The sequence below is a fragment of the Pholcus phalangioides genome, unplaced genomic scaffold, assembly GCF_987345545.1.
Source record: "Pholcus phalangioides strain wild (caught in Gottingen) unplaced genomic scaffold, Ppha-v1.0 ptg000003l_1, whole genome shotgun sequence".
In the NCBI taxonomy this organism is placed as follows: domain Eukaryota; kingdom Metazoa; phylum Arthropoda; class Arachnida; order Araneae; family Pholcidae; genus Pholcus; species Pholcus phalangioides.
Window position 1 is genome coordinate 16,014,896 of NW_028301596.1, and position 72,089 is coordinate 16,086,984.

Sequence of the window (72,089 nt, forward strand, 5' to 3'; positions counted from 1 at the left end):
CGAGTTACGCTTATTTCGTGGTCATGCTGATATCTGGCTTTCATTTTCATAAGTGAAGATGGAAAATACTTGGATTTTCATGTTTTGTCAGTATCGTGTTGTAAGCCTGCCTGCTCTCTGCGGAGAGACTTTTTCAAATGAGAGACCGGCTCACATTCTTGCCTCGAAGCTGGAAAACCGCAGAAAACCAACTTCAGCCGGCCACCACTGTGCCGTCAACGAGATTCGAACCTGGATACCCAGGACGAGAGTCTAGCATTTGTAATGACCAATAGCAGAGTCACAGAAAGGGCCAATTTAAACAGGTGTAAGAAAAATACGTACTTATTTTAAAAGAACCTAGTTATATACTGACGTTACAAACTAAAAGTACGAACATAGTGCAGGTTTGTTTCCGATTCCACGCGTCGGCACCGTTACAAATTGGTGAAAATCTGACGTTTTTAATCAATCAAGCAACGACGCCGATTGGAAATCAGTGTGCACTATGCAGGGCCGCAACTAGGGGGGGGGGAGCAGGTGGGTCTCGTGCCCCGGGCGCTGGACGAGAGGGGGAGAAAATGTTATTCTCAAACCTCTCCTTCAAAATTACAAGGGGGCGCCAAAATGCGCACTTGCCCTGGGTGACCAAACATCTAGTTGCGGCCTTAGCACTATGTTCGTACCCTAAGACGGGCTTTAACATGGTACAGAATTGAATGTCGTATAAGAAGAAAATTGTGGTTCAGTTATCAGGTTAGTTCATGAGGTATATGATTAATATCTAAGGAAAACGCTCAGTATCGATCCATCGAGGAGGAACTCATTGACTGAGTTATCAGAGGAATTCAATAGAGAGGTCAACAGAATCGTTCGTGTGAGTCGCCTTTAGCAGATCAATACCCAAGGAATGGAGAGGCCATTAGCGTATTACTTCATTATTTCCTTCTCTGCTGATCAGGTAACCCACCTAATTCTTAAGAAAATGGCATATCTTATTCTAACTCAGGAATTTGAATTCAAATAAGCTGCTTTTTTTAGACGAGAAATAAATTATGATTTTATTTCTTCCACTTTCCACCGAGTTTTCTGCTTCAAGACGCAATTACTAGAAGAATTAGAATGCTGAGACTTGCTGAAGCTTTAATTTCTTCTTAAATACTTGCACTGGAGATTTTTATTCTCACATACATTGTGCTTTTTAAGTAATGCTTAGTTTAGTTTGGTTTTTTTTCAAGAATGTTAATAATATGTGTGCATATTAAAAGGCTTAAGCATCATTTTTTTTTTCCACGGAGTTGGTAAATTGCTCGCTTTTTTTTTTTTAGATTTTTCTTCGCTTCTTGTTTAATCTGAAATTCAAATTACCTCATTATTCCAGCTTAATCTTATTTTGGACACCAGTTATGTCTAATATTCATCAGTTTTTAAATAGTATTGTTGCTAATGCATTGCCTTAAAGATCATCCTGACCCTTTAAGCAGGTGTAGAGCAGGGTTTTGAAACGTTTCGGTTCACGCGAAATGCTTCAGGGACAGGAGGGAATCGGCATCCAAAGATTCAAGCGTTACCACGAAATTCAGAATTAATGAGGAAAAAATCCCAGAATTCATCAAAATTAAGAATTAATGAGAGAAAAATCCCAGAATTGATACAAATTCAGAATTAATGAAAGAAGTAATCCCAGAATTCATCAAAATTAAGAATTAATGAGAGAAATAATCCCAGAATCTCTCGACGGAAATTCAGAATTAATGAAATAATTCCAGAATCTAATCTAATTAAATTAATTAAATCTAATTAAATTAATTAAATCTAATTAAATTAATTAAATCTAATTAAATTAATTAAATCTAATTAAATTAATTAAATCTAATCTAATTAATTAATTAAATTAATTAAATCTAATTAATTAATCCCAGAATCTCTCGACAGAAATTCAGAATTAATGAAATTATTCCAGAATCTCTCAACGGAAATTCAGAATTAATGAGAGAAATAATCCCAGAATCTCTCGACGGAAATTCAGAATTAATGAAATTATTCCAGAATCTCTCGACGGAAATTCAGAATTAATGAAATAATCCCAGAATCGCTCGACGGAAATTCAGAATTGATGAAATAATCCCAGAATCTCTCGACGGAAATTCAGAATTAACGAGAGAAATAATCCCACAATCTCTCGACGGAAATTCAGAATTAATGAAATAATCCCAGAATCTCTCGACGGAAATTCAGAATCAATGAGAGAAATCATCCCAGAATCTCTCGACGGAAATTCAGAATTAATCAGAGAAATATTTGCAGACTTAATGGAAATCCAAAATTAAATGAAAGAAAAATCCCAGAATTAATGAGAGGGGGAAATCCCAGAATCGAAAATACGATTTGTGCAGGGGGGGGGGGCTCCCAAATTACATGGCCCGTTACGACCGCACCTGATACACCCCCCCCCCCCAAAGGCAGCTCTATCCATAGGTGAGTTTACAACTAAAACAAAATATTTTGTGGAATATTGTATCATAATAAATACAAACAACGAAAGAAAAAAAATCATTTTTTTCTCAATCTTCAATCCCGTATCTTTAAGCATATTCCGAGAAGAAAAAACCAAAAAAGAAGTACTTTCAACGCTCTTCCATTATTATGGAGACATAATTGTGTTACGAAGAGAATAACAAAAAGAGAAAAATATTTGTCTTAGAGAGAGAAAAAAAGAGATGATAATAATAAGCTTCATTAGTTTGAAGGAGGCTGAAATTCCTGGAAAAAAGAAAAAAAACGGGAATGAACCGAAACTAGGAAACGACAAAACATCATCATCATCATCAGATTAGCACTAAGGGAAGGGACTAAGAGAAGCGTAGACTTATAAAAGATGCTCATTACCATATAAATCGTTGTCCTTTAATAAAAACCTATTCATAGTATATATGCGTTTTCTCTTTGGGTGGAGTTGACATATTCGTGCTTTTCTTTCTTTCTCGTTTATTATAATCCCGCGAATATTATCCCAGATTATTCGGACATCTAAATAAGTACGCGGTGTCCCGGTGGAATGAATTTTAATGCATGAAGTTCGGTGTCTTAATGGAAAATATCAAATAACACCCGTTTTTTATTCGAGGTTTTTGAAAGTAACTCACAACATTGAGCCTTCTCCGTGGGTTTTCAATGTACTTATTCCGAATATATACTGTTTTCTCTCTCTTAATGGGTCAACGGAAAAATTTAGGTTCATCGATGCTATTCACTACAAACTAATCTCCGGCCACATCGATATACGCAATTCGCTGCCGTTAACGAATTCGGTTGGAAATGAAGGCACCGTATATCGATGGTCACCTCAAGCTCGTTAGATAAAATACATATAAATCCCGTTTTAACGAATACCGTTATAGCGAAAATCTCGTTTTAACGAATACCGTTATAGCGAAAATCTCGTTTTAATGAACGCTTTATTGATCTTCCAGATAAGTTTACATAGGAACAATGCAAAAACTTGGAATTCCTTTATAATGAAATTTCGTTTTAACGAAGTGATTTCTCCGGTCTCTTGCTGTTCGTTATAACGGGATTCGACTGTATCTTATTTATATTCGTCCCCCGATCGAACCTGGGACCTGACGGCAACCATCACGGTGGTAGACGAGTATATTACCACCACGCCACTCGCGCGGTGTTCATCGATACTGAAGGATTGGGTTCATCAATACAGTGGCAGTTCAAGTAGGCCTATCTGTCTAGTGTCTATAAACGATGTCGCTGAAAAAACTAGTATATAAAATGAAATAATGATGTAATATCTTTTTTGGTCGCAAATTATGTATTTGAGGAAAATCGGTTTTGTTTGGAAGGGATTGGTCGTATTTGGCGGAAGTTAGTAATACTTGGCGAGAACTTACGATGTTTGGCAAAATTTGAAAAATTTGGCGATATCAAATCTCACCTGACGCACAGTGGTGGTCTTGTGAAGCTGGTTTTATGCGTTTTTTCAACTTTGATCTACGAATGCGAGCCAGTGTACCATTTGAAAGAGTCTCTTCGCAGGCAGCACTTCAACAAGATACTTGCATAAAGCGAAAATTCAGGCATTGCATGTCTGCGTGATTTTCACTTCAGAATATGGAAGACAGTTGGTAACAACATCATAACACGAAACCCCGCATGACTGACAACGTAAATGCGTTAGGGCCACACATTCTGGACACACACACTCCAGCATGTACCAATTCGCTGGAAATCCCCAGAGGAAGAAATTCTTCAGCAAGTCACGCAACTATGCGTGTTTTAACCAGCTGAGGGGCCGCGACGCATATGTGAGTCAAAACTCTAGTGTACCAAAAGGGGCAGCAACTCACATATGCGTTCACCACAAATGATTTCGAAAATGCCAGGAACGCACATCTGCGTTGGAGAAAACCAGTTCCTTCCCCACATATCTTTTGTATTGCACCGGACACTAATACCGCCATGTCATACGCCCCTTTCCTTTCCCCATTTTTGGAAAAATGGATCCTCTCTCAGTGGTATAATAGTCAGTGTTCTTGCACGGTATGCAAAAGGTCCTGGGTTCGGTTCCCGGTGAAGAAAAGGATACCTTTTCACAAGTTCACCTTGGCATAATATCTAGATAGCCTATTGATTACAGAGTATTGATTTTGGTTCCCAGTTGCGGCCCTGCCAATATGGAACGTGTTTAGCGACATTATAATATTCTACTTGTATACATTTGCGTATAATGTAAATCTGAATTGAATTTGTTATTCTCCAATATTCGTGCATAGTTAATGAAGTCAGAAAAGGATTTCTGTACCTTGAATATATTGGTATTTACATATAGAAATCCCGTTCATCTCATATCTGAAATATTACTGTTATTTCTTGCTATAATATTTACTTACTCAACTTGAAGAAAATTTATGTATAGTCTCCAGTGCAATAAAATTACTTTCATAAATATTCAGTTATTTCTCAAAACATTTCGTAATATCACTTTCTATTCGAGACTCTCGTGTAATGTAAATTGTTCTCTAAGCAAACGGTGATTTATATTTGGTGTTATTTCTGTTTAAATTATACACAAGCACTTGTACCCATGATAATTTCTGATTTAAAAAAAGAAGGAAAAACGCACGAAAACGGGGTGGATATAAATTGAGTTGGTGTGTAGAGGAAGCAATACAACTGTGAACAATAGTTCGATGGAAGCAAAATTCTGTGCACATAGCGTAAAATTAGAAAACATTCTGCATACATGCAATATTCGCTGAGATATTTGAGAAACGGAGGAAATTTGGGACAAAAACCGTTAATTGCGGAAAAAACGTAAATTCCACATTTAACGCTGTTCTTCCCCAAATTTTCTCCGTTCTGTCGAATATCTCAGTGAATATTGCACATTAGAAACATGGAATTTTTTCTTTGTTGGTGGCATCGGGAAAGACGGGGCAATGACTTTCTAATTGGAACTTAAAGCACAGGGGAACCGTATAAAAATGTAGTTTTTTATTTTGCTGCACATTGTATATTTTCACTCTCAAAACTGGTACAGGGTAACCTTTGAACGTCTGTTGAGCGTTTTTGTTCTTGTTTTTAAATTGGACCCATACCTCTATATACGGCGAATGGTTGATGATTATAAAAGCCGTGCTAGCAGTTACAGGGCATCCGGTATAATATGACAAGTGTAAGATAACATGAGATGGCATGCCCCCCCCCCACCCCATTGCTTATAAAATATACCTTCATTCTAATATGTACATTCATTCTTCTTAGCGATACCCCGAAACTTTTCTAAAACTCCCAACCCCATCTCGTCTGTTATCGCCACAAAATCGGTTAATCCCAGGACAATTATCCCAGTTATCCTGGGGGAAAATACATTGTAAAAAATTTGTATGTTTGTTCTTTTTTCCCCCTTTTGACTCGAAATAAAGTGTTCCGGACTCTGCCCCGAAGCTGGGCTGGAAGAGATCTCGGCAACGGGATAAGTCCAGTGGCAAAGTTCTGGCGTTCATTCATTCCTGACTATAATAGCCAATGCAATAAAAAATACATATTTAGACAGTTTTTTCTATTATCCACCTTAAAAATGTGAAGCAATTTTTTTTTTGAACGCACTGTATGGGAAAAAAAGAAGCATATTACAGATAATAACCTTTAAAAACGTCGTTTAAAACTGCATTCAGGCCGTGTATCATCATCATTATTCAGGAAAGATATTCCCAGAATCAGTATCGCATATTGCAACGGCATTTCGCACGAGTGTGGAAAATGTATATTACTCCACGAGAGAGATACTCAAACTGTCAAACTTATGATAAATGCTGTCCAAACAGACTATATATATTCTTTACACGCTACGCAAAAATATGGTTTTCCATTAAAACCTTATAATGTCGGTCTGATAATGGAATTCGTGACGTCTGTTCGAGAGTCTCTAGATGTCACGAAACGGACGTAAAACATTCTGCTCGGAAGGATTTTTCTCCCCTCCACAAAAATATAGAACCAGCTTCAGAGTTTCGAACCCAGCATTACCCTTTTTTAAAGTCTATTAGTTTTCGTGGGAAACGGCATTTTTAAAGTAGCATTTTCCGGGAAGAGCCAGAAGCTTATTCAATATTAATGCTAGCGTGTTTTTATTGGAACCACGTGGAGGAAACACATGGGCATATATATTTTAATCTTTCTTCTACCAAGGTTCTATCCTAAGAACTTCACTCTCTAATCCTCTTTTATTTGGAGTAAATACATAAGTAAATACCATGAACATTGAACGATACATAATAGGAATTTATTTGTATTGTTTTTTGGGTAAAAAATGCAAATCTCGTACTTTTTTATACTTTAAAAATAGCAGAAAAGAGTGGTTCAAGTTGAAGAACTCTACCGACAAAACTATTTATTGGATGATAGTACACGTAAAGATAAGTAATTTTTTGCACAGGGTCGCAAACGACTTTTATATTCAGGGCTTGGTCACATGCAACGTCATGAACGCACTGTTACACATTTCCACATCAGTGGAAACTTTTTGGGTCGACGATGAGCTAAAAGAAATGGTCAGTTATTCAGTTACGTCTTTCACACCACTGACAACCTCCCCCCCCCCCGCTCCGTCATCCCTATATTTTCTTATACACTTGACAGTGTTCTGCTTCATCAACAGTCACTGATGGAGGTATTGAGCATTCCGATAAATTTCTCCGTCGACATATATGATGCCGACTCGTAAATTAATACGATCAGATAAATTCTATTCAGAGATGATCAACCTATGCTATTAGAGATTTATGAATCACGTCGATAAACGTGGTCTTTACGTCATTTTGATTTTGTGGGTTATTTCTTTTATTGTAAGCATTATTATTAATGTTATAATGTTTATTTGATTTTTCCCCTATTAACTGAAGTTGTATTACAGTTTAACAATTTATGAATTTAAGAATTTCGACAAGGGACGGCCGTGAAGAGAGGGGGCAGGGCTTCCCGCACCCAGGTTCCTAAAATCCAAAAAAAAAAAACCTAAAATATCAAAATCCTGATCTCAACAACTTTGACACAATGAATGCATCCAACAACATTTTAGTTAAATCAGAATTTTTAATGAAAAAATGCAAATTTATCGGGAAATATTTAAGGGGCCCTCATGAAAAAAAAAATTATTATATAGACACCATATTATCATGGGGAAAAAAAACAAATCGTACGAAAGGGGAATTTGAGAAGAAGGGCAGCATCATTACTGGGATAGGGAATTTAAATTTTGACTTATAGATGGGAATTCTAGGTAGGGAAGTATAAAAACAGAATCTGGATTTTTTTTTTGGTACGTTACCGAGCTCATTCGAGTTAGTTGGGTGGAGACAATTCATTCGGGAGATTCCTAAGCGCCACAGTCAGGGCGTCCGACCATCGAGAAAGCACAGTCAGGCACGGATGACGGTCCGGAGAATACAGGGCGCCACCGGTGAGGCGTCGGAACATCGGAGAAAGCATAACAGCGGATGATAGTCCGGAGAATTCAGGGACGCCACAGGTTGGGCGTCGGAGCAACCAGGAACAGATGACATTCCGGAGTATCCAGGGGCGCCACAGGTTTGACGTCGGAGCAAAACAGGAGCAGATGACCGTCCGGAGAACCCAGGGATGATACAAGCAGGGCGTCAGAACTTCGGAGAAAGCACAGGCACGGATGTTCAACGCCAGAGGCAGGGCGTCGGAACTCCTTCGGAGGAAGCACAGGCACTGATGCCTAAGGGCCGAATCAGGGCTCGGTTGGAAGCAGTCTGAAGTGACTGTTCAGCATGGGAGGGATTGTCGCCGGAATTTGGTGGACGGCCCTGGAGATACGTCGTTGACAATCTTCGGCCAGTTAGTAGACGAAGGGGGCGGGGGAGGGGAGGCAAGGGCCCCACAGACAGCGAACACGTCTCCACTTCATCGTATTCTTCAACAAAAAGCCTCGTTTTCCACAATTACGGGTCGAAAGTTCTGAAATTTTGAATTCGAGTACTTAATTTTATTTCCCGCCGCATTCGCAGCGTCGACGAACATAGTTAAGTGGGCCAAAAAGAGGGATTTAATTTTCACACGTGGTTATACAATACCCGGCGCTAATTAAGGCAATTAATTAGCGTGGGAGTTGTTATCAGGAGAGATTTACATACAAGATGATGAGGAAACAAATAAAATTGTGACGTGGGGATTTGTTAGAAAGACATAAAAATGATATTTTTCATCATTTTCCTTGAATATCATATCTAAATAATAATAACAATGATGATGCTAATTATTGATTATGTGGCGTGTTTTTGTGTGGGGTTTACATCATATGCTGGGGAAAATTTTGTGAGTAGGTTTGAATTGTCAATTTCAGAATATTAAAAAAAATACAATTTTCAGCCCTGCTAAACCATATAATAAATAATAATCGAGTAATTAATGACCAGTTAGTGTTTTTAAGTGTGAGCCACATATTCAAATAGGGATTATTTAAGTGTGCATCTGTGTATGACGAATGAATGGAATAAACAATAATCCCAAAGCAATAATAATAATGCCGCTTCTTTTTCTATAATTTTTGCCCTTCATAACATTAATTTAATTATACATATCTGATTATCTTAAGTATTTCGACCAACAGAACAAAATCAATATCAAATACATATAATATCATTATTTTGACTATATAAAATATTGAATACAAATAATTCACTGTCAGATGTAAAAACATTGGTGGCTTAGGCGAAGATTTTATAGCCTTCAGTATCCCAGGTGCTTAGTAGATGGCGCATAAAACGACATCATAAAAAAAAAAAGAATCTAAAATACTTTTGCACAGGCAATGCATATTGATTTCCATAAAAAAAAATCTTTTTTTTAATTATAACTGGATGGCTCGAAATATGAAGTCGAAGATTTAACTGGTTCCGATTTGGCTTGGAAATATTAAATGTGCCAAATCAGGAACTTTTGGCTGTGCCGTCGAGATACGACTCCAGTTTATTCAACCAAATATTGGTATCAATATTAATTCCTCCAAAATAAAAACACATATGACTTCTTCAACCAATAAACTAATTTCTAGTTCATGATATTACTACTACAATCATGTTCATAAGTTAAGCATGAAATTGATAATTCTCCATTGTAACGGTATGATGATGTGGATAGAAACTGCTATCGGCACGGTGCGTCGATCTTCATGTCTTCACCAGAGGTTCAAAGACAGTAAGTAGTGCACTACCGAGATGACATCCTTGCACCATATGCTCACACCATTTCTTTTTCGTCACGAGACTTGATGCCATCATGAACCTGTTTATGGGCGATAATGTGAATGTTTGTGCCACTTTTTTGTGGCTGAATATATTATTGTTCTTTACTACGCCAGTTATTTGATTTTGGATGTTCCATTTTCTTTGTAGTTTCGCCAGAGAGGGTCTTTTGCTTCAGCCCATGACCTGTGTAAACTCCAACGAAAAAGAATCAAAACCTTTGCTTTTATAAACATTTTTGATTCTGTTGCTTAACTTTTGAACATTAGTGTACCCAAGGTACATGCACCTTGTGCACATTCCTCTGAAGAACTTCCAATGAGCAAGTAGAGAAGTAGGAGCGTGCGTTTTGAGTTACGTGTGTGGCCCTTACGTATTTAGCTTGCAGAGTCAAATGATTGTCTCGACTCAAACTTGTGCTGATATCTCTCTTCCATATTTTGAAGTGAAAAAGACAAATGCCTGAATTTTCATCTTATGTAAGTATCGTGTTAAAGAACAGTCTGCTCTCCGTGGGGAGTTTTTTTCGAATGGGAGATCGTCTCGCATTTGCTACTCGAAGTTGCATAACCGCAGCAAACCAACTTCAGCCGACTACCACTGTACTGCCAACAGGGCACTGACCTGGATCTTCGCGATGCGAGTCCATCACAATATCCACACGACCTCACATCAACAGCTCCGGATGTTGTAAAATGGCAGTTCTTTGATCCCTGTGCTTCCGGGGAAAACATCCCCTATAGCTCACGGCGCATCGTGGCAGTCTACTAATACTAAACCACACATTCACCTCGTCCACATCTCTCGTGTCGGGAGTCAGTAAGTAGAATGCACACAGCCGTTTGAAATCGGCTATAAAATGCCGAATCAGCCCTGGATAAAACGGTGCGACATGAGGAATCAGATACCGCTACATGGATCCCTGGTGTTCCCAACTTTAAGCCCCATTCCAACCGTTAGTTAGAGTAAGATAAAAAAAAAAGAAAAGGCGGAATGAATTCAGCGATAAACATGGAAGAACAGAAACCATTACACAAAAGAAAACGCCCATTTAAGAAATTTCTCTTTATTTTTTCTTCTGTTCAAACAGAAAACCATCGATTCACTTGTTCTTCTCTTTTGGGTTTTCTCCTCCTTCGTTCTCCGATACTCGTACTTTTCTTCAGAGAGAGAGAGAGAGAGAGAGAGAGAGAAACAAAGAGAGAACCACTTCTCCATTTCTTAAGGTTTTTCGGCGGCGTACCCCCCTTCTCGTTAAGTATCGGTCGTTTATCTTATTCAGACGCGTAAAATACAGATAAACCATACGAATGGTTTTGCTTTTCCTTCTTTCAAAGGAAAGAAATGCATCTGATGAAGGTTAGGGGAAGAAAGATATATATATATATATATATATATATATATATATATAGTAAATACATACAAGATAAATTCTCTCGTTTTCCCCAGGAGTTTAAGAAACAGTAGAAATGCAATATATGAGTAAGGAAATGTTTGCTGGAAATGAGAGAGAAGTGAAGGGAAATGGAGCTGCAATTCCCATTTAATAGCAACAATATCCGGTAAAACGAGACGTTACATACAGTTGCCATTAACCTGAGGAATGTTCTGCGTTTTTACTTTTCTAACCCCGTGAAATGATTAATCGATGCTGAGAAAAATAGTTAAGCGTCAATGAAGCCGCTCTTTCCTCCGTGATAAGTTTTCGATGGATAGAAAATTGTTTGATGTAAACGATTTCCTTACGAAATTATTACGCAAAGTAGGCACTATGGGCGGCTCTAGGGCAGTGAGACTCCTGTGGCTACATGGGCGTTGCTATGGGAGGGGCGTCAAATCAGGGATAAAGAAGAAAAAAATTCTAAAAATTTTGAAAAAAAAAATTGTTGTCAGTGTAAGTTTAAAATATGAATGCGGCAGAACAGCGTTCACTAATACTCATCAAGATGCGGGATTCACAAGACAAAATTCAATTTTAATCCGTTGACAACAAATTTCGTTTTTTTATTGCCAATTATGAACATTCATAATTTACTCAAAGAAAGTACCGTGAATAATTTTCATATGTACATTCAATGCATCCTATCATGTCAACCTCGTATATTGCAAAAGCTATAATTTTTGATATAATTGGTTCAATTAAGCCCATATCGGCTAGGTTTCGTGCCAGATACTGATCCAGAAAAGATAACGTTCCTCTCATGACTCCTTTGGTGGTAGGAAACTAGCGAACCGCGGGATCAATTTTTATCTCGATACTCGTTGAACGAACGAATATATACCATCGGAAAATCGATATCAGAGAACATTCTTGGAATGCATGGCTGGAACTGAATGCTCCGGCCTATTTCTGATGATCGAAATTTAAGGTTATCCGGGAATAAATTTATAGGAGAATCTAATATCAGATTGCATTGCAAGAAACAAAGTTTAGCGTATTGAGTAAATATTTAAATATTTTAAAGATCTAATTTTTAATATCCCTCACACTATTGTGTTCAAAATATTTAAGTTTCGATTCAAAACTTTCAAAACGGTTCATTCACAATAAACGAGTTTTTTGTCTTGTTTTCGGAATTTTTTTTCGAATTTCAAATTTTAAAACAGATATATTCAGGTAAACTGAGCACGGGTCAGCTTTTTTTAAGATCCCATATCCTTTTTTTTCCTAGTAAAATCGCTGCACATAAAAACATAAGTGTCTCTTGACTTGTCTAAGCCCTTTGGCCGGCAAGGACGTATATATCCGGTCAAGTAAAACCTTTTTATTTTATCACTGACAAGCCTAGATATTTTGTAAATCTCATATCAGAATAGAGAACAATTTCTCATCCCTTTCATTTTTTGCACCTGCTGATAGCCCACTACAAAAGGTTTTCATTGTAATATTGAAACTGGTGGATAAAGCACTATTGGTGAAGTTGTTTTGTCACAGCTACGAATCACTTTGCACCCGCTGAAAATCGGAAGTAAAAAAAGCTACTTCATTAAAAGAAGATATGACATTTTAAAGGGAGGAAGGGTTTAGTGGTTTCTGTTGTGCCAGTCACAAATTGAAAACAATGAAGGACCGGACACAACCTCGATTCACATCTCAGAGAGATGTCGAAGCTTTCCTGAAAGATGGGTGTATCCAGAAATTTATTGAATGATAATCAACAAAAAAATCAAATACAGCAGCACATGATGCGTGTCCTTATACAGTATAAGTAAATCATAAATGGTAATCATAAATCACATAAAATCAAAAGTAAATCGTTAATCATAAATCAAGGTTGCTTTAAACTAATCATTGCTATGAACTGATTGGCTGTGCCGATCAAAGAATTAAAATGCATCTCCGATGAACTTCAATTGACATTGGTGCCCTCCTCGGATGTAGTCAATAATCAATATGCGAGTCTTTATCCTCAACATCTTAAGATTGCACATTATCACATCTCCGCAGTTTCCTCAGTGGTACACTGATTTAGATAGTTATTAGTAGGTGTTTTTACTTTAGAGCAGATCGCGCAAACTCAAACGCAGCTGCAAACAACTAGGGTTGCATTCTATAACGTCAAGTGAGTACGCGCACTGATTTTTAAAACAAAAGATAAATTTGGATGTAAAGCGCAGCGTCTGTAACATTTTTCTCTTTCTTGTGTGTATAAGCAGTCGTAAGCTTGATATTTTAGAAAAGCCGATTATACAGTGGGACATGGAGCTGATTACGATTCACTCACAATCGTACCAACGAGACGGCAGTATTTAATCCCCACCTTAGAGGATACAGAGAAATTACATTTAGCTGATCGTATATATACAGTAGAACTTGGTTTCTTAAAATTTTGGATGGTTAAAATTTTTACAAAATCCCCCTTGAGAGAGTTTTCTATCTAATTTAATGTAAAAATGTTGTTTATGTCGAACTTCTTTTGAATTCTTTGGATAATTTAAAGTTGGAGGGGAAAAATCATGATTTTTGTATGAGCGCGAATTTAGTTTGGAAAAATTCTACAAGAAGCCAGACTTCACTTTTCCTCGATCAAGTTGTTTAACATTTTTTTAAAGACTAATAAAAGTTTGAAAAAAAAAATCTGTTTTCCTTCTACTTTTTTTTGATAACTTTTATGACAATTTAAAAATTGTTCAGCTGGAGTGTATCGAGACTATGTACCACTTAATACCGATCATGCTTTTATACAAATACAACACCACAACAGGCAAAATGCCAACGAGGTGGCTGAGAAAAAGATCAATATCTTTTCAACCTATAGATAAATTGTAACATTCAAAATTTGAATCTTTTTGTCGTAATTAAGAGTATGGAAAGTATCGGAAAGTTCAGATTTTTGTAATATTATTGGAAGTGTGTGCGTGTATTTCTTTGATAACATAAGAGAATGATAAGCAAAATTTGGGAAACAGTTTCGTAATCGATGATCGTGAACTGTTTTCAGTAAATCAAGCTTTGAACCTGATCAACAAATTCTGCAGTGATGCTGATTCCAGGACAGTGGAATAATGTAGCACAGAGCTGAGATAAATTATTATAATTATAAATTCTTAAAATTTAGGAAACAGTTACGTAACCGATGATAAATTTTCAATAATTCCATATTTATTATCCTATGTGAATGTTGAAGATTAAGTTCCGATTTGTAGTCATTTTACGGGTACAGTATAGATAAATTGGATAATTCAGATTCGAACTCTTTCCCAGTGACTTTGCACCTTGAATTGACCAAGTTCGGCTGTCTACAATAGAGCACCGATTATCCTAATACCGATCAACTGAAACATCGGTTAATCGAAAGCGTTCCAGTCGGCAAATGTGATGCTGCCCAATTGCTGTCTTTATATAAAACGTCTGCGAGATCTAGCCGCAAAAAAACGAGTCTCACCTCAAAAGCAAAAGAAAATTTTGGACTTCTTTTCTTAAACTGTAGGCCTACTTTAATGGCCATTTTGAACTTGTCAAACTAAGCTAGTCAGTTCTCTGTGTTATTTTTTAGACATGTGATACAAAATATATACAGTTTTGTATTTAATATCACTGTTTCTTTGTTTCATATTGCTCCCATGACACCGGTACAATTTTTCTCCTGAATGATCAGTTATCCGAACTCCTCCCCACCACGGTCCCCCAATTGATTTGGATAATCACTGCTTTACTGTACTGAATTATCAGCATTCGAAAGCATCTGTATGGACAAAGTCAGCAAGTTTCAACCATTTTCACCTCAACATTGCGTAATTTCCCGTCGTACAGCGCTAGTGCAGTGCTGCTTAAGGCCCGTTTATAACTGCCAAGTAATTCAGTAGTGTATTTGATAATTCGTGAAGGACTAAAATCTGTTCCAATGTATGTAATCACCCATAGCGTCATTGGATAATAAGAGACCGCGCTTACTGCCACATGCGCATAAGGTGTACCTAACCGAAAAAATAAACCGGATTATATCCCACTTATCTACTTGATAACTTAGTAACCAAACTCAGTAAACGGCTCTTAACGTCTGCATGCATTTTAAAGTACTTGACGATTTAAAATTTAATCAACTACTAAAATTACTTAACGCTTGTAAACGGGTTTTTTGCAGCAGGATGGGAACTTGCTGGGGAGGGAGGCAAAGGGAGTCGTGTGGTAAACTTTAGAGGACGGCAAATTTTAGGGGGAACTAAAAAACCCACTGAAATAAAACTATCGAATTGCGTAGTGAAGGGAACGACAAAATCGTGTTTGCTACCCACACAAAAATCATAGTTATGGTCCTGCTTAGAAGCAGTCTAAAATATGAGTATGTTTGCGAAATTGCGTCATAAGACCTACATAGAAATGGACAGGACCAGATAAAGACTTGTAATATTTTCCGTATAGCAATAATACGTACAGTAATTCCGCTTCCTAGATTCTTGATCTTGACTCGACACACTACACGTGCACGTATAGAAACATACGCAGATCTTAGTAATTACGGGACTCTTCCGGCCGGAAAATTCCAATTATACTGCAAATCTTTGCCTTGATCCTAGAAATAATACGTCTATAACCAAACCTTGCAGAGACGATGTTCCACTCCCTGCGGATATTTCCGAAAACGGGGGGGGGGGGGATACTTCGAGAGGATAAAAGCATTCCTGTACGTACGTCCGCTTGATTACAACTATCCCGAGACGTACTTCAATGCAAGAGATATATTAACGCGTTTTAATCATCCTTTTGTGATCCCTCTCCCCTGGAATCAATCTAAGCCAGGACGTCAGCGCGTTTCGTTACAATGTATTTGGATCTCAACAATAGCGATGAACCGTACTCTTGATCGCATCGGAGAAGACTTTTCGGGTCGGTGATGAGTTGACGAAATGGTCAGCTTATTTCATTTGTGCCTTCGGTCGTTGATACTTGTCTCTCTCCTTGGCTACTTCTGCTCCCATAGTTTGCCAGTGTACCGTTTCCTATGCCACGGATGAATGTATTAATTCGTGATATTATTCTCTGCGATCTTACTGTATATCTGTCAATAAATACTGGCGTGTAATTAATTAATGATGCTAAACTTTAGCTATGAAACTTCCAACGGTTATTACATATGCATGTACAATGGCGCATGGAATATTTTACTCGTCAAAACTAAATAAATTCTCAAAAAATAAACTGTACCTTATGTCCATGAAAGTTAATTTAATTATTAATAATCCTGTTATGCTGTTATTTACAGTTTTATACTGATATAAATTCATTCTTTGTCAAAGATTATAGTAATATACGATAAAAATATATTCATGTGAAAATACAGAAAGTATATTTGTGGCTGAAATATTTAAAATTTCGTTGATTTTGATTAAGTAAATAGATTAAGCCATCATAATGTTATACAGTGGAACCTCCCAATAACAGCCACTGACGAGACCGTGAAAATGTGGCCGCTATTGCGGAGTGGCCGTTATTGGGAATAGCCGGTTTTATTAAGAAGAAAAAAAACAACTGAAAATTTGTGTGATCTATATATAACATGTAAAATTATAATCTGCTCCCTTAATTGATTACGATAATTATATAAATAGTACGATTGATTATATAATTGACTATATCAAAATATATGATTATATTGATGCTGTAATATTATAATAATTGATAGGCGGATCTAGTGAACCGGGCTCCGGAAGAGGGGGGCGTGAATAAAAATTTTTTAAGCTCTTCATTCAAACCCTTCTTCAGCATTACAGGGAGCGCGTCAAAAATTGCCCCGGCTGACCAAGCAGTGGCTCTGTCAATCGATCTACAGTTGAATTTCAAATCACTTAAGTGGCCCGCAGCACAATTATAGATCACTTGACCTGCCCTTTGCCCCTCTCCGTTGCCTTCAATATACCCATCTAGGAAAAAAGAAAGCATGCATCCTCCCCCCCCCCAAAGAGTTTGGGGGGGGGGGGGACTTGCTGAAAAATCATACTGAAAATTATTTTTCTCATAGCTATATATATAAGCATTTTTTTTGTAATTCCATGTCCAAAGTAGCGGTTGTACGGAAGTTAACTGTAATGTCAAGTCTATGCGACGCGTTCGGGTCCAACGAAATGTGGCCGTTATTCGGAGATTACTGTTGTTCGGAGGTGGCCGTTAGAAGAGGTTTTACTGTATTCAACTTTTGTATACTTTCTATAATCTCTTCACATTCCTCCTAAGCAAAAATTGACAATTGAAAAATATCTTTTCTTATTCATTTGTGTTTGTTGTACGTCAAAAAATGTACTTCGAAAAGATTAATTAATACACTTTGGGTCGATATATATTTACTAGTGCTTTGAGTTATGCACACAACTCAAAGCACTCTTATGTACTTCAGATCTTAACTTGAAAAAAAGGTCATTAAAAATCATTTAAAACTTAAAAAAATGAGACACATGGAATACACATATGTGTACTTCTAGAGTGAAGAGAGTTAAGTATTTTTTCATTTCCTCATAAAAACATGTATGATAATTTATTTGATTTATGAAATTATATAAAAGTTCTTTATAAGGTATTTTTATCCTCAAACATTTTTAACGAAGCAACAGAAAAAGGAAAATAATGTTTTATTTAAGTCAAAAACTTCAAAAATATTTTCATCTGAAGAATGAATTTTTTTCTCTCCAAAATTTGAGTTTGTTATTTATTTCTATGATATTTAGCAGTGGTTTTCGTGTTATAGCTCTTAATGTTTGCTTATTTATAAATTTCTATGAATGTAAACATGTCCCACAGTAAAATATATATTAAAATTCAATAAAAAATACAGTAAAACATATTTTTTTACGTGTATCGGTGGGGCAAAAAAAATTCTTCTGTAAAAGTGGAGTGGCCTTTTGAAAAGCATAATTTTATTATTCACAGGGAAATTCGGCCGTAAAAAGAGGGTGGCCGCATCTTAGGAGTGACCGTTGAGAAGATTTTTACTGCAATGAATTAAAGAAATTTCAAAATGGATTTTAAGTAATTTCGTGGTAATAGTGATTGGGTGAAAATCATTTATTTATTTACAAAACGTATGGTTTATAAGATAGAACACTACGTCTTAATTTTCTGTAGTGACTTCTCCTAACAATAGACATCAGTGCCGGGAAGAATACTTTACGTTTAGTGTGCTTTCGTAAATGTAGTTTTCCGTTATATGATTATTCCAATTGTTTTGATTTACCAAAAATATAGAAAGGTGAATCATATCACATATTGCATTTCAACAGTGGATGTAGGGTGAAATTTTGCTCCTTATTTTGCCAACACCAATCAGTTCCATATGAAAACTGGCAATGAAAATCGCATTTAGAAACTAAATATATTAAAATACGTATAGCTCCAATATTTTTAAATTCTTGAATTCAAAATATTGCAACTTTTGTTTGGTTACTTTAAAAAATGATTGCATCCAACACATAAAATGCAACTACTGTCTTCTCAATAATGTAATATCTATTTTCTACTCATAAATAACCTATAGAATAATTGACTACATTCATGAAATTGTATAAAGTTATTTAATTGCCATTTTTGCGCATAAACATTTCTTACGAAATAAGGAAACAATTGTTTTCTTTAAGTAAAAAACTTAAAAAATAACTCTATTTATAGTTTCTTTTGAAATTTAAATTTACTACTTGTATCTAGCGGTGTTAATTTTTTGATCGCCGCTACTTGTCTCAGTTTGAAGCTTATCTTATTTAGAAAATAGCTACTAATGTAAATATATTCTATAGGGTAAAAGTATTTTTCTAATTATTTCTAAATTCAAATAAAAGTAATTTGCTAATGAAATTTGAAAAAAAGAAATCTTCAAACTATAACGTTTGTGAAACCATTCATTCACAAACGTTTTTTAAATAAGATTAGTAAAGTCTGAATTTTTGGTATTGGCTTCTCCTCATCAAGGATTATAATGCAGCGAAAAATGTTTTACAAGCAAAACGCAATTGGTTTGTTGGGAGTTTTTTAATCGTATTATAAAATTTAATTCTATCAAAAATATATAGAAAAATGTGTGTCATATCATTTATTAAATTTTATCCGTGGAGGTTCCATTTCAATTCTTATTTTACGAACAATAATTTTTTTATGTTAAATGACATTAAAAATAAAATTAAATGTAATATATTACTAGTTCCAAAATGTTTAAATTTTTAGTTGAATATATTTCAATATTTGTTTGATTGCATTAAAAATTGATTACATTTAACTGATTTTAACCCGTTAAGTTTCAATTCTGTTTTGAAATCATTCAAGTATTACGTCAGCATCGATGGGGGGGGGGGTCCGATTTGCTGACTTTCGATGACAAGGAGGATGGGGGGTTTGGATGATGCTTACGTCATCAACCACCCTTTATGAAGATATTAAATATTCTTAATGACATCTTCTTCGGTGCCCCAAAAACGGAAAAAACCTTTGGAACATTATTCGGCAATCTGAACTAACATTTTCATTTTCCCTATTGATAAGTCTCCTACAGAGCCACTTTAGTGATCTCTAAATGTTTCACAGATCCTTCAAGTTCTCTGGAAATGTGTCCGGGCCGCTTAAGTGCTCTGGAAATGTGTCCGGGCCGCTAAAGTGCTCTGGAAATGTGTCCGGGCCGCTAAAGTGCTCTGGAAATGTGCCACGTATCACACAAGTGATCCGTAATTATGCCACGGATCACTTGAATAATCTGGGAATGTTCCGCGGGTAACTTGAGTGGTGTAGAACCGAACTGGGGACCGCTCAAGTGCTCTAAAACTGTGCCACATGTCACTAAAAGGATCTCTAAATGTGCCACGAATCGTCCGAGTGTCTGGAACTGTGTCGCGGGTTACTTAAGTGATTTTTTAATGTGAAAGTAATCTTTGAAGCTTACTTCAGTGATCTGAAACTGTGTCACGGGGCTATTTAAATGCTCTGGAATTGTGCCACGGATCATTTAAGCGATTTATAAATATGCCACTTAGTTCATTTTTAAAAAGTTATTTTAGAGGGAGCAAGCCACATCAGATAACCTTCAGGGCCACATTTGGTTCGCGGGTCAAGGGTTTACCACATATGGCTTAAAGGGTGTGTCACAATGGATTTCTTAAAGAGAAATTTTGAGTTCTTACCGTTCAAATAGCATTGAAATTAACAGCAATCGATTATAATAACACATATATAAAGGTATTTTCTTTCGAAATTTTAATTTTTTTTTAATATTTTTTTCATTAAAAAAATAATTTTTTATCATTTTTTAAAAATAGAATATTCTATCGATATATTTCATTTTAAGAACATCACATTTGTGGTTTTTCCATAACTTCAGTACTAGTATTATGATTTGAAAACTCCTAATTTATAAATAAATTATTTAAGAAATATTCAGAATATCAGTCTTAACTACCGATTCGTGGCCGCTGATCTAGAATAGTCTACTTGTGATATACGAGAGCTAGCGATTTTAAAGTGAAAGTTGATGATTTTTGGTTAGTTGTTCTCGTCTCGTCTTATTTGAATCTATCAGAAATATCTATGCAGTATAACGAATATTTTTGAATGAAAACGATATTTTATAATGAAATGACTTCATTATAAAATATGAAAACTTGACTATATACATGGTGCATGTCAAATCGGGGGTATGGCATTTTACTGGCGAACAGTTGATAATAGACGGATACTTCCCATTAGAAAAATTTCCCAAATAACTTGTAGAACTCAGATATATCATTGATATTTCAAGGGGCTGTAACACTTATCAAAATGAGAAGAATTAACATTTTATACAGCCCCGTATACCCCCAAAATCAAATTAGAATGTTGTTGCCCTTCTCTCCTGATGCCAACAAAAAATTATACAATTAAAAAATAAATAAAGTACAGTATTCATTGGGATATTCGAATTGAAAACCAAAGGGAATTTTGGAAAAACAGCTCTAAATGCGGAAAAACCGTTTTATCAACATTTAACGCATTTTTTCCCAAATTTCCTCCGTCTTTTGAATTCGAATATCTCAATGAATATTGCACTTACAAACATGGAAATTTTTTTTTGTTGGCATGAGAGACAGGAAAACAACTTCTTAATCGGGTTTTGGGGTACACAGTTATTTTTATTTAATTTTTGATAACTATACAACTTTCTCAAAAATGATAGACATATCTGAGTACTGCACGTTATTTGGAAACTTTTTCTAATTGGAAGTATACATCTAGGATCAACGGTTCACCAGTAAAAGGCAGTACCTCCTGTTTGCTATGCACCCTGTATATAAATACAAACTCAAAATAAAGTAAAAGAAATACGGTATGTACACTAAATGGACGAATTATTATTATGTTTTTAATGTTTTCCCACAAAAAAAAGCGATTTGCTAGTGATTGGAGTTACCAACATATATATTTATTATACATTATCTTAGATTGATGAAAAAACTATAATTACCAAAAGAATCGCCATTTTTTTTTTCATAAATGGGAATACATTTAAGAATTTTTTGTGATAATTGCGGGGAAAAATATTTCCTGGTTTTTACAACAGAATCAAATTAATTCAGGTATTTCACAAATTTAATCCAAAAAGTGGAATATTTAAGAAAAAAGAGAAACAATTCATTAACAAAAATAATGAAAATCGATTTCAACACGATGGTCAGACAAAAAAAAAATCCAATTAATTTCAAATTTCATTAATTTAACTCATTAGTGAATTGATTATTTATCGTTAATGAATTTCCTCATTCAATAATTAAACGAGTATAATGTGGGCGTATTATTGTTATGAGTATATTAAATTCATTATACGATAAAAAGTTTCGTTTTTATACGTGATCAAAATAATGAACAGTTATTTGTTACAAAATTAATAATGTTTCACCATAACTTTTTATATATTTATTATTATTTTCAATATGTATTGATAATCAGTTTTTAATCATTATTTTGGAAATTTTATCACATTAGCAATACATAATGTCGTTCATGAATTGCTTGAAAAGAATTTGCAAACACACACATCCGGTAATTCAATAGATAAATATTTATCGGGCTCGGTGGCTATTATGAGAGAGAGAGAATTTCAGATTCGATTTAATGTTTCTCCAATACCAGTGGTTGGTATCATCATGAGGTATCAGATGAAAAATACTGAATCCTCTAGAACAGAATCGAAACGCTTGTTATCAACAATGTCTGGTTGAATTGCGGAATACATCTATTTTTGAAACGATTGGATTTTAGTGACTTGCCTGGATTAGTCCCGTTTACCAAATGATATATTTTTGGGAGAAAGTACTCAACGAAGATGTATACATTATTACAGGAATACTGAAAAATATCTACGCGAAATTATGCACCCGCCAAATATAAAAATAAATGAAAGTTTATATTTGATGAAAGAAGTAATTTTTCAGAATTAAGAGATTCCGAATTGATGAAAGAAATAATTATAAAAATAATGAAATAAATAACCTTAGAATTAACATAGACTCTGAATTAATGAAATAAAATATTTTCATATAATTAAAAAAAGGTTAAAATTAAATCAAACGAACAATTTCCGAATTGGCAAATATTCTAAATTAATTAAGTAATAATTATAAAAATAACGAAAGAAATTACAAAAATAATGAAAGGAATAACATCAGAATTCACAAAGATTCTGAATTAATTGAAGAAATAATTTTCTGAGTCGATGATGAAAATGATTTCAGAATTCATGAAAAAAATTATTTCAGAATTGATGAAAAAAATTATTTCAGAATTGATGAAAAAAATTATTTCAGAATTATTGAACGAAATAATGAATAACATTAGCCGATATACAGGGTGATTATAAAAAAACTATCCCGGCATATGGGCCCCTAACTATCATACCATTCACAGAAACTGAATGAAATTTTGGTATAAGTTATTTTGATTTATGCGCTCAAGAATGATATGGAAAACAACAGTGTCACTCTAACAGTTACAGCGAGAAAATTTCGAAAATATCAAATTTCAACACCAAGTTTTTTGCATTGGAATGTGATCTCCATTGTGAAAAACCCTAAATAGCGTTCGAACGGCAACTGTAGCATGAAAATCACCGGCGGTAGATAGGCTAAAAGTGAGGACAACCAATAAGGACAGAGAAGCAGCATAAAATAAAGCATTTTATTGTGTTTCACAAATTTTCCACACGACCTTGTGGAGGACTAATCAGGCTGGGATCTCAGCCGAAGAAACGGTGTGACGAATGAAACGAACATTAATGCTCTGGTGCACGGCAAAGTAAAGTCCTTTTTCCTTGCCCAGCTCCGGGGATTTTCGTGCTACAGATGCCATTCCAACGCTATTTAGTGTTTTTCAGTATGGAGATCGCATTCTAATACAAAAAACTTGGTGTTGCCATTTGATATTTTCGAAATTTTCTCACTGTAACCGTAACTGTTAGAGTGACACTGTTGTTTTCCATATCATTCTTGAGCGCATACCTCAAAATACCTTATGCCAAAATTTCATTCGGTTTCTGTGAATGGTATCATAGTTAGGGGCCCATATGTCGGGATAGTTTTTTTATAATCACCCCGTATATATGTATTTTTGAGCAGAATCGCAACCCCTCCCCCCACTTAAGGAGTTATTGTTGGTTCCACATATCGCGTCACTTCCGGGTGTTACTGCATTTCAACAAAATTAATGAAAATTCGTCATCAAGGAGAGAAATTATTATTTCGAAATAAATGAAGTATGGTTTCAGAATCAATGAAAATTTTGTACTAAAAATGTCTGAAAGAATTAATGGGTTCGCGTTTTTTAATTCATATTCTGTTAGTCGACTCGTTAAGACGCCGCTATTAAGGTATCCGACTGCCTTTCTTGTCACTTTTCTTTAAAATGGTTCTGGAGTGAACTTTAAATACATTTTTTGATAGAGAGTGTCTCGAAATGGTGAAAATAGTGGCAAATTTTTGTGTATTTCTTATATTTTCTATGAAAAAGTCGTTTTTATGTCAAATTTTTGGCAAAATTTATGTGATATTCGAAACATGATTGCAAAACATTTTATCAATGAAATGCTTTGTGATTTTCACAGTGCATTCAAGTAGTAATGTTGCAGGTTATGAACCAAAGTTTAAAGGATTCCATAATATGTTCATAAGTTACATCAAAATATGTTTAAGTACGTGTGAATTTTTTTGAAATTTCATCCTACATTTTGTCTATAAAACACTGTAATTCAAAAAATATATGTGATAGACCTTAGATTTTGGTTCATAACCTCAACAATATATAGCAAAATATCACAATAAAATTTCGCAATTTTTACAAATCATGTCACAAAAATCAAGTAAATGTCAAAAATAGCATTCTTCATAAAAAACGTTTAAAGCCTTTATTCGCGTATTACTTGTATGTAAAAACGCAACACAAAAGTGAACGTAACTTTGATTCTAAGCATTATATAAACAAAACAAGACCTGTTTTAGAATCACAACAAATAGGGCTTTTATAAAAAATAAAAAAAATGAAAACAAAATATTTTCTTCCAAAATGACGTTTTCAACATGGTCGGATACATTAATATCATTAAGACCACGCATGCATTTCATTGGCATTTTTCTGACGAATTTCTGATGAATTGGTGCATGCCGGAAAGTGCAAGGTATGTATTTAACGTGAAGATGATTGTTTCCGTGAATGGTTGTTGGAAAGCGCTGTCATCTCTTTTCGAAATTCGGAACAACAATCCTGCATATATTGCAGGAATTAGAACACAAAAAAAAAAGAAAGTAAAGAAACAAGAAATCATTGTTAGTCCATCCACACAAAGCAAATAACTCCAGATCATATAATGTCGACTCGAGACTTACATAATTGGTACAGTACAACACGCAAAGGCAATTTCCAGCTGAAATAATTGGCATAAAATTTCCCCTTTTACATTGGATTGAGATACAGTCGAATCCCGTTTTACGAAGAAATCACTTCGTTGTAACGAAATTTCGTTATAAAGAAATTCTAGGTTTTTGCATTGTTTCTTTTAAACTTATCTAGGGGATTAGAAAAGTGTCCGGTAAAACGAGATTTTCGCTATAATGGTATTCGTTAAAACGGGATTTGATTGTATCGGAAATTTTTTTTTTTTGAAATGAATAAAACATTTTTGCTAGAGCGTTAGCATGTTCATAGTACTATCAGCTGGTAATTATATATTCAATAAATTTTACGAAAACATCTGAAATGTCATGAAATTTAAGTTTATTTTCCTACATTTCTTGCATCGCTCTTGGATTTTCTTGTCACGTTATATAACACTTATTGCTTAATATAAATTTCACAAAGAAATTTGTGAGAAATTGCAAAGATTATTTACATGCAAATTTCAACAGAGTGTATAAACGCCTAAAGCAATAAAATTTTCATGTTTCGTCGGATGAAAAATAAATATTTCCATTCAAAATGTCCTCATTCTTATTTGTTCGAAACTAAACAAATTGAAGATTAAATTTCAATAAACGAAAGTATTCTAATGAATATGCTTGACTTCAACAAATATTTGCCTTTATGCGAACAAACATGACGCAAGTGACATTTCCCAACTTGTTAATAAGAACTTGAGATATGATGTAACTAATAATTACTTCTATTTTCAAGTAAGGCAAATTGGTAATGACAAAGGAATTAATAAAACGTCGATCGAACAGCAAATCTCAAAAAAAAAAATCTCATTAGTGGAAACCGAAAAGGAAGCCAAATGTTGTTTCAGCGATGATTGAATTTTGATAAAATGCTGTATAACAGAAATAGGATTATTAATAAAGGCTTTTGTGTTTAAACTTTCCTGCACGAAGTTAATCTTATGTATGTACAGAGGTACTGTTTATACTTATATCACGAGAGATAAAATCACAAAATATAAATAAAGCTCGCAGATGTCAGTTTAATAAGCTGGAACAACCGACACAGAGTTTTCTCATTCATATTGGGTTGAAATATCGGAAAAATGGATGGGTTTTTTTAATGAAATAAATAAAATATTTGTGATAGAGATTGTTAGGATGTTCATATTACCATGAGCTTGGTAATTATTTATTCAATAAATTTCACAAAAATATTAAATGTTATATGAAATTTGAATTTATTCTTCTACATCTCTTCCATCGCTGCTGGATTTTCTTGTCACATTATATACAGTCGGGCCCCCGTTATTCGTGGTTTCCATATTCGTGGTTTCCTTATTCGCGGTTTTTCTTTCCTTTATTGGAATTTTTTTTTTTCAACACAGAAATCGTCATTCATGTGCTTTGTTTACAAAATTTGAGTTGTGCATGTTTAAGATGGCTCGTTAAAGACATTACTGTCATCACTAGAGCCGTGGCAGCTGCAAATAGAGAAACAGTCACCTCGGGTTGGATTAACATTTGGCCACAATGTGCGCTAAAGGACACAACCATTTCTACAGAGCCAACTAAAGAGACTATAAAAGACATTGTCACATTAGCGAAACAGGTGGGAAGGGGGGAAAAGGGTTCAATGATATGGATGTAAAAGAAGTCGAACAGCTAATTAATAGCAATTCAAAGGTACTGGCCGAGAAGAAATGAATGCAGTTGAATGCTACTGAAGCTGTACCAGATGAAGATCAAGATGTGGAAGAGAAGTTCACACCATGAGTAACATAGCGGAATGGCTTCGCAAGTTCAAATCAGCGATTGATTGTTTTCATGACATAGATCCCTCTGTGGCACGCTCTTCACATGTATAAAAATTGGTAGAGGAAGCATTGTCAACATACTCTAACATACTTGGTGATATGAAGAAGAAACGGCAAACAGAAATCACAATGTTCTTTCAGAAAAAATCGCCAATAACCGCTGCACTCTTTTTTACATTCCCTTATACCTCTGCGTTACCCTGCTCTCCTCATGCTGTTCAATACGCGATATATACAAGAAAAAACTATGGTTTCTGTTATTCGCGGATTTCTCCTTATTCGCGGTCACCTCCGGAACGTAACCCCCGCGAATACGGGGGGCCGACTGTAACACTTATTGCTTAATATAAATTTCACAAATAAATACGTGAGAAATTGAATGGATTATTTATATGCAACTTTTGATATCTACACCAGTTTCGCCAGTTCGAGGTCCCAGATAATATGAGGTTCTGGGGAAGTTTTTGAAATTCCTTCTCAAACCTCTCTTTCTGATTTTCGCTAAGAAAGCACTTTATTTCATTTTGTTTGATTTCTTTTCCAGCGAATGCGAGTAATTTCAGTTTGTCCGGGGTCTTGATCCATAAGCCAGTCTTCGGAAGACCCCCAAGCTGGAATTTTTTGCAAGCTCCTATACAATAAATTAATGTTTTAAAAAAAAGTAGCATTTATATTGGTGAGGGGGAACCCAACGACATGAGAGGACCTGTCAGTCTTGCTTATCGAAAGGACATCGCTCTTGGCAGCGCAAATCTGAAGTAAGCGAAGTGGGGTCGAATTGAATCCTCACCAGCCTTTTCACATGCATTTATAGAATGTTTTGTAGTCATCATGGATTTAACTTTTATAAATATATCAAGCTAAATTTCTTAAAATACAAGGCAGGAAAAAAGTCCATGATACATTTAAAAAATAAACATAACAAGTTTATGAATCGTTATGAAAAAAGTATAGTTTAACCCTAAAATGGTAATCATGGCCATGATTTTTTTGATTTTTTTCAATAAAAAAAGTACGTTTAAATTTTATTCAAAGATGGCGCTGTCTCATTAAATGGTGTGGAGATATTCCTAAAAATTCTTAAAATAGTCAGGAATTCCCTGGCCGATGGAATGGACGAGATGCACCCCCAGAGTTCAGGATACCTCCATCTTCACATTTACGTGGCAATGACAAGATATCTCGTCTCCTTAAAGGCCACTTATTTTAGCCTCGCCAAACCCAGATATTTTTAAAGTTCATTTTTTAATGGAGAACGCCTTTCTCTATACCCCCTACGTAGCACCGGCTGAAAATCGGAAGAGGGACTACTTAATTGAAAAAGATATGGGACTTTGAAGGTGTTTCAGTGAAAGCTGTTGTGCCGCTTAAAGGGTTAATCGAAGCGAAAGGTTAGGCCTTGACGAGTGACAAACATCAGTGAAACGAAGACAAGAATCACGGAGGAAGGTGTAATGCTGAAATTTTGTGGTGCAGCATCATCTGTGTGTGAAATTCTAAACTTTTTAATCCATCAAAAAAATTAAAAATGCTAAAAATTACTGTATATGAACACCATTGTTATGCAAACACCAACCATATGGTCCCCGCTCTGTCCCTTATGGGTAGAAGCAGGCCATATCCCATATTGCGGCTAGGCCATGCTGGAAAAAATAATAAAAAGCCCCGCCAGCCACCAAGACCACGGGCTGAACGCCGGCCGGCATTGCGCCACCGGACCTCCGACCCACGCAAAGGACCACGAATACTACCACCAGACATAGTCCCCGCTCTGAAGAAGATTAACACCATTGTTATGACAGTTAAATGTATTGATTTCTCACAACCATATTTTATGCGAGGAAATTGAAAGAACCAGTCAAATATTACCGATTTACACCGAACTGTGTGATTACAACAACGAATAAATTAATTAAAGCAAGAGTGCTCATACAAAACAATCCGAGATAAAAAAAACCGGGACGTATGGCAGCAGGAATGTTATTTACAGTAAAGCATCCCAACAACGGTCACTAACGGGACCATGAAAAGGTGGCCGCTATTGGGAATTGTTTTATTTCTAAAAAAAACGAAAAAATTTGCTATCCGTATAACGTTTAAAATTAAATCGTTCTGTAATTGCTACGATAATTATATCATGTATTATAACAGAATATATGATTATGGGAAAAGAGGCGCAAATTTCACCCTTTACTCTGCTCCAATTTTATTAGGGGGTGCCAAAATATGTGCCCCGGCTGACCAAGCATTTAGTTGCGGCCTAGGTAATCGATCTACAGCAGTGTTTCCCAAAGTGGGCAATAAGGCCCCCGAGGGGGGAATGGACTATTCCAGCGGGGCAGTAGAGGGTATTACGTAAGATCGTATGGGTTGGCACGCACGTGAATTGGAGGGAGGGCGATGATAATACAGCAATTTTTAAAGGGGCGTTGGACCAAAAAGCTTGGGAAACTACGATCTACAGCGTTATTTTGGCATCTTAAAAAGTTAGTCTTGCAGCGCTGAGGTAGAACAACAGAAACGACTTGGCGAGAAAAACTGATATGAACCAGGATGGCGTACCACACAGCAACCCCGGAAAGTTCTTAGTTCCAACCCACAATCCACTAGATCAGGGTTTTCAAACTGTGCCCCACCAACCTTTGTCAGTGTCATCCGACAAAGGATTTTCGAAGAGCTCATTTGTTAAACTTCTCTGGGAAGCTGCAGAAAAGCGTTGATTAGGATTATTAGCGCCGCTGGTGGAAAAGGTTTGAGAACCCCTGAATTAGATCATACACGCTCAGCCTATGATGCACGGACTGAATGTGGCCCTCGGTGCCATCTGATGTGGCCCTCGATCTCAAACTAATTTTGCAAGAATGAATAAGCAGCACATTTAGCAGCACATAAGCAGCACAATACGATTTGCGCGAAGGTTTCCCTCATTTAAATCAATACATTTTGTGTGCTTCATTTTTTTTAAAATAAGAACATTCCCCGCCTATTTTATGAAAATATAGTAGCCTACTGTATTTTTGCAAAAATTTGCATTTTTGCAGCTCAATAAAGTTCACGCTACATCGAATGAATTAAATTTTTTCCAATATAAATTACCTTGTTCAAGAATTTTCCCACCTATTACTCATTTGTATCTAAAAAAAACGTCTAATTCGTCTTTTTTCGAACCTGGAAGTTATGGAATCCATACGCAAAATCTTTTCTTTTATTAAAATAATAAAAAATTCCATCAACCAATATTTTAAAAAAAAATTGATTTTACTAATCAGAAAAAAAAGAAGTTTTTAATCATATTTTTGACATATTTTACTTGCTGGAATCAATTATTTCACGGTAATGAGTTTCATTTTCGGTAATGTAAACCGGTATGTGAGGTATTTATCAAAAAATGTGAAGAATCCTACATTCCAAATAAAAATTATCATTTTTGTTAATTACACTTGGTAATGGTTTTTTTTTTCTCTTGCATAACATGAATATCGATCAGCAAAAATTTTTTTTTTTTAATTACTTTTTCAAATATGATATTTATCAGTTCATAAAGTAATAAATAACATAATTGAGTAATAAATGCATTTATCTGGTCAGTTATTAAAATGATTTCTTAACGTTTGCGCTGGTTATACGAAGACTATACTATAATAAAAAGAACTAAATGTTTTTATTTATTATGCAATTAATAAAAGTAAGCAGTTAGAAAATGAACACTGCAAGTGCCTTATTTTGAGCGACCTATTTTAAAAAAAACTCGCGGGGGCTGTCACGAATGGTGGATCATGCCAGAGCTATACAAGGGTGCATAAGTAACAGGGAGTATGACATTATACTAGCGAACCGTTGCTCCTAGAGGTATACTTCCAATTACAAAAGTATCAAAATAGCGTGTAGTACACAGATATATGATTCACGTTGCAAGGGGTTGTTTGGTTATTAAAATTTAAAAAAAATCAACTTTTTTATGCTTAACCCATATGCCAAAAAACCCAATAAAAGAGTTGTTGTCCTGTCTTTTGATGTCAATTAAAAAAAATTCATATTTATAAGTGCAATATTCACTGAGATATTCGAATTCGAAAAGCGGAGGGAAAAAGTGACATAATGCTGGTAAAACGGTATATATATATATATATATATATATATATATATATATATATCAGTATTTAACTATGTTTTTTCTCTATTTCCCTCCGTTTTCCGAATTCAAATATCTCAGCGAATATTGCGATTAGAAACATGGATTGGGCACAAGGGGACGGTATACAAAAATTATTTTTTATTTTATTTTTAAAACTATACAACCAGTTTCAACATGAACGACATATATGGGTACTACACATTATTTGGATACATTTTCTAACTGGAAGTATTCCTCTAGGACGAACGGTTTGAGAGTAAAATATCATACACCCTGTTACCTATGCACTCTATATCATGCCTCATGACACACGGCAGTCAGTAGCAGCTGACGTCACTGCCCTGACAGAATCGAGTGCGCCCGCTTTGCTACCTTGTTAATTACGATAGTTTGCACAATCTCTGTACTGCCAATTTTACACAATTATTTCCAAAATTATTTTTTCGATTATCGTCATTAGTATTTGTATATTTATTGGCTTGTTTCGTATAGGATTGATTGCCTTTATTCGCTTGCTTCCATTTATGCATCTAATTTTGCATTTGGTGCGATGAGGTAACTTCCAGAATATTTAAGAATATTTTTCTCGGGTTTATTCCAGCTGATTCATTGAAAGCCAACTCGAGCCAAATAATTTAAATTATCTTTTGAACTATCTAGAATTTTAATTATATTTTTGTTTTCATTTCAGTTGGGTGTAGCTTTCAGAAATGTTGCGACTTCGTTTCTACCAACGCAACTGCACCGTAAAAACATGGAAAGCTAGGAGCATCGAAGCCGAGCGTGCTGTGGGTGCTCGAGTAACCACGGTAAATTATAGTTTGGGTCTGAATACCCACTATGTAAAGATCAAGATGAGCACCCACAGGTTCCAAACGCTTCCGACGTTCAGCAGGGAGAAACAAGTATATATTAAAAATTCCTAATATACGACATTTGAAATTATCATTATTATTGTTTTGAATGCTAATACCAAAAGACATTATAACTCATCGACTATTGCTTGTATTTAATCCATTTTTTAGCATATAGATTATGAAAATAATATAAAAATACTACACGCGCATACTTGGGACACTAAAACAACACCATAAACGAGAATCTCTCTCTCTCTCTTAAAATTATGAAATATACAACTACAAAATTTAAAAGAAACTACTTTTCTTTTGTCTTGTTGATAATCTGATTTCTAAAAGATATTTTGAAAAATTAAATTTTGGACCCAAAATTTGAAAACTGTAATTACAGAAACTCTACTACTACTATTACTAATCCGCAGATGCCCCTCGTAAACATCCTCTGAAGAACTTTTAATGAAATTACGACGCCAGCCGGAAAGGGTTTGTATTATGTACTAGGTGATCCAAAAGCAACAGATAAACTAAACAGAAAAACGATATTTCGGAAATTATAGATAGTACCGCACACACGATGGGTTTTTTCTACCATTTTATTTCCGCAGAAGTAGCTGTATCGGAACCAGTGGTCTCCAATACGCGTCGAAATCCAATTTCACTCCTCCAAATTCCATAGAGGAGTGAAAATACTCCTTGAAATTTTAGATAACTTTTTTAATAGAGTTATTCTACAGTTTTTCATAAAATAATTGTGAAGTTAACTCTTCAAAATTATTTATTCGGATAACGCGGGTCTGGGATAATCATTATGAACCCTCCCCCCCAAGTGTGCATTTATGTAAGTTTCGTGCATGCGTGTGTTCAAGTGCTGCCATCTACCTTCTAACGATGAAACTGGCAACGAATCAATATGGGAGCTATTCAAATGTTGTAAGTAATCAGATGCGGATCTGGTTCAAATAGCTACAGACAGAAGCTATTAAGCACTTTTAGCTCACTGACCTCTACAGTGCCAACTGTCAGTGATAAATCCAAATATTTTGGTGGATACTGAAAACATTATCGCTTTTACCAATGATTATGCATAATATAAAAGCATCATCGGTAAATTTGGCAAATACTTGAAATTTATCGCCTTTATCTGTGATTTTGCATAATACTCCCGAGTGTAATTGGTGGCCCTTATGTGCCACTGGGCACATGTGAAATTTTTCTCCCTAGCATTTGGTTCAGCTACACATTTTAGTCAAATGGCTTGTACGTTGCATCGAGTTGATGGCTGTCTTCATGGGGAGAACGACGCGCGTGATTCGAAACTTGAGAGCACGGGGCAAGGGGAGCCATCACTATAAATCTCTGCTAACTTTTCCGACACAACTCTTCCTCTTTTGAAGTAACGGAAGAAAGTTGCTTTGCATCAGTCCGGGGTTGTGAGCGGTTCTATCTATCTATCTAGTGTAATTGGTGAATTCGATAAGTAAGAAAAACCTTCCAAATGTGTGCGATGAATAGAGTCGGATCCCAATTTTTTGATAACAATTTTTACGCGATCGTACCCCGATATAATATCACAATACATCTATCAGTTGTCATAAATAATATATCATATGGTACGATTTATCATGTTTGCCAAAGATGCGACGCTTGGGTATTATGCATAATCACCCGTAAAAGTGATAGTTTTTTAGTACTACTCAAATTTACCAACGACGCTTGGACACTATGCATAAATGCCGGTAAAAGTGATTGATTTCGGGAAACTTATCAAATTTGCCAATGACTCTTGGCCACACAATCGCCAGCAAAAGTGATAAACTTAGGGAAATTTATCTTACATACCAAAATGCTCGCCTATTATGCATAATAACCTGTTATTATGCACAGTAAACGGATTTATCAAATTATCACGCTATCTTGTAATATGTGTGTAGCTAACGCTCATAGCACATAAGTTCCTACAACACTTTTCAGGTTGATAGGTGCTTTGATATCGCTTTACCTTTTCTCAACCTTGATCAACATCAGATAGTAGGCCTACCTACTATAGCTGGCGTTGTCTTGACTGGAAGAAAAATACAGCAATATATTCGAATTCAAATAACTCCGGAAATCCTTCAGCCAGAGAATTTCAATTCGATTGCAAATCTTTGCGGGAAACATCCGGGAAATAACGCGCACATAATCCAGCTCTGCTGAGGCGATCTTCCGTTTGCTGCAGTTATCCACGAAAATGAGGAGGAAGCCCAGGAAAAGATGAAAGCCTTCCTACATCTACGCTTGATAACTTGACTCTCTACAAGAGATATTCAACGTTTAATAATCCTTTAAGCAATCTAAGCAAAGATTTCTACATGTATCGGTGAATTGGAGTAGGTACTACATAAATTACGATGTAGCATGCTCTTGAATGCATCGATGAAAATTTTCTGGTCGGCGATCAACTAACGAATTTGTCAGTTATTCAGTTACGTCTTCATTAGCCTTTTCCAATGCACTCACCAGTGCCCTGTGTCATCAACAGTCACTGATGAAGTTACTGAGAATTCAGATCTGTTTCTCTGCCGTATTCTTTCATTAGATACTGACTTTTGATCTCACTATCAAATACAATCTATTCAAATCATACGCCTATGGTAATACGGTTTTAATTTACGGAGATACGTCGGCAAACGTAGTCCTAAAGTTTTATGGATATTTAAACTCAGAATATATTCAAAATTACTTCAATTATAGATATTCAATTACCTCGTAAGTGTATATGATTGACAGAACAATGTCAATATGAAAAATACGACTTTTTACTTGTTTTCAATATTGGCATTGTTCTGTCAATCATATATGCAAATGGCAATCATATATAAAAATGACAACAATTTGCTGCGAAATGCAGATTTTTTGCTGCTCAAGAAAGATTTCATCGCTGTTTGTTCCCTAGAGGAGTATAGATGGTGCGTAAAATGAATCCATCGGGAAAAAGTCAAATTTTTGATGTGAAACTTCTATAGCAGCGTAAGGCCCCTTTCACACGGAGCGGATGCGGATGCGGACGCGGGTCCGCATACCCTTTCACAGATTCGCCCGCATCTTTAGTTTGAAATTCGTGCATAAAAACTATTTTTTCGCATTTTTGTAATTACTTTTCTCCTTCACCCCTGATTCAGTGCCCATAGGCAGCCTAGAGGCATTCTTTGGTGGTTTAATCTAGAGCCCCATAGAATATGGGTATAAATTGGATGGATGTCTTCATTCCGATCCTCACAAGCAGTCGATAGGAGAAAATATCTTAAAACATTTTTTTGGAAAAATATGAAAAAAAAAATTTCAAAAAACACAACCAATGTTCGAAAAATCCAATCCAAAAACATCCAAAACATTCGATGTTCCAAAACAAAAAAAACAAAAAAAATTCAGGAGATATCAAAGAATTTGCAAGTATAAAAATAGGGGAGGGGTGGAGACTTTCAAAATGTCTGTGCTTAGAAATATTCACATGACAGTTCTGTATTAGGTCAGGATTACACTATAAAAGTTTGATAGAAGTTCGTTTAAAAACTTGAAAAATGCAACCAATAGGCGGACCAGTTAAGTTCGCTCGAATGTAACAGATGTGTTTATTGGTTACATTTTTCAAGTTTTATGAAAGAATTTTTAATCAAAGTTTTATAGGGTAATACCATCCTTAGGCCGGGATTACACTATAAAAATTTTGTAAAAGCTCTATGATAAAACGGGACAAATTCAAGCAATAAGATCACCGGTTGCATTTGCTTGAGCGCAACTGATGCGCCTATTGGTTGAGTTTTTAAACTTTTATAAAACTTTATAGTGATCCCGGCCTTAAGCCCAGATTACATTATAGAAATTTTATAATAATTCTTTTAAAAATGCAACCAATAAGCTGATCGGTTGGATTTGCTCGAATGCAATCGATAAATTTATTGGTTGCTTTTTTCAAGTTTTATAAAATAACTTTCATAAACCTCTTCGAGTGAAATCCCATCCTTAGATTAGTCACTTCTGAAATATATAATTTCACTCTCTTTTTTAGTAGTTTATGGACTCAATATCAATTAATATAGTATCACGGAACCACCAAAAATATTCAAGTGCTTACGGCCTTCAAACGTCTGAGTAAACAATAACTGAGTGATACATTGTTTAATAAAAGTATTTTTTTTAAGTTTAAAAAAAATTAAAAGATTAAAAATTTATAAAAAATAATTAATATTTAAAATTTTAAAAAATAATAAATATTTAAAATAATTTTAAATATTTATATTTTTTAAATAATTTTAAATATTTATGTTTTTTAAATAATTTTAAATATTTATATTTTTTAAATAATTTTAAATATTTATATTTTTTAAATAATTTCAAATATTTAAAAAGAAAAAAATTAAAATTTTTAAATTAAATTTAAAAGTTATTAAAGTATTTAGTCAATTAAATATTCGTAATGAACAGAACGGCTTATAATTTTGATCCCGTCAGTGGCCGTTGTTGGCAGGTTTTATTGTATAAAATTGTAAAGTATGGACAAAAGGTAGTTAAAGTTGTTATATCTCAATGTCAGAAGGAAACAAACGGATAGACGTATGTGGGTACATCGTATTTGATGAACAGGGACCCCTCATATGTTATTTTTAAGGGTTTTTATCAGCCACCTCGTTGGGCATTTTGCCTGTTGTGGTGTTGTATTTGTATTTGTATTTGTATTTATGGCAAAACAATTAAAAAAATTCCGTTAAAAAGTAGCCAAAGATGCGGACGAATTCACTCCGCATCCGCATCGTGTGATTAGCGCCGAATGAACCTATTGTCAAAACTTCTATGTGCGGATGCGGAGCCCGCACTTAGGTTTTGACACATGCGGACGACGTTCGGACCCGCATGAACATTTCCTAGGTGCGGAGATATTTCGGCTCGTCTGAAAGGCTCAGTATATTCCAGTTGTTAAAACTTCTTCCGGACCCGCATTCGCATCTGCTCCGTGTGGAAGGCCTCTAAGTGTGAAAGGGTCTTAAGGGTGAACTTTTTTGAGGGAAAGAAAACCATCGCCAAAAGTGAACCTCTATCTCAACCAAACTTATTCCGTAGAATAACTGATTGTATGATGAAGTTCCGGAAATCAGATGGGTTGCGTCGTTGGTGGGGCTGTGTAAGATATAAAGTGGGTGGTGGGGTTTGTTTGGACAAAAGACATTTTATTACTTATCCGTACCCCCCTCCGTCATTCGTACCCTCTGGACAAAAGACATTTTATTACCTCTCAGTATCCCTCCCCTCCCCCGTCACCCGTACCTCCTGGACACACGAGAGTATATTTCGCACGCAAATTCAAGTTGTGTGACGTGTCACAGTGCCAGCTCCTAATTGGCCGCGCTGTCATAACGCAGTACACATCCAGAGAGCTTTAATTTTTATATTTTCCTTCTTTTTTCCTTACTCTTCTCACTCCTGTGCTATGTACAGGCCGTACTAGCCCCCGTACTAGGCTTTCGTCTCGATAAACCCCTCCCCCGAGTTTGAGCCACCCACGATTATCGCCAGAAATTTTTATTGAACAAATCTGCCACACACATGGGATTTATTATGGGATTATTAAGACATTTAATTAAATTTAAAATTTCTAAATCCAGTTCTAAATAACTAAAACTAAATTCAATTGAGGTGAATCTAATCATGTGTCAAACCTAGAAGTTTCACGTCTCTATCACGAGAGATTCTCACGCAGATTTTTTTTTGTGTACAGGCATTGTGCATTGGTTCAGCAGAAAAAAATAATTTTTGTTTAAATTATTGCTGGATGTCTCAAAATATTCTGTTTAAGATTGAACAAGTTCTGATTGTCCTTGAAAATACAGAGTGTCTCATAAATTTTTGAATAGTTTAAAAATTCATAAAAATTGATGGAGAACGTGTATATTTGAATGCGGTTTGTAAAAATGTTATTATCACGAAAAAAGATTTCTTTTATTTCGACGGAAATTGAATAAACCTTGTGTTCAGTCTTTTATATAAATGTATGTATAACTCTTGCATAATATTCCTTCAATCTCTTTTGTATGCGTTCGTAAAGCTTCAGCCGGATAATCGCGGTCGAGGTAAAACAACTTCACCAATAATGCTTTGTCCACCAATGTCAACATCGCAATTGGAACCTTATCTAGGCGCCAGTAACAGAAAATTAAGAAATGAGCTCCTATTAACCGTACATTCTGCATTTTTTATACTACTCCGGTTTGAATATTTCCAGTGATTACCTTTGTTCAGTGCCCTCTACCGACACAAATTTGAACTAAATTATTTTCTGTACCACATACAAACCTTCTTCCCTTCATGAGTTTTTCACAAACTGCATTCAAATTTGTCCATTCTCACAAATTTTTATAAATTTTTAATTTACTTACGAACTTATGGGACAACTTGCATATTAGATGTGCACAATCAGTGAAAGACACTATGTTCCCTGGCTATACCGTTGATGTAACGCCAAATACTTGTGTCAAAATAAATTTCTTTAAAATAAAGTAAAATGATTTCTGCAATCATTTATAATTAAGGTTGCGTAATGTGTTTATAATGCCTGAAAAATCGTGTCGAATTTTCTACACGAATATAAACATCTTATTCATTGAAAGGGCGATCAAAATATTATAGTTTATAGATACCATAGAGTTTTATTCTTTAAAAGATTTTATTTTATACGGAAATATTTATTTTATATACACAATTTTTATTTTATACGGACAACCAAGCGTAAAATTTAATTTTCCACATTCGAATGATATCGGAGAGAAAAACATTTTTTATATCATTTCTCGAGAATAGCATCAGCAAAATGACACTAAATGGTACTAAATTTCCCTACGGCGATAGGCCTTAGTTGGTGCATGCTATGGCTCATTTATACTGCACAAGAAACGGAATACCAGAAATGAAATTGATTTTTCATTTCTGAGACTGATCTTTTCTAAATCTATTTCATCTTCCACTTTCAATTTATATCACATTCAAAAACAAGGGAAATTTGAAAAAAAGTAACCAATTTTTTATATTGCTTTTTGGATTTCCTTTTAAGTCATTTGATCTTTGATTCATAAAATAAGATTTTGCGAAATATACAAGAAAAGAAATATAACGGGCTCTCACAGATATCTTATCATGTATCAAAAATGATTAAGGACACATGCCACAACAATTATTGGTATAGAGTTTGATGTATTGGAGATAATACTTATTATTTTTATATCTTCCGTTTATTAATGTTTCAAAAGTTATGCTAAATATGAATTTTATGTTTGCGTATTATGTACAGTCAAACCTGGTTAATGAGTCACTCTTGGGAGAGCAAAAATATGACTTAGTAAGCGGAGTGACTCGCTAAACGGAGTAAGCCATAAATGTGCCGATTCCTGCCTGAAGACAATTGGGACTTCCAAAAAGTGACCCGGTAAGCGGAGTGACTTGTTAACCGGGTGACGCACTAACGAGGTATGACTGTATTTACAAATTATTGTCTGTTCATTTTGTATTTATTCTGTTACCCATTCTAATTTTACAAGCATTTATTAGCCACTATTTTTTTTACTTCTTGGTAATTTTGTTTCTCGTATTTTTCAGTATCATATATTTTATATTATACAACTATACAGTTTGCATAGCAAACAGGGCAGTATGGCATTTTACTGGTGAACTGTTGATCATAGAGTTATACTTCTAATTAGAAAAAAAATGTCATTCATGTGTTTCAAGGGGTTGTATTGTTATGAAAATAAAAAAAATTAACTTTTTATACTTACTCCGTATGTGGCTAATATTGGAGTCCCAAAACTAGATTGCCCTGTCTCTCTTGATGCCAACAAAAAACATTTCGTGTTTCTATGTGCAAATATTATTCACTTAGATATTCGAAAACGGGGAAATTGCGGAAATAGCAGCGTTAAATGCGTGTAAAACGGGTTTTCCGGATTTAGAGCTTTTTTTCCCCTAAACTTTACTACTTTTCGAATTCGAATATCTCAGCGAATATTGCACTTGGAAATGTGGCTTTTTTTTTTTGTTTTCATCAAAAGAAACAGGGCAACAACTTGCGGATTGGGTTTCGGGGATACGGGGAATGTATAAAAAGTTGATGTTTTTTTATTTTAGTAACTATACAACCCTTTGCTACGCACATATCGCCCGTTTGCTATGCACCCTGCATATATTATTATTATTATTATATATATTAATTATGTTTATATTCATAAATGAGAATAAAACAAAAATCAGAAATATGGAAAAATGTTTTTTAAAATTCTAAGTAAAAAAGATTAATATTAATATTCAAGTTCAAATTAAAAAATGTCAGCCATCTGAAGCTTCAGAGTAAAAAATGATAAATTTAAATGTAAATACATGTATAAAAAATTAAACTAAAAAATATAAGTATTTAAAAATGTAAATATTTCATAAATTCTATGAAAAACTTTTAAATATTAAAAAAATAATATCAAATTATATAGAATAATAGGAAAACATAAAATTCAAATTCAGAAAATTTCAAATATTTTTATATCAACAGTTTTCTGATTAATAACGAAGTTTCATTAATCTAAGCCCAATATTAGCCATTAATTTTGAAAATCAATTATAAAGATTTTGAAAATTTATGCTAGCAGTTTTTTAAATAAAATTCAGGTTTTTATTTAATATGATCAAAAATTATCGGAAACATTTAAAACGTTATCGCAAATATATAGGGAATACCGAATCACAAAACACCATTATTTCAGAACACGTCATTTTTCTGGTAGGTAGTTTGCATTATTAATGGACTTAAATTATTTTTCAACTCTAAATATTAGTTCTTTATGACTCAAACCAAAATGACATGATTATATGTTAGTTATTTGTTAAGTATTGGATGGCTGTTTGTCTTGTTTTTCGGGCCAAATTGGAATAATTTTGGTCCGATTACATAAATGACAGCTATTTCATCATTTTGCTCGGTGATATTCAGCCGGATATCTACTCTCATCTCGATAAAATATGTATTAGTATCAATACTTTGCGAATAGAAAATCTTGAAACCCCACTATGCAAATGAAGTCATTTGCAAAAATGACTGTATTTTTGTGAACTTTATCCATAAAACAAATATACGACCTGCAATTTAGCAAGTGGTGAAAAGTTCATGGAAAAGCTAAAATTCTCAAAATATCCATTACTTATTTTCGATAATCATCTCAAAAGTGATTGGAAATAATCACATGTTTATTAGTAACCTCTACTTGAAATTAAATGTAAATGGACGGGAAAATTTCGATATCACAGATATTTGAGACATATCTGATCGTAAAATATTTTTTTCCCTCCCAGTAATTTTCGTTTAAATTATACATAATCTCGCTCTCCGGGAAAAAATACGGAGCTAAATACGCTGGATAAAAAGAACAAGATGTATTAGAGAAATTTAAAATGAGGAGAAAATTCTATGGCAAGAAGCACATTAAATGAATGACTCCTATTCCCTCACGTGCGGCAATCGGGGATTATTTCGCAGATAATAATGATAATAATAATAATAAAAGTGCATTTCTTTAATTAACTCCATTTGTTTTTTCTTGCAGAAGGTAAAAAAGAAACGTATTATGACGTGATGCTATTCAATTTACCGGAAAAACCAAAGTAAATCTCATTTTATTATTATTTTTTTGAGTGTAATCACACCAGGGGAAAAAGTAGATTAATAAACATGATTGAGTTATTCACTTAAATATATTAGTGATTTTTTTTTCAATCTATCGAGCAATTTCAAGTCTGTCAAACAAGTGAATTAATTAAATGCATTATATTTAAGTGAGTTTCTTATTGAATTCCTTTCTTACGTGTTGATTTATCATTGAACCTTTGCAGGAAGAGTGTTTTTTCTTCCTTTAAGTTTTCGGTGCCAAGTTGAATGGATTCAAATATGGTGTCGATGACCGAATTTACTGAGTGACGTTTTAACGCAGGGGCCTCCAACGTATTGCCCGCCGACCAATAGGCTTACATAGTTACAGAATTTGTAGAAAGGCTGAAGGAAAAACTGAATGAAAATTTTAAAATATGTAATTATTTTAAAATTTGTGAAAACGTCATTTTAAAATTACTGTTAGGGGGACTACTATGTAAAAGAGAGTTTTAGACGTTCCGTTATAAAATTTTACAAATGCAATCAATTCATCGAGAAGTTCATCGGTTGCATTTGCTCGTATGTAACCGATAATCTTATTGGTTATATTTCGCAAGTTTCATAAAAGAACTTTTATAAAACCGTTATAGTGTGATCCCGACCTTAGGAAAACACTTCAGAACTAATGTGGGAAATAGTTTCGGAATTAATAAGAAATCATTTTAAAATTATTGAAAGAAATTATTTTAAAATTACTGAAAGGGATAGTTTTAGAATAATTAAAAGGGATGAGCTTAAAATTGTTCAAAGAAATGATTTTAGAATCATTGGAAGGAATAATTTAAGAATCTTTGAAAAGAAAAATTTCCGAAATATTTCTCGCCATTCTTGAAAATTCATAACAAATGAAAAATATTTAATGAAATAGTTCTGCTTTCAGAATTGGTAGAAATTATTATTTTTTTAATAATTCCAAGAAGTTACGAAAATTAATAATCAACGAAAAATAAAATTCTGAATTAATGGAAATTAATATTTAATGAAAATATATATTTTTTATTCCTGTTTATTAGTTTCACACGAAATATCCGGGAATTGATATGTCTTATATTATTGATGGTATATTAAAGGAAAATTCCTAAATAGCATACGTTTACATTACTCATTCACGTTTTTAACATCATAGAAGAATTAAGATTGCTTTTATCTCAATCATAACAAAATATATAAATAGAGTTGTCAGATGAATTTTCTCTTCCCAAAAAAAAATCTTCTCAACAGCCATTATTTGTTATGGGCATCTTTTTCTCATCCACCTCGTTGGGCATTTTGCCTGTTGTGGCGTTGTATTTGTATTTGTTAAAAACCTTCGTATGGTAGAGGAGAGTAACGTCATCCTTTCATAAGTCACCATCTGGTGGCAGCGTCAGCAGTTGTGCGCTTGGCCCGAGTCAGGTCAACTCCAAGAATACAGTAACATTTCGAAATTGACAAAAATGGACATACGATAGTGGGTCTGAAGTACAGAATTATCTTTCATAAGTGTTTAATTTTTTTTTACACTCTGAAGTCTATAGTGAAATTACAGAAATATAGCCATACCATCTATAATACCCGGCGCTGCCCGGGTTTTCTCCAATTACTGGGAGGACTCAAAATGTGGCAAACCATTGTAAAGGCATATGCATGTCTGAAAGGCATTGCTAGAGAACGACGGTAATCAAAGTAAATATTCCGAAATTGATTGTTGAGGCTCAGGAACCAATGTTGCCCGACGTTTTGCCTCTGAGAGAAAGAGAGAGAGACGAACTCTTAAACACTACCCTATTGTTGAGTCGGGTCCCGTTTGGTATGTATATATATATGCAAAATTTGGCGACGACAGATTGTACATTTGTATAGAGAACATACACTCAGACACACAGAAAAAATAAATTTTATATACGTGGATTCAACGGGCCCCCCCTCCCCCGTTGGATCCCTTGGGCTTAACATGCAAATGCCATAAAATCTATGTATATAAAATTGATTTTCGGTGTGTGTTTTCTCTATACAAATCTACAATTTCATATCGATCGTCGCCAAATTTTGCATAAATACCAAATGGGACCCGATTTGAACGATGAACTACTTTAAAAGTTCGTCAGAGCAGGTCAAATGCCCGAAAAACTGGCGGGCAACAATAGTTCCTGGGCCTCAACAATCACTTTCGGAATGTTTACTTTGGTTACCTAGCAATGCGTTTCCGACGTGCATACGCTTTTTTTATACAACTTGATTTCCACGGGATCAGCATGATCCGTTCAAAGAATCTTGTTAAGAGTTAGTACGAATCCATGCCCGAAACGGGATTCGAACCCAGACCTACACAGTGAGAGGTTAGCTCCCTAACCACTCAACTGCCAGGAGGCTTTTGTGATGGTTTGTCACTTCCTTAATTGTGTCATATATGTATAATAGTTTTTTTTTTTTTAATGTATTTATCATAGCTTGTCCCTTTTTCAATCCCCCAGTAAAAATTGAAGAAAACCCGGGTAGCGCCGGATATTACATGAATTTTAAAATGTATTTGGAATATTTCTTCATTATTTCAATGACCATATTATTTGTCAAAAAAAAACAAGTTTGCATATGTCATTTTTGACAAACATAAATGACAGGTTCAGCATAAACATATAAAAGAATCTCGCGTATCAACATTCTAATCGTCGATACGTAAAAACTCAAATAAATATTTACATAACAAAGCACACAAACACGCTGTCAAAATCGAAAAAGACTTTTTTTCCCCCGAACGCATTCAACGAACAGCAACTTTTTGACACAAACTTCCAAGATCTTGTTCGGAAAATAAATACATCCGAGGATTTTCAAAAGTTTTGAATTCATGTTTCTGTAATGAAATCGAAATATTCATCGGAAAATTTTATTCCTTGGAAGTGCTGCGAATAAATATTATTCTTGGATTTTATTTTAAAGTCCAAATGTTTTTTTAGTGGTTGGTGGAAAGGAAAAGTGTGAGCTGAAAAATTTTTTGAAATTGTAAAACGAACAAATTGAAAACTAAATGATTCAGTGATGACATTAATTCTATACCAATATTGTAAGGCCGGGATTACATTATAAAAGTTTTATAGAAGTTCTTTTATAAAACTTGAGAAATGGAACCAATAAGCGTTTCGGATACATTCGAGCCCTTTCGTAACCTAAATAGGCGTACTGGTTGTTTTTTTTTTGCAAGTTTTGTAAAAGATCTTTTATCAAACTTGTATAATGTGGATTGAATGATTACACTATAAAAGTTTCATAAAAGTTAATTTATAAAACTTGAATAATTTAACCAATAAGGTTATCGGTTACCTTCGAGAAAATGCAACCGGTGATTTTATTCGCTGAATTTTATCAAAGAGCTTTTACAAACCTTTTATAGTGTAATCGCTTCCTTACAGACATTTGACTTTCAGCTCAAATTTACAGTTTCTTGTACTCTTTTCTCTCTCTCTCATAGTTCATATTATTCATTTTTATTGTTCATGTGTACTTGGAACAACCAAATGAAGAAAGAGATGTCTCTTTTAGCAGTTTTTATCCAGAGTCAAAATATGGACGTCAGATGGCCGCACCACCAAGAACACGGATCAACCACAACTCACACAATATAAGGGCACAACTCTCATACATTATGGCCACACACATATGTATATACACACACACAACACGTTTCTGCATGCACCGATTAGAATGTAACCGTTAGAAATCCCTCAGAGGGAATGTGTGCGAGGCTCATGTATGTTTGGCAGTGGTAGTCTTTTCCAGCTTCCAGCTGGATTCCAGTCTAATCTAGTCTCTTAGATTCGAAACCAAATCAAACAAATCTAAAACAAGTCCATTATTAAGGCATTTCTAGATCACTTAAGTGACCCTTGGCGCATTCCAAGATCACTTAAATTGCCCGCGGCACATTCGCAGATTCGTTAAACTGGCTTCGGCACATATACAGATCCCATAACTAAGCCACGGCATATTTTAAGATCACTTGACAAACTCGAAGCACATTTCCGAATCATTCAATTGGCTCGAGGCGAATTTCCAGATCACTCGAGCGGTCCGAGGTTCATTTCCAGATCACTTAAATAATCCGCGGCATGTCACAGATCACATAAGTAACCGGAGAAGCACATTTCCAGATTACTTGACTCCCCCGTGGCACATTTCCAGGTCACTTGATAAGCTCGAAGCACAATTACAGATCACGTAAGTGACCCAGAGGATATTTCAAGGTCACTCAAGTAGCTCGGAGTGAGCTGAAGAATATTTCAAAGTCACTCAAGTAGCCCGTGATGACCTGAAGAATATTTCCAAATCACTTTAAAGGTCCGCGTCACGTCTCCAGGTCACTCAAGTGGCCTACTGCCTTGGGGACCTTCGGGATCGCTCAAGTGGCCCTCGACGCGTTTCGAAACTATTTAAAGTGGCCCTCACTCTCCGAAAGGTTTACGATTACACAAGGTACGATTAAAATAATACAATTGAATAGATAAAAGTTTCAAATCGCTCCAGACCTAAATGGTTTTATGTGAGAAATGTCACGAATTTTTATAAAGAACGGACTTTTGTTTAAATTACGCTAATTCCGGGCGTATTCAGCTTAGGAAATTTCCATTTCCATCACACTGAAATATACAGTGATACCTCGGCTAACGAAGATATATCTTTGAGTTTTCACTACCTCGGTTGACGAATATGGATTCGTGTACGGGTTTTTCAGATTCGTTTCAGTAGAGGAGCTCGAAACACAAATTTTCGGTCGAGTTTTTTGAAGTTAATGTCACCCACGTCTCATTAATTTATGTCCAACTGGAAATCGTTTTAAAAACGTATCTATATCGGGACGTGAATACGTCTTAAATCATCTGACGACACTGAACGCATCCTCAAAAAATAGCTTAACGAAATGTTTTAAAAGCCCGTATATCTCAAAAACTATTCGGAATATACTCGTGTTTTTGATGTCTGCGGGTAGATCATCTCTTTAGGATAAATCTAATGACATCACTCTGGTTTTGACATCTATACCGGAACTTGTCTGTTCCTAAAAACGGTGACATTGTAGATAAGATAGTGTCCTTGTGGGAAAAGCTTTTACATTTGGTAGTGAATAAAGAGGATGTAGAAGAGAGATTTACTTCAGGGACACTCAAAAGGCCTAACGACAGAAGATTTGGAATAGTGAAAAAAAAAAATTACTAGATCGGAAAAGGAACATCGAAAATGGAGAGTGATAATTATTAATTACCTCTGATTATGATTAATTAGCCTACCTGTATCATCATTTTTCAGTCATAAATTTTATACTTGTTTACTACTAGCAATAGCAATAGTCACACCTCGGTAGGACCTCATTGGCTATGCATATACTTGTTTACTGGCGAAGTGCATACTGGCACCTGCCCATATGTGTATACAGTCGAATCCCGTTTTAACGAATACTCTTATAATCCCAGGGCCGTCATTTCAACTTTTTCCAGGGGGGGCGGGCAAAGAGCATGTACTAAAGGTATATATATATATATTTCATTTGTAGTGTATTTTAAAATGCGAGGGCCTGGTTGTAGCGAAAATCTCGTTTTAACGAGCGCTTTTCTAATGCCCCCAGCCAAGTTTACATAGGAACAACGCAAAAACACTCGAAATCCTTTATAACGGAATTTCGCTATAACGAAGTGATTTCTCCGGTCTCTTGGAGTTCGTTATAACGGAATTCGACTGTATATGTTAAATACAGGGTGATTCAGAAAAGATGAAAAACTTTAAGAGGTGATAGTACACACCAATACAAGCAATTATCATCAAAGAATGCATGGTCTAACATGAAACGCAAATGCATTTCGAAACGTCCGCTCCGCAAACGTTAAAACGGCATTCCTGTTGAGATTTATCAGGAGAAAAAGAACACCGTACATGCAAATGTAACCTGGGGAAGAAGAAGAAACTGTATGCAAATCCGCGTCACAGTGAAGAAAAGACGCGGACGCCAGCCCTGTGAAGTTGTTCCAGCGTGCGACTGTTCTAACAGTTGTAACGTACGGGATAACGCGCACTTTAGTAATACTGTGTCCGGGCATTTTATTAACTGTGACGCAGATTTGCATACGGTCTCTTCTTCTCCAGGTTACATTTGCATGCATGGTGTTCTTTTTCCTCATGATACATTTCAACAGAAATGCTCTTCTAACGTTTATGGAGTGGCCGTTTCGAAATAAGCGATATTATTTCGAAACGCGTTTGCATTTCATGTTACACCAGGCATCTTCAACCCGTTGCTCACGTACACCACGTTGCTCCTTTAAGCGCCCAGACTGCTCGATGCTCGTGCTCGATTTCGTGCTCGCGAGCACTTGATCTCCGTTCGAATCAAACACCTTGTACATATTGCATTCCAGGACTTAAATCATCCTGATTTCATGCATTCGTATTTCTTACTTACCGTAAAGGTGCTCGTCTTCTTTTGATCATGGGTACATGCAGTGCAAAGACTGGAAAAAGATTGAAGACGTATGCATTCGTATGCATTCATTCTTTGGTGACAATTGTTTGTATTGGTGTGTACTATCACCTCATAAAGTTTTTCCCCCCCCCCCCATGTTTTCTGAATCACCCTGTAGATTTACACCATATATTGTTCAAGCTTAATAAATGGTTAGGTTCCCCGGAGGCACCCGAGTCCCTTGGGACAATGTGCTTATATCACTGAGTGTGACAGAGCCTGGGTGCCCGGTTCCTGTCACTATCACTATCATATTCTAATTGAAAATGTTGAAAATGGCAAGAGTCTTAATTTTCATGTTATGTAAGTACAGTGTTGAAAGAATGAGTGCTTTCTGAGGAGATCAATATACAGTATATGCAACTGAAAAACTACAAAAAGTGAAAAGTGAAGTTCATAATCTAAAAGTTAATAATACAGCTTGTAATATGCATAACCGTGATATTTTAGAAATTTCATCAATAAAATGAAAAAAAAAATCGTTTATATTTCATGAGCAAACAAAATTGTATTATTCTCGTAGTTTTGTGAGTAATAAGACTTGATTTTTGTTAGAGGACATAGAAAGCTCTCTATTATTACCAGCTACGAAATTACATTTCAAAAAGTAAAAGAAAATTCTGAAAAGATCCAAATGTCAAGTATAAAATTACTTTCTTTTGGTTGAGAGAAATTCAGAAACAAAATATATCTGAAGTTACAAAAAAAAGCAAATTCAACGGATAATTCAACGGGTTTTTTTTTTTGTCCCTATCCATTAGATTTTTCCCCCATCAAATGTAATGCGGTTTGACACGAAAGTAATTACAGTACCGATTACAACTCATTTCAAGCTTAATGATTATGTCCCTGGATTTTCCACAGACTGAAAAAGAGGACCTTGAAGGGTTTTTGATGTGAAAAATAAAAGGAAAAATCCTTTTTTTCCTTTGTTATTCTTTTAGAAAAACGTCACGATATAATATTATGGGTATGTCTAGATACATTTTCCTTCCTGCATATCGATAATTGCTCTAAATATCGATACATGAAAAAACGAAAATTGATTTTTTTTTTTTTTTTTCATTATAGTTCATTATACGAATCTTGTTGAGAATTGGCTATATTCTAATGATAAATTCCTCTCGATACAACGATACCGTTTACTATGATAAATCCCTCTATTACGATATTTTTTGAAAAGATTTTGAAATCGCTACAACGATATATCATTATGTTTCACTAAAAACCGTTTTTAGTGCATTTCTGAATTCCATACCAGGTTTTTGTCCTTCAGGTGAATTTTCCTAGCGGTGAATTGCATGGCGGTGAATTGTTGGTCGGTGAATTTTCCTAGCGGTCAATTTTCCTAGTGGTGAATTTTCCGGCGGTCAATTTTCCGGCGGTCAATTTTCCTAGCGGTGAATTTTCCGGAGGTGAATTCTCCTTGCGGTGAATTGCTGGCAGTGAATTTTCCGGACACGACGAGCACCGGGGTGCGATCAGCACCTCCTAGAGATAGAAGGCCTCTGCACTGTTTGCCATAAACGTCATTCAGACAACCTAGCAAGTTTCCCACATTTTGAAATACACCATCCTATTTCGTTTCTCCTTATTTTCGCGTAGAATCTTCCTGATTGGCTCTCAAATACCGCATAGTTATTGGATGTGGGGCATAGAAATCGCCAATTCTACCTCTTGTCGCCTATTTTACCTCTTGGTATAACGATAATCCCTCTGCAACGATATTTTTCTGGGTCCGCAGAGTAGTATTGTTATATATAGAGATTTCACTGTATTTCAAATCCTCATAGTTTTGAAACTACTCTTAAGAATAATATAGCGTTTTTATTATCGATATTACTATTTAGAGAACCCGTAATATAAATTTAGTTTTTCAAGTTAGACGCTTATTTAATTGAAGATAATCGAATTTTCTTGAACTCTTCTCCATGTGAGAGTCCTTTAATGAACACAGACTGAATCATGCTTCTCCCAGTGGAGGTAATTAAATAGATAAATCTTTGGGTCGTACTTGAGCATTTCTAAGAGATAAATTACTACAATTACAGTAATGGGTTTAGAACAGTTGAACGTATTTCTCACTGGTGATACTTCATTCCAACACACATTCCTCACTTATATCAAAAGGTCCAAGTTCAGCTTCGGACAGCAAAAGACTTCATTTTATCAGAATATTATCAGCAAACGTGATTTGCTGGTTTGGATATGTTTCATTAATTTCAGCAGTTGCGTCAGTGTCTTGAAATAATGATAATCAGAACTTTTTTTTAATTGGACTGAACACAACGCATAAATCATACGTTCAAAACAACTGAGAAAAACATAAAATTGCATACATGACGATGACACAGGTACTCTATGACCCCAAAGAACTGAAAGTCCTTCCAGTGTTTCCATATGAATTGAGGAATGAATTTTATTAAGCAGCAGCCTTATTAATTAATTGGTATTTTATAAAATCATATATGTACAGTGAGCTTCGGTTAGTGAGCTTAATTCATTCCATATATATAGTATCTTCTATACATATAAAATTGTGTGTGTGTGTGTTTTCTATACAAATCTACAATTTTAGATCAATCGTCGCCAAATTTTGCATGTTTACCAAACCACGACTTGAACGATAGGCTACTTTAAAATTTCGTCAGAGCAGCGCAAGTGCCCCAAATGGACACAAAAAACTGTCGGGCAACAATGGTTTTGAGCCTCAACAATCACTTTCGGAACGTTTACTTTGGTTACCGTGGTTCCCTAGCAATGCGTTTCAGACGTGTGTATGCCTTTATAATGGTTTGTCACTTCTTTAATCCTGTTAGTATATGTATAATAGTTTATGCCTTTGTAATGGTTTGCCACTTTTTCACTCCTCCCAGTAATGAAACTTTTTGAATAGATAGATGTCATAATCATTATCTGCATCACTTTGAGGTCAAGGCAAAGGATGATACCCATAGAAATCAGTGTTAAAATTGCCGATTTTACTGTAGAAATGCAGAAATTTGGTGGGTTTTCCGCCACATGAATATTTTTAAAAATTGTATAGAATTCTCGAGTTTTGAAATATTGAGTACGCTTAGAGATATACGAAGAACAGGAGATTAAATACTTTATGAAGTAATTATCCAGACCTACTTTTGAGTTAGATATTCATGCAATAACATTGATTTCTACTTTTTATCTTCTCAAGCATGAAAATTAATGTCTCCGTATTGTCTCTTTTGATATTCAAATGCATATTCATGCAAATTTCATGTGGGTTAGGATATTTTAAAATTAATTATGGGCCCGTAAAAAGTACATCGAAGGCATTGCACAGCTTTAATTAAGCATTTTTTGATAGAGGGAGATATCACGTGATCCAAAAAGCCTTATTACAGAAAACCCGGGCAGCGCCGGGTATTATAGCTAGTATAATATAAAAACGCCATTATAAGATATATAACTTATTATATATTATAATAATAAATTTATGTTTATTTATATAAACATACAGTGATTCCCAACGTGGGCGTTAACGTCTCCTGGGGGGGGGGCGATGGAATGTTCCAGGGTGCGGTAGAAGCTACGGGTTTAACATAGGATCCTACGGGTTAGATTGCGTTGGTGGGACGATGGGAGAAAACAATTTCTGAAGAAGGGGGCGATGGGGGACAAAAAGATTGGGAAACTATGCATTAGACCAATGCTGCTAGCTCCGAAATATATTCCCATCATGTCTGTGCTCAGATGGCAAAATATTGCCACTTTTTTTTAAATTTCAGGATGGCAAACTTGTAAATAATATTTTGGCAGCATGTGGTACTATGGCTTTTTTGACTTTTTACAATTTGCCTCCGCTGTTCCCTCATAAACAGAATGAGAAAGACGAAAATTTGCCACCTTTCCAAAATTTTAACGAATCAGACACGATTTTTTGGCAAAAAAGTGACTCTTTTTATAACATTCTGCCATCCGAACACGTTACCATGCATATGCGCATATGTATTTGCATATTTTGACCATTGTTAGCGTTAATGCATATGCATGAAATCAAAGGATTTTCCGAATAAATGCATATCATCCAGAAAATCCCTCTAAAAGTTAGACAACCATAAGCATTGTATAATATTTTATCATGTATATATATATTGTTTGTAATTGCATTTTTAATTAGGTTGCTGCATTTTTGCAATTTATGACATCCATATTTGTTATGGGCATCTTTTTCTCAGCCACCTCGTTGGGCATTTTGCCTGTTGTGGCCTTGCATTTGTATTTTGAGGGGTTATTACTAGCTCAATTTCTTTTTTTTATATAATTTCACAAATAAATATTGCTTATACTATTTTCATAACATCTGGTTTTTTTTCGCCGCTGGTGGGATTTAGTGAATTAATAGAGATGTTTCTAGTACTGCATTTGTCAAATATTAACCGTTTTAATATAAGGCGAATTTTATCTGGAAGCGAATGTAACCGATGCGCTAATTGGTTGGATTTTGCTATTTTATAAGTTTTATAAATGAGCTTTACTATAACTTTTACAGTGCAATCCCGGCCCCAAATATAGGAATATCTACAAGTAATTTTAAACATATGCAGTATTTACATATGTGAGAATATTTTTCTTGTAAATGAAATATTCACTAAGAAATAAAAAAAATATGCATTTTACAAACATATCTGCTTTTTTTTTTTGCCTGGCGATTTTTTAATGAATTTTTTCTCATTTTTGGTACATATTTCGCGATTTGTCAACTTTTCAGGATTTTTTATTATACATTCTGAGGTTTCTATGCAGATTTTGGCATTTTTAAGTCGTATTTTGTGCATCTTCAAGTGCATATTTCGGCGTTTTTATTGCATATTTCGGCAATTTATTGCATATTTCGGCATTTTTATTGCATATTTCGGCAATTTATTGCATATTTCGGCATTTTTATTGCACATTTTTGCAGTTTTATTGCATACTTCGGCAGTTTTAAGTGCATATTTGCATATTTTTAAAGTATGTTTCCATATTTTTAGAGCATATTTTGCCACTCTTTTTTTAGTACATATAATGCGTGCACTGCTCATCACTCATGTGCTGCAACATTTTGTTCTCTCACATTCTGGACCAAGAGGGAAAAAATCCCCGGAAAAATCGGGATACATATATTACTGACAAAGCCCGAACTTGGCCAATTCACGACGGGGCCAGCCACTTTGAGAATTGGCCAATTTTATTAAATTTTTACCCGGCCAATGCCTGCCAGTTAGCGAAGCGGCCGGTGATCCCTAAGTCCGATAACAAAATAACATCGTTTGGGATCATCGTCAAGTTGGAGTATTTTTCACGATGATTGCGGCAACCCACAAAACTACAGTCACGATGCGGAAGCCATTTTTTTCCTCCAAAATTTGGCAGGAAAAACTATATGTTTATATAATTATTTTTAAAGTTTTTTTTTTCCTAAATTTAACTTTTTTTCTTCTGTCTTCTCATGAAGCTAATCCAATACAGCTGCTATATATAGACATGCATCACACGTTGGCGATTAAAAAAAATTAATTTGGCTCCTACCGGGTCGTCTTACATCAGCACATCGAACTTTGTACATTGATATTCGGCTACCTCGCGAAATAGCCGGCCAAAATCCGAATCATTTCTGCAATTCAGACTTTGACCAATTCGCGAAGTTATCGGCCCCGTTGCGAATTAGCAGCGCTGCGGGCTTTCGCAGTAACATATAATGTACTGCCAGCTTTCTAAAGAGGTAAAATCATCGTCATAGACAGGTGCATCCAAAAAGTGATTATCGCTATAGGCAGGTTAAAAATACATTGAGTAAATAAGGATTCCGGCGGGACCGAAAAAAAATATCGTTATAGGCAGGTTTACCGTTATAGACACAGCATCATTATACGCAGGTTTACCGTTATTCATTATACGCAGGTTTCCCTTTATACAGTCTGCGATAACATGAATGTACTCGTAGATAATCAAAATTCTCTCAAAATGTTGCTATAATAAGAACCCATTTCAGTGTTCAAGGTAAAAATACATCCAACAAAACACAATAAGCTAGAGATCGAAGAAAAACGAGAGTTTAACGAATCAGAGCGAGATCGCAGCTCAATTTTTCCTCTCATTAATTCCCTACAGTATCAAAAGCACGAGTAAGTATTTGTTCAGCTGCCGTCAGCTGTTTATAGCAGCGTATTTAATGGCTGGTCCAACAGGGACATCAAAATTCAAGCTGAAATATATTCGATAAAGAAAAGAAGAAGGAAAGAAAAGATAACGAGAGAAAAAATATATTTAATTTCGTGGATGATTAGTCGTAGATAAAGTGCTGAGATTTTTCGAGAGGAGAGAGAAAAATTGAATTTTCTAATCTTCTTCTCAACGCTTCAAGGATGTTTCCAAGCCCATGAATCTTCTTCACTCCACATACACCGATACCTTATTTTTCAGCTTGAACGATCAAGCTTTTGGGAATTGAAATCCCGGGTTAATATAAATTGTTAAACAGTCTCTTTCGTAAGATTTTTTTGTTTGAATAATTCTGGTTGATGATTAAAATTTACTTTTTTTTTTCATGCGTCGTCGTCACACGTCAGGGTTTCATCAAGGATCGCATAATCATTTGAAATAATTTACAAAAAATTCATCGCCGTGCACTTTACCTATAGAAAAACTCACTCTCTGACGACGGAAAAATCACCGCTGGGAGAATTGAGCGACAACAGTTCTTGACCAGTGAGTGAATGACCAATTGAGTGAATATGTGAGCAAGTGGGTAACCAAATGAGATCGTGAGTGAACTAGAGACTAAGCTTTTTCTTTCAAACCGAGCACAACTCAGGTCTATCGCTCGCCATGGGCAATTTACTACCTAGTGAGTTGTGCCGGAAGTGTAAGTACCTAACAGTCTGCGTGTGTAACTAGTGTTGTACATGATTTTTCAATGTTGCCATATATATATTTCAGAAGTGAAGTGTAATGACTGAATATTTGTACTGTTTGTAGTCCTGTTGCCCTCTGTGGTGAGACTTTCTAATGGGAAGATCGGCTCGCATTTGTGCCTCGAAGTTGGGAACCACAGAGAACCAACTTCAGTCAACCACCACTTTGGCGACGGTGGGGCTCGAACCCGCGTTGCGAGTACGTCGCTATGATCACTCGACCATTTCAAACCGAGTACAACTTAGAACTCTAGTCTATCGCCATAGGCAATTTACTACCTAGTGAGTTGTGCCGGAAGTGCAAGTGTGTGTACCTAACAGTGTGAGTGCGTATCTAGTGTTGTGTGAGCACTGAAAAATCATACACAGCACTAGATACGCACGGTATAAGTGAAACCTCATTACCTACACCGATACTTTATTTTTCAGCTTGGATAATCAAGCTTTTGGGAATTCAATTTCATTATCGCGGACGTACAGTTTCAAACATCATGCAGGTGGCCCGCACTTGTGAAAGGATTGAGTGCTCCTGCCATGTAGCAGTTAGATGATTTTGGACAAAATTCGATTTCATTTATCCGTGGACCACCGGTTAGAAGAATATTTTCAATCAACCACCATGGCTCACACCCCTTGTGATAATCAGCTTATATCCCCATGTGGACAGAGCAGGAGAAAGGGGGGTCATGGTTTCCTTTTTGGTTTGGTTGGTTGAAGAATACTGTCCCCTTCCCCCCCCCCCCGTATCACAAAGCAAAAATCATTAAACCCCTCTGTAAAGGTCCTATCTCTTTTTATAAACTAGGCTTCTTTCCGATTCAGCAGGTGCAAAGCAAAGGAGAATATGAAAATGTATTCCATTTGCAAAATCAGCTTTACAAAATATCTGGGTTGTCTTCCTTTAGCAATGTATATCTATGCGTTGCTAAAGGAAAAAGCTTTTAAGAGAAGGCGAGATTTCTCGTCAATGTCGGTGAGATATTTGAAAAATAAAACCAGTGACACAGACTACAAAAACCTCATGACTGAGGAGCATTAGCAATTAGAAGTGCTTAAAAATTACTGGAAAATTATAAAAAGAAATTCACAGTCTTAGGGAACAGTCTTTCAATGTTTCTAGAAAAATAATGCAAAGCAGTGATACTCAAAGGGAATACATTAGATACTCTTCCACTCAACGTATAAGTACACAGAACTAGATACTCTCATGAGTTCTGACAGTCTGTTCACCTCTCTCTCTCTCTCTCTCTTCGCTGGTAATGGTTCGCTTGATTAATTCGTTCCCTGGGTAAAAGCGAATTAATCAAGCTTTATTGCAAGGAATGCGAGACGCATTACGAATGCGAGTGTCAATCCTTCCGTAAACTGCTACTTACCTAAAAGCCGGAGCTTTCAAATTTCGCAATGGATTAACTGTTTCCAAACTGAAACAAATGGGCGAGTTCTGTCTCCCTCCGAACATATACACGAGGAAACTTTTGAATGCATCCGAAGGCAGGAAAGCAAAACGTAGTAATTATTAATGATTAATTCCCTCGAAACACGACTTCTAATCGGAAGTTGATACTTTCGACTGCATTTATCCCCCCCCCCCCAGTAAACAAGTCCAGTTACGTTATTAAACTGCACGGAACGTTCGGCATTGTTTGTCCTGATGATGAAAGCAATAAGAAGACAACGTTATTTGGAAATAAGGTATTAATGGCTGGTTATTGTTATCCATTTATTTTGGGACATGATGGTGATGATGATGCGACGAATCCGAGTATATTAATATCGCAGTGAATATAAATGGATTTAGAATTGTTCGTGTCAGTGCTCATATGATTTTAAAGTTACAACATATGTTATTATGGCAGATAGAACCATTATCAAAATATTTGTACCCGTTTTAATGGAGCGGCTAAACGATCATGATTTTGATAGTTGATAATTTCGAACGATTCACTAACTATTAATGGAAGTTGTTCATAAATTTAAAGTGAAAATATAAATGATGAAAGTATGAATGATTGCGAGGTGTTTATTTCAAGTGATGGACTACCGTCGAGAATACACTGTCTGACTTGAAAAGAATTTAGGACTGATTCGATATAAACTTTGTACATAGCGCGATTTGTTTGTGACGAACGGAAATATGTAGTACATATATGTAGAGTAAATCCGTAAATCCCTCAATGCCCAAGAAAATTTTAATTTAAACTTGGAATTTATCCGAACTTGTCAGATTTTTCCACACGAGACGAAGTTCTGAAGTTTCTGAAAGTCTGATATTCAGCATAATTTAGAAAATTTTGTAGGAATGCATTCCACAATAAGGGCACGCGTTCCCACGGATTGACTTCTTTTTATATAAATTAATGGTGTAAATATATACCGCGTATAATAGCATATACATACAAGATATCCCAGAACTCTACTTCTAAAATCTTGCCCCGGGGTCAACCACTTATTTGAGGAACACGTGCATTCTCCCGCTTCAGAAGTCGTCAAAATATGGCAACCTTTCTCACATCATGAGAAGCAACAGGGAAAATTATTCCTTCCCGGCAATTAGGGAGGCGAAAAATTCGCCTCTTCTATCTCTCTAAAGATTTTTTACGAGGAGATAGGGAATATTATTATTCTCTCTTTTCCTCCTTAAGGTTATATTAGGATATTTTTTTTCGCCGTTTTTTGGCACCACAGTGGCTTAGGGGTCATTCAAGTATTACGGCAGCATCGAGGGAGGTTCCGATTTGCTGACTTTTGATGACGGGGGGGGGGGGGGGGTTTGGATAATGCTCATGTCATCAACCACTCTTTATGAAAATATGAAATATTCTTAATGGCATCTTACTCGGTACGCCAAAAACGAGAGAAACCTTTCAATAGTTTGTGGATACCTGAACTAACATTCTCCCATTGATAAGTCCCCTATAGAGCCACTATAGTGATCTCTAAATGTTTCGCGGATCCAAGTGCTCTGGAACTGCGTCACGCATCTCTCAATTGACCCGTAATTATGCCGCTGATTACTTAAGTAATCTGGAAATGGGCCGCGGGTAACTTGAGTGATGTAGAACCACATTTGGTGCCGCTTAAGAGCTATAAAGCTGTACCACATGTCCCTCTAGGGATATCTAAATGTTCCACGGATCGCTCAAGTGTTCTGGAACTGTGTCACGGGTCATTTAAGTGATCTTTGAATGTACCACAGGCCAACTTGAGTGATCTTTGAATGTACCACAGGCCAACTTGAGTGATCTTTGAATGTACCACAGGCCAACTTGAGTGATCTGAAAATGTGCCACTGGCCGCTTAAATGCTCTCGATTTGTGCCGCGGGGCACTTAAGTGATCTGTAAATGTGCCACTTAGTTAATTTTTTCAAAATTAGGTTTGAGGGGGGAGGGGCAGGCCACATCAAATACCACACCAGGGCTACATTTGGCACGCGGGCTAAGGGTTTACCATATATGTCTTAGAGTGTGGGTCGCAATGAAGATAAATATTGAGTTCTTAGTCTTCAAATAGCGTTGAAATTAACAGAAATTGATTAAAATAACATAATAACATATAAAGGTATTTTCTTCCGAAATTTTAATTTTTTCAAATATTTTTTGCATTAAAAAAAATAAATTTTTGGTCGTCGGGAGGAGGGATGGGGACACGAGCCCCTACGCCCCCCCCCCCAACTTACGTCTCTGATCTCGCCAATATGTGTTAGGATGTAGGGAGCAGAGATGACGAAATTTTGATGACAAGGTGGAGAGGGGTTAGAGTTTTGCTGACAAGGCGGGGAAGAGGGTCCGAAATGGCTAAAAATTTGCTGACGTAATACTTGAACGGCCCCTTAACACTTTTAGTGGCACAACAGAAATCAATAACCCCCTCCCTCCTTCAAAATGTCATATCTCTTTTTTAATGAAGTGGACTTGCTTCTGACATTCAGCGGGTATAAACTAAGGGTGTATTGGGAAATGCGTTCATTTTGAGAGAAATCAACATTACAAAAAATCTGGGTTTCTCAATGCTGAAGGACTGAATGAGGGACTTTTAAGAAGGGAAAATCATGAGATAAGGCGAGATGGGGATCTTGGCAATGGCATTAAATGGTTAATATGTGTGGTGTAGCAGTAGTATGTAGGACCTCCAAAAAATGGCTCGGGGATCCATGAAGTTCAGCCACCTCGTTGGGCAATTTGCCTGTTGTGGCGTTGTATTTGTATGTATAAGTTAATAATGGGAAAGCCATTGAAATAGCACTTCCACACGTATACGGATATGACTTGCTCTCACAGCGAATACTATGGACAGCTATACTATGATTGCGACATTTAGAACGGAAATGTTTGTCAACATGAGAGAGGGGGAAAGAGAATACCTTCTAGCCTCCTGCATAATCTTGTAGTCTGATAACGATAACAACTTATAGGGAAAAAATTAAGTTTGCTTAAACTTCAGTTTCAGAGTTAAGTCTAACTAACTATTAAGCTAATAACTATTAATGAATTTTTTCACATGTTATGATATTGATCCGTTCCTTACAACAGCGATCATTATACCCGATCGATAAAATTATCCGTGATCAGTGCCGTCTTAACGCATGGGCCCACACGGGCATGGCCCGGGGTCCTCACAAAAATGAGAACTGATTGAAAATTTCAAGAATTCGCCAGGAAGGGCCTCAGAAATTCCCTGGGCCCGGGCGGGGTCCATGATGCTCTTAACACGGTCATGTCCGTGATTGTAATAAGCGGCGTCTATTGCATTTCTATTTGTGTACCATGATATTTGTTTCTCTTTCTTAACGATGAAGAAAGAAATGGAGAATAAGATATACTTAATCTTCATCAAGAAAAGATATCCTCCATTTCCTTCTGAACTTCCTAAGCATGTGAAGTTAGCACGATCATGAATAAGACAAATGGCTACCACTTAACCAGAGGCGGCTTAAACTATCACATTAGAGTGAGACGAAGGCTTTCTCTCTCTCTCTCTCTCTTGCATTCTTTGGACTTGGAAAAAGCTCTTTTAGTGGCAGTAAAAATAAATATAACAACTAAATCGACGGCCGTGGTTTTTTTTTTATTCACAGAAATAAAGGAAAAGTGAAATGGGGGGAAATATCTTTTCTCGTAAATGGAGCAGTTCCCGTAAGTATTATTTATTTCTGTTTCCCCCAGATAACATCTATTTTGCGTTTACGGAATACATTATTTTGCTCCTCTCGTGTATACGTTCCCTTTTTAGCTTCAAGAATTAATTTAATCTTGCGGAAGGAAGATCCAAAGTGATTAATGTACGGTTCTTTCAAAAAATATAATAGTTCGTAACATGATAGAAATACTCGGGGTATATCCAAAAGCGTATTTACTGGAGGGAGATGAGAGGGGGGGGCCTAGCGAGGTATAGCAGCACCTCCTAGAAATAGAAGGCCTCCTCACGCTGCTTGTGACGTCAGTAAGTAGCTCATTTTCCCTCAGAGTATTCAAGAAAAAAAAAAATCCCTGCTCTTGCCAGTATCATCGTTGTGAGGAAAAGAAATGATCGGGCTCAGAATTGGCGATTACTATGCCCCACATCCAATCACTATGCAATATTTGTGAGCCAATCAGGAAGATTCTGCGCCAAAATAAGAAGAAACAACATAGGATGCTGTATTTCAAAATGAGACAAACTTGCTAGGTAGTCTGAATGACGTTTATGGCAACCCGTGCAGAGGCCTTCTATCTTTAGGAGGTGCTGGGTATAGCCCACGGTGAATTCGAGGAATGAGTGGTCAAGAAAATTAATACACAGGGTGAAAATATGTATAGCCTACAGGCGGCATAAATCCGCCTTCGCCTAGAGAGCGAGGAACCAGATCCGTGAGTGACTTAGAGAGTCTTTTTTTTCTAATTTCTAGGTATGAATGCTAACCGATCTTTCGTTTGGAAAGCCTTCCCGCAGAGAGCAGGCAGGCTTTCACCGTGGTATTTGCATAACTTCAGGCATCTGCCAGTTTTACTTCTAATATGGAAGATAGATGGCAAAACTTCTCGAACTGAAATTATCCATAACTATAGCATCATATATCGGTTATGGTCACACATAATATAAGAAAGAACTATCTGGCATGCATTAATTTGTTAGAAATTCCATAAGAGTCGTGGAAGTACATGGACGATAGATAGATAGATAGATAGATAGAACCGCTCACAACCCCGGACTGATGCAAATTTTTTGAATCAAATCTTCATTTATTCAATTATTCATTGGGAAATTTAAAGTTCTTCCCACTAATGCATAATTTTAAGTTTGCGCCTTAAGCACGAACAAAAAAATGGCGCCTTTCACAATTTCGCTACCCCACGGACCAAAACATGGCTACGCCACTGCTACAGCCTACATATGAATATCAAAAAAACTACCTAGCTACTGCACGTGAATGTCCAAACGAGTGGCCTAGAGCGTGTGCAAGCATGTGAATGATCAAAAGCGTGACCAAGAGAGTGATGAACCTGATCTTTGGGAGACTAAAAGAGTTACCAAGAACGTGTGGAAGCAGGGAAGTACGAAGGGTTGACTTTCGGAGAGGGCACACCGGAATTGGTAGGGGGAGTACAATAAATTTCTTAAAGAGAACTTTCGGTTAATAACTTTTTGTTTTTCAAAAGCATTTTGAGAATCAGGCAGAAATTTGTTGCCATATAAATGTATTTTTTTTCAATGCTTTCAAAATATATTTAAATTATTTAATTTGATCGTCTTGGGAGAGAAGCGGACTCCCCTTTGCACCTCTTTCCTGCGGACGCCTCTGTGCGAAAGCATGTAAGTGATCACAAGAGACAAGGTGGGGGATAAGCGGGCAGCCCAAAGGCAGTGAATTCAAGGAATGAGCGGCTCAAAAAGCCCGACTATAACGGGCGGCAAAATTTGTGTAGCCCACAGGCGGAAAAAAACCATAAATCTGTCAAGCCATATATCACAATTTTTCTCTCACGTGAATATCCGCCACCCTTCCCGAGGGTGTATTAAAAGCAATTCACTTTATTTTTACTCGCTAAGTTGCCCAGGAATATTCTTGTGGTGAAACCCAGCATTGCGTATCTGTTCAGTATTTGTGCTGCCATCTATCTGCTGAACTGCAAGCGGATATAGACTATTAGGGAGTATGCGATAAACGCATTTTTGAGTTGCGGATACGCTGCTTACCGTAAATATATCGTCAAACGCGGTTATAACGAAATCGGACATTCAGTGAAATTTCGTTGTTATAACCGAGTTTGACTTTTAAGACATTTTTCCAAGAAAATTTTATCGGTTGTAATAAACCACTGTGCATGAAGTTATTATTTCATTTTGATTTCTTTGTGACCATATTTCATCGAGAAAAATACAGAGAATATGGATCGTTAATATAAATGAAATCGCCGATTCTCGCCAAAAATGCTACCAATTGTTGGCGAAATTGAGTTCTTCCAGCATAACTCGCACCCCTTGTGTTACCCAGATTATATCTCCCATTAAGTCAGAGCGGGAGTATGTTTGGTGATGAAGTGAAGTGCTGCCCAGATATGACGACAGAACTGAGTTGTGCTCGGTTGGAAACAAAAGTGTGCTACCAACTGATGATTCATATCATTTTACAAAGGTTCTTGATTTTATGCATCTTATCCGTGTAGATTTACACTTTTTGTAATTTGAGAGAATGGACAGAATTTTTCCGACACGGCCACGCCTTCCGGGGCAATAAGCTCTTAAATTGTGCAAGCGGCTGAGCCTGGCCGTGTTCGGTAAGTAAGTATAAGTAAATGTACTACCAACTGAAAATGACAGATAACTGAATTTTCGTGTTGCGGGATCATCGTGTGGAATGTCTGCCTGCTCTGTGCGGTTATTAATCATTATGATTTTAGAGTTTTAACCGTATACTAATATTTCAGTATGGGTGCTGTAACCTATCTTACTTACTTATCTATCTATCTTAGATTACTTACTATCTATCTTACTTTGGACTTCTTTCTATCAAACACATACACAGACATGCACAACACAATTCTATACACAAACAATATATACTTTCCTTTCTTCATAGGCCTTCTTGGCCAGTTTGTATGCTGACAGGCGGCCCATAGGGCTGGGAATCAGCCAAAATTCAATTCTGGTCTGGACTGGTCTGGTAATCTATCTTCCAAACCGGAAGCGGAAATAGACAATTGAAGAAAATACATTTTTGAATTATGAATCTGATACTTGCCGCGTAAAGATAGTGTCAAACTCGGTTATAACGACATAAGAGATTTCGCAAATTTTTATCGTTGTAACCGACGTTTTTATGAATTTTTACACGAAATATATTACCGGATGCAACAAGATACACTGTGCATGAAAGTATTATTGCATTGTGATTTCAGGGGGTGACCATATTTGATCGAGGAGTGTGTGGAGAATTAGGATCGTTTACAGTTACGGAAATCACTGACACTCGCTGAATTATTGAAGAAATCACCAAACTTTTTCTCATAAGTTAATCTCAGCGAGAATCTCATTGCTTCGACAGGGCTGATAAAATATATTTCACGGTGAAAAAAAAATGAACAAATATGTGAGATCAATATTTATAGTCATATCGGTATTCCCGCATTATAACCCCAATTTATAAACTTGGCAAATTACCTTCATCCTCGATTCATGAAATGAGAGGGCAAAAGTCAAAGTGATGTATAAGTCATTATTTAACAAATAAAACGAAACGATGGACCGCTCCGCTAATTACGCGTAGTACAAATGACTTCATAGGGGAAGATAATTGGAAAGAAAAGTCACATTCCTCTGTGTGGGGAATCGAACCATCAACCCCACACTCTCTCCGCCCATATGGGGGGGGGGGGCTAATTTCGTTTCGAGCTGTTGCTGAGTTAGGGGCTGTAAATTTCGCGATCCCGTCTAGCCCAAAGGAACACAGTTTTCTTAGAAAGGAAAATATCTCTCCTCTGTAGCTTTATGGTAGAACACGCACCCGGAAAGTGCGAGGTTGGTGGTTTGATTCCCCACAGAGGAATGTGACTTTTCTTTCCAGTTAACTTCGCTGGTTTTTCAGTCATCTGTACTTTGTTCAACAATCGAGTCCAGAAATGCAATCTAGAAGTACTAAACTGCTGAAAGAAAAATATGAGACAAGTCTCGGATTCAATAATTTGCCCTTAGAGTGGGAATTCACAAATTTTTTAACATGGGACTCTATAACAATTATTCTATTTCTGTAAAACCTTTTCCTCAAAATGAGGGTTAATCGACTTACACCAATGGGACTTTAACCCTCCGCCCCTTCCAAATGATTAAGTACCAAAGAATCTCGTTGAAATAACTGAAGAACTACACACATGCACCTCGTCCATATTCCTCTGCGGAATTTCTAATGATGGAATAACATGTTGGAATAACTGAAGAACTTGAAATAACTGGGGAAAACAGTACATTTTTTTTTTAAGTGAGTGGAGTTAGCTCTAATCAAACAACAATGACGAAAAATCTGTAGTTATATCCGATGTGGTTGCATTTTCATCTACGCTGTATGCAAGGTTCACTAACATTGTCCTCTAAGCTTGTTTCCCAAAGTGATCGATGGAATGCTACAAGGGGGCGATGGAACCTACGGATTTAACATAGAATCCTATGAGTTTACTTGAGTTGGGGGGCGATGAGAGAAAAAAATTTCGGAAGAAGGGGGGTGAAGGGGGGTGTGTGGGGAACAAAAAGTTTGGGAAACTATGCTGTAAGCGAATCAACCCGAAACTCCGATTTCTGACGTTAAAGCTGAGGTGTCGTTACAAGCGGAGTCGTTACAACCGAGTTTTACGGTACTTCCGTGAAGGAGAACTCGGGAAAAAATTGGAAAGATACAAAAGTCTATCATCGATATTTATGCAAACTCGTGTTTATTTCTCTTTGTTAAAGTGTACCTGTGCGTAAGTAATAGTGAAAATTGCTGTGATTACAAATATTGGTATAATACGAATAAAAAATTAATTATATGAATACAAACAATCATATTCTGAGACAATGGCGTCAAAATAATCTACGGGAAACATTAATACGCGTAAAATAAATACAATGCTTTGTTATGATAAAGAATAATAGCTTCAGGATCTACCATTATTTACTAGTATATTTTAGTTTCATATTTGCGTGTCTGATCACATTTCTTGGTCTTTTGGGAATTTCAATAGCTATTGTAGAATAAAAGGATTTTATATGAATTTTCTCTCAGAATTCGAAATACCTACCCCCTTGAATACATATTTCAATAAAAACAACTTCTATTTCTTCGCTTCAAGTATGAAACTTATTCAAATCTCTTTAGTAGTCAAATATATTTCGAAGGCTTAGACTGCTTTTCGATAAAATATTCCGAAGAATTTTACATGATGCATGAGGTATTTAGCTTTAATAAAATGAGTGGTTTTTATTGCTTTCGCGTGGTACGTTGTGAAGCTGTGATAGTGTATAAGAGTTCAATACATTCTAGACATACAGGGTGATTATAATTAAAGTTAACGTATTCTGAGGATTTTTTTCTCAAAAACTGCTTATTTGGATACAGAAAAATGTTTTTAGGATATCTTAATGAGACCATAGGAGAGAGAGATTTGGGAAATAAACAAAAGTTCGATTTTTCACTACCAGGTGGAAAAAGTGGTACCTTTTATTGAGTCTTTCTTTTTCGCATTTTCGTATATAGAACTGGCGCTTTATAGGTCTGAGCAGTGTCAGTATACTGAAACTACTCAGACCTATGTAGCGCCCATTCTGGAGGACGTATTTCATTAAAACATGGTACAGTCGGTCCCGCTTACAACGTGTTCCCGATTAGTACGACTCATTTTCGTGGTCCTAACTCCAACAAAAATTCTCATTAAGATTTCCCGTTTAATTCGTTTTCTCGCTTAAAACGTTTTTCCATGACGATTTTTCTAAAAGTATTTTAAGTGGAATCCAACTGTATATATGTAATTGGCCAATTCGCGACGGGTTCGGCCACTTTGCGAATTAGCCCATTTCGTTAAATATTGACCCGGCCAGTTCACGAAGTGGTCGGTGATCCCTGACCAAAGACCAATAACAAAAGATATGATTCGGGATCATCGTCAAGTTGGCATATTTTTTTCGTGATAATTATGTCCACGTCAGCTATGGCAACCCATGATATCATAGTCACGATGTGGTAATCATTTTTTTTCCTCGAAAATTTGGCAGAAAAAAATATGTTTATTATAATTATATATATTTTTTTTTTTCTCACAAATTTCGCATTTTTTTCCTCTCTCGTCACGTGGAGCTATACAGCAGCTATATTTATAGACATGTACCACACGTTGAAGGTTTCCAAAAAATTGATTTGGCTCCTACCGGCCGTCTTACATCAGCACATCGCTGATAAGTTGGGGGCGATGAGAGAAACGTCTGAAGAAGAGGACGATCACAGACAAAAAGTTTGCGAAATTTCAACATTCAAATTTCACGCAATACATTTCTGCGAGTGAAAGATAAAAAATGAGTCTGAATATGCATAACATAAAATCGTTTGACATACCAAAAAGAATATTTAACGGGGTGGGGGGGGGGGTTGATAATTTTGTGCATCTAGCTATGTTCAAATTTTCGTTGTACCTGCACTGAAAATATTTTTTTAAAATATTTTAATGTAAACTGCTGGCAGGCATTACACATGCTAATGTTTTTCTCTCACTAAAATGTTTTTTCTTTTCTCAAAACTAAGTTTTTTGTTAGATAAGGACATTTTCTTCGAACACCACTCATTCAAACGTCTTGAAACTTTGTCTCTCAACACTATGGTTTTATATACTATCAACCCCATGTCAATCATTATACAGTCGAATTCTGTTATAACGAACTCCAAGAGACCGGAGAAATCACTTCGTTATAAAGAAATTTTTTTTATAAAGGAATTCCAGTTTTTTTTTTTGCATTGTTCCTACGTGAACGTATTTTGGGGATTAGAAACGTGTTCGTTGGAACGGGATTCGACTGTATCCGCCTATGATTGACAAGATCCATGAACACAATCAGCTGCAATACGATTAATCCTTTCTTACCCGTTTCTTTCACCTCCGAAAAATAGCCAGGTTTAGGCAAAAGAAAAGAAATTTCTGTGTTTTCTTTCTATTATTGGCCTTTGAAATAGGGAGTTTTTCGAAAATTATATATGTACTTCGAGACAGAGAGAGAGGGGGAAAATGCATTAATTTAGCACAGTAAATGCAAGGATTTTTTCTCTTTTTTCGAGACAGTTTTTTGAGTAATGGAGTTTTCGAGAAAGAGAGGCTTGTGACTGTTTTATTTTTTTAACTAAGACAATAATCTTATGAATTTTGGAGATGAATAAAAGTTCAAGTAAGCTTCATTGGAAATACTCAAAAATACGGAGCACTTTTATGAAGTCGAGACTATGAAAATTATGAAAAAAAGTAATGGGCATGTCCGATAAAAAAAACTTGGGTCTTATAGGCACCTCATTCATCTAAAGTATAGTTGACTGGATACCAAGCGAAGATAATTAGAAAGAAAAGTCACATTCCTCTGTGTGGGGGGAATCGAACCATCAACCTCGCACTTTCAAAGCGCGTGCACTACCCTTAAGCTACAGTGTGAACATACTTTTACTATCTTAAGAACTGTTCTTTTTGAGCCCACAGTGTTCTTAGGAACGGAAATGCCTCTCCTCAGTGGCTTAATAGTAGAGCACGTGCACGGAAAATGCAAGGTTGGTGGTTCGATTCCCCACAGAGGAATGTGCCTTTCCTTTCCAATTATCTTCGCTTGGTGTACAGTCATCTGTACTTCGTACAATTAGCGGAGAGGTTCATCTTTCGACACGTTTTGTGTGAGAATTTTACCGCGAAAAAATGTTTGCTGCTCATGACCCCGCAGCACTTATTTGAAGAAAAAAATTTGTATATATATATATATCATCAAATACATTGGAACAGGAGAATAAACGTTCAAAACCTTTAAAGAAAACAAATAATCCAGACTGGAAAAAATACCCTTATCTTATTTATGAGCTTTTCCTGTAAGTATAAACTGTGTCTAAAGATCAGTAACTGACATTTCAAAAGATAACAAAAATACTTGACACGTTTATACCATTGAAAGACATTTCTTATCAGAACAGTAGTTACTAGTCAGATGACATTTCGCGTGGAATGTTCTCGAAAATTTTTCATAAATATATATAAACAAAACAAAACAAACCAACGTGGCGTGAATTTGATCCCAGAAAGAAAACCACAAAATTTTGTTTGTTCTGTTTGTATATCAAAACACCAAGAACCGAATTTCTTCCAGGAAAAGAGCTTTTGAGTTGCAACATCGCGTATTAAAAATTCAAAGAACTCAGAAAACAAGGTGTCAAGAAGTATTTCGTTTTGTAAAGAATGTGCAACTGTATGTATACTGAAGCATATCTGGTATGGACGTGTCGCACGAAAATCTTTCTTAAAAGCCTCAACATACCCGCTTCGAATATAATAAGATATTTTCTTTTCCATCGTTATTGTTTCAAAAAGCTCTCGAAAAACTCAAGAGAAAGAAAAAATTGAATTTCAGAAATTCAAACTGATATTGATCAGAAAGAAAGAGAGAGGGATATATCAAATATTTGGATATTTTTATACCGATTTTTTTTTTCTGTTGCAAAATCCAAAACTGAGATGATGTCTATAAACACAATGAATACATAAGAAATACTGTATATAACCGATTTTTGGGATGGATATTGCTTTTGCGCAACGATCTGTTTAAAAGTAATTTTCATACAAATTTTTGTATGAAATGAATATTTTTGGGCATTAAGGGGGTTGGTGGACGCAAAATTTTCCAAAAAAAAACACATTTTTTTCAATTTTCAAATACTATAAAACTTTCTGCGTCTGTGTTAAAAATTTTGTAATACCTGTACTAAAAAATATTTTTAAAATATTTTAATGTAAACTGCTGGCAGGCATTGCACATGCTAATGTTTTTTCTCTCACTAAAATGCTTTTTTTTTTTTCTCAAAACCAAGTTTTTTGTTAGATAAGGAACATTTTTTCGAACACCACACATTTAAACGTCTTGAAACTTTGTGTGTGTCTCAACAGTATGGTGTTATATACTTTAAAACGAGCTTTTAGGATTTTAATTGTTGGTTATTTCTTTCTTGAATTTCACCTTTAACAACATGCAACTTTTCCAAAAATCACCAAAATTTACCCATATTTCGTGCCATAAATTTTTTTTATAAATAATTTTAATATAAAATCCTCGTGCTAAAGTATGTAACACTATAGTGTTGCAAGACACACAGTTTCAAGATATTTGAATGAGTGGTGTTCGAAAAAATTTTCCTTATCTAACAAAAACCGTAGTGCAAGATATACAGAAAAATAGATGTTGTGAAAATATTTATTTCTTGAGAATTTGATTTTTAAGGAAGGAAAACACCGATCTCTACCGAGAGTCGAACCAGGGTCCCTCGTTTGTCAGACGAGTGCTCTCACCCATGAGCTACAAATTTCCCTTCAACTGCGCGTATATATACACCGAACGGGACCGTGCAATGGACAATCTAACATGGACGACAGGCCACATATATATATGACATGATGTCGCTATATCCAGTTGTTAATGCAAGATATACAGGAAACTGGATGTTTTTCCTTCCTTAAAAAATCAACATGTAAAAAAATAAATGTTTTCACAACATCCAGTTTTCTGTATATGCTACATTAATGAGGGGAGAGCGACATCATGTCATAAAAAAACCTTAGTTTTGAGAAAAAAGGATTTTAGTGGAAAACATTAGCATGTGTGTGTGTGTGTAATGCCTGCCAGCAGAGTTTACATTAAAATATTTTAAAAATATTTTTTAAAATAATTAAAATTTTATATTTTATTTTAATATAATATTAAAATATTTTTAATACAGGTAGAAAAAAATTTTTAGCACGGTTAGACGCAGAAAGTTTCATAGTACTTAAAAAGTGTCACAGTGTTTCTTAAACTTCGTTTGCATGCAAAAAGAAATTTGATTTTTCATAACAAAAAAAATGAAATTTTCAGAAATTTTATGTTGATTTTCAATCTGAATTTTTTTCCCATGACCATGAGCAGAAATTTAAAAAAAAAATAAAAAAATAAATGATTTTGTTACCAATTTTTTTTTTTTTTTGAAAACACAAAAAACAAACTTTTTTGTCACAAGCAGCAATAAATGCAGCGCTCTAGCCATGATCATTGAATTTACGGTATCACTTCGGATGCCGTAATAATCGAAAAAAAAAATAATCGATAATGATAAAAATAACTAGTGAGTATAAATACAATATAACAAATGTATTCCGACGACTTAAAACGTTTATACTTCACGACTAGTCTTAAAGACATCAATAATTACGGTTTTTTAATGACAGTAATTTACATTTCTATAATTTGGCAAATATTTAAATCAAATAATAATTATAAAAATATTGTTAAATTTATATGTATCGTTACGAAAACAAAATTTTGAATACAGAAAACATCAAGTAGCAACTGATTACGCATTAACGCAATTTAAAAGTAATTAAATGAACATTAATTATATTTGAACATTATTTTTCCCCGTTAATTAATGAATAAAGTTCAACCTATTTTAATTTTAAAAAAGCGCGTAAGAAGCTATTTGAAATTAATTATTCTTATGACCTTCCGACATTTTTAAAATAACTTTTAATTGAGAGCGAAAAAAATCATCTGAACTTTATTATTTGAGATTTCAATTAACTAATTTAATTGAACTAATTAGAGAGATATTTTTGGCAATTCTTTTTCTTACGAGAGTACTAAAAATGCTTTATAGCAATGAAATACACTACATATGATGGAAATATTGTATTATATAAAGTAATGATATTTTAATGTATCTGAAAACTATATTTAGTTAATTAACTTGTTTCTTTATAAAATTTATCTCCAAGTAGTTAAATCCCTATAAGGTATGTCCATTTTATCGTTCTATATACTCATACAGTCGAATCCCGTTTTAACGAATATCGTTGTAGCGAAAATCTCGTTTAAACGAAAACTTTTCTAACCCCCCAGATAAGTTGACATAGGAACAATGGGAAAAACCTGGAATTCCATTATGATGGCATTTCGTTATAACGAAGTGATTTCTCCGGTCTCTTGGTGTTCGTTTAACGGGATTCGACTGTATTACACACAACTGGAAAAAATTATACAGTTGCTATAAAAATGCGTTCATCTCTAAAAAGGATTTGACATGTCGACTGTAATATCTCAAAGTACTTGAATGACGAGTGGGCTATTTCAAATATCAATTGTCAATAGAGGAAAATACCAGAATATTAATTAATAAATTTTAAGTGATTTTTTGACTTGATGCCGATTTTAACATTGTTTCAGCAGGAGTGCATGGAGAATGTTTATCACTTGATACGAATAAAGTTCTTCAACCTGTGGATCAAGGTATGCCATTTAAAATCTGAAACTTTTTAATTGTCATTTTAAGAGTAAGACCGGGGTTATACTATAAAAGTTTGGCAAAATATCTTTTACAAAACTTTAAAAAATAATCAAAATGTCTGTTGCATTTTTCAAGTTTTATAAAAGGACTTTTATCAAACTTTTACACTGTAATACCGGCCTAAGGAAAGTACAAAAAAATACAAAATGCCACTTCACAGAGTGGAGGTATTTTCCGTTGCTGTTGACATAGGCTTTCAATAGCATTTTGCGGCCGTTATCAAGATAACGATATGGATATCAATTATTAAAATTTTGTACAGTTTTGTGCACCGTCCAGGCTCTATCGACCATTGTCAATTTTAGCCATTGTCCCCCAAGAAAAAAAACATGGTGCGGCAAAAATTATCAAATGATAGAAAGATAAAGCAAGCAGTTCTGTAGCCTAGCATTTCAAAATTTCTGGCTTGCGAAATTAGTTCCAACTATCGCTAATAGATAGCACCATAGTCCTTTAAACGGTTGTTGATTTTGTGTGTCG